This window comes from Zingiber officinale, chromosome 7A, assembly GCF_018446385.1.
Source record: "Zingiber officinale cultivar Zhangliang chromosome 7A, Zo_v1.1, whole genome shotgun sequence".
In the NCBI taxonomy this organism is placed as follows: domain Eukaryota; kingdom Viridiplantae; phylum Streptophyta; class Magnoliopsida; order Zingiberales; family Zingiberaceae; genus Zingiber; species Zingiber officinale.
Window position 1 is genome coordinate 29,896,611 of NC_055998.1, and position 72,089 is coordinate 29,968,699.

The 72,089-nt window shown below is 37.2% G+C and overlaps 3 protein-coding genes across 3 annotated transcripts; all 3 read right to left on the reverse strand.

The window, feature by feature from the left end:
• Window positions 1-26,188: 26,188 nt before the first annotated feature.
• On the reverse strand, window positions 26,189-29,912 carry LOC121999319. Its single transcript, XM_042554017.1, has 5 exons — window positions 28,581-29,912; window positions 27,544-28,358; window positions 27,350-27,455; window positions 26,711-27,272; window positions 26,189-26,409 (listed from the first exon to the last, which is right to left on the reverse strand). Exons 1-5 carry the CDS (start codon window positions 29,910-29,912, stop codon window positions 26,189-26,191), a joined length of 3,036 nt encoding a protein of 1,011 aa, XP_042409951.1.
• Window positions 29,913-37,406: 7,494 nt separating this feature from the next.
• Window positions 37,407-37,964, reverse strand: LOC121999320 (dirigent protein 1-like). Its single transcript, XM_042554018.1, has one exon. It carries the CDS (start codon window positions 37,962-37,964, stop codon window positions 37,407-37,409), a length of 558 nt encoding a protein of 185 aa, XP_042409952.1.
• A 32,337-nt stretch (window positions 37,965-70,301) lies between these two features.
• LOC121999321 (dirigent protein 1-like) lies at window positions 70,302-70,850 on the reverse strand. Its single transcript, XM_042554019.1, has one exon. The coding sequence runs from the start codon at window positions 70,848-70,850 to the stop codon at window positions 70,302-70,304; it is 549 nt and encodes a 182-aa protein (XP_042409953.1).
• Window positions 70,851-72,089: the final 1,239 nt, after the last annotated feature.

Genomic DNA, 72,089 nt, shown 5'->3' on the forward strand with positions numbered 1-72,089 from the left:
TGACTACCGTGACTCACCCCTTGAAGAGTTACCAGGATTAGCACCAGACAGGGAGATTGAATTTGAGATAGAGCTCATTCCCGGTACCAATCCGATTTCCAAAGCACCCTACCGCATGGCTCCAGCAGAACTGAAGGAACTTCATGAGCAACTACAGGAGCTTCTTGACAAGGGCTTCATCCGTCCTAGTCACTCACCATGGGGAGCACCTGTATTGTTCGTGAAGAAGAAAGACGGGAGCATGCGCCTGTGTATAGACTACAGGGCACTGAACTAGGTCACGATCAAGAACAGGTATCCCCTTCCCAGAATAGATGACCTGTTTGATCAGCTAAAGGGAGCAGCAGTGTTCTCTAAGATAGACCTCAGATTAGGTTATCATCAGCTGAAAGTTAAAGAAGGGGATATACCCAAGATAGCATTCAGGACTAGATACGGACATTACGAGTTCATAGTCATGTCCTTCGGTGTGACAAATGCTCCAGCTACTTTCATGGACCTCATGAACAGGATATTCAGGGAATATTTAGATAAGTTCATTATCGTGTTCATCGATGACATTCTTATCTATTCCAGAACTCAGGAAGAACACGCAGAGCACCTGAAAATAGTATTGCAGACCCTTCAGCAGAATCAGCTGTACGCCAAGTTCACCAAATGTGAATTTTGGCTAGATCAGGTGTCCTTCCTGGGTCACATCATCTCAAAGGATGGTATCATGGTAGACCCCAGCAAGATAGAAGCTGTGAGCAATTGGAAGAGACCCAAGAACGCTAGCGAGATCCAAGCTCGGGATTAGTGATTACTACAGAGAAAGCAAATAGGGTAGCAGACGTCTGCAGAAAAGTCCACTACACCCTATTATCTCTAGTAGCCATGTCACCCCCTGAAGGAGATCTCAGATTTCGGTCTCGAGCTTATAGTCGGACAGCTCTCTACTATGACATTAGAGTCTACCTTGCTCGGTGACATCCATACAGCTCAGGATCCTAAAATTCAGAGAGTCAAGCAAGGTTTAGCGTAATCAAGGTGGAGAGTTCGGGATATCGAGATAGCGGGTGTTGTATTTCGGTGGTGCTATGTATTCCGATCGGGAGGAACTACTGAGGAAAATCCTAGATGAGGCTCACAAGACTCTATGCGATGCATCCTGGCTCCACCAAAATGTACCATGAAGAAACGTTTTTGGTGGCCCAGGATGAAGAGAGACATCGCCGATATGTCAAGACCGCCTAACACTCGGAGGGTTAAGGCGAACATCGAGACCGGGGAGTTTTGCTACCATACAGATACCGAATGGAAGTGGGAAGACATTTCTATGGATTTTATAGTGGGATTACCCGTAACCACGAATGGTTTTGATACCATCCGGGTAATAGTCGACAGATTGACTAAATCAGCCCACTTCTTAGCTATCGGGATATCCTACTCCATGGAGCAGTTAGCTCGGTTGTATCTCAAGGAGATCGTCAGATTACATGGAGTCCCACGAACCATTATTTCGAGGCAGAGAGGTTCACATCACACTTACGGGAGTGTATAGCTTTGGGCACGGTTAAAATTCAAGATGACCTTCCATCCGATGAGATGGACAAACGGAGCGAGTAAATCGGTACTCGAGGATATGCTCAGAGCATGTGCCCTAGATTTCAAGGAAGTTGGTGCAAATATCGAGTTTAGCGAAATTGCATACAACAACAACTATCGGCCACTATCGGTATGGCACCTTATGAGGCTCTCTATGGGCGGAGGTGTAGATCTCCAATCTGTTGGTATGAGAGTGAAGAGCTAGAACTTCAGACAGATCTAGTGGCGGATACCACGGCAGCCTAACAGATCCGCCAGAGGATAGAGACTCAGCTTCGAAAAGCTATGCTAATATATCTGCAGACCTTGGAGTTTTCAATGATTCAGTGTTCCTCAAAGTAGCTCCCATGAAGGGAGTAATGCGTTTCGGGAAGAAGGGCAAGCTAAGTCCCAGATATGTGGGATCATACCTTATCAGCAGAAGAGTGGGCAAGGTAGCATATGAGCTAGAGCTACCCCAGGAAATGTCAGCTGTCCACAACGTATTTCATGTCTCTATGCTGAAGAAGCATACCCCAGATGCCACCCAGGTGATTGAGCCCCAGTCGGTACAGATCCGCGAAGACCTCAACTATGACAGTCAGCCTATTCAGATAATAGACCGAGCAGTTAAGAAATTACGGAACAAGGAAGTACCATTAGTCAAAGTCATTTGACACAGTCACACAGCAGAAGAGGCAACATGGGAGATAGAAGCCAGGATGAGACAGAGGTACCCAGAGATATTCTAAGTTCGAGGACGAACTTTTTATAAGGTATGGGGGATTGTAACACCCGAAAATTCTCAAAACTATTTTAGAAATATTCTACAATTATTTTGGAATTTTTAGATATTTTTCCGGAATTTTTAGAGTAGCGGAAGTAGCAAAAATAATTAGAAAAGCAAAATGGCCTAAGAGGGAATTGAACCCGAGACCTATGGTTTACGGATAATTCTAGTAACCAGTTGAACCCAGCAGGGCCATGCTGAAAGGAAATGGAAACATTTATATTTAAGTTTAAGTTGGGCCGAAATACCCACTTAATATAAATAGAAAATTTAAGTGGGGTTTGGTTTATTTTTTTTGTGTTGGTTCGGCAACTTCTCCTTCACCCTAACCTCACCGACGCCACCTCTCCCTCTCCTCCCTCTCTCGGCGCCAACCACAAGAAGGCCTAGGGTTCCGCCCCTAGGGCCATAGGAGGACTTTCCGGCGACGACTTCGACACGAGGACGCTCCCCTCCGCGAGAGGAACGCATAGACGGGAGAGGATCGTCGAAAGGATCGTCTCCTCCGGAAACCTAGCGATTAGAATCGTAAGAAATTATGAATAGAAGGTAAGAAACCCCTCACCTGCAGTATAAGTAGCTTTCGTTTGATTGCATGCCTTTAGTTTAGCTATATGCAAATTTTTCGGCACCCAGGGTGTGTTTAAACCCTCCTCGCAGACTAGGGATCTAGTTGAGCACCTCTAGATGGGCCAGACACATTATTCTCCTTCAGTTGGAGGCTCTAGACGTTGTCGGGTGCCTAGAGGTGGTCTCCCTATTAGAGGGGAGAGTTGGAGCACACCAAGTGTTCGACAAAATGATTAGTGTAGCTAAATACCACCTCAGATATTTTTAACAGCTCAGTTAAATGCATTAGTAGAATTTAAATCAGTATATTAGTCTAGTTTCAGCTTACATGGGACTACGGTCCAATGGGTGGGCTCCCACAGTCGCCTCTAAGTTTAGATAACCTAGCTCTAGGTTCAGATAACCTAGAAACAGCAAAATAAGCAATTAGTAGCTATATTCAGTATTTTATTTTCAGTGGCACTGTACTGGATTAGATATCCATTGGGTTGGGCTCCCACAGTCGTCCCTAGGTTCAGACAACCTAGTAACCCTACTAAATTCGGGACTTGCAAACCCGGGTTTAGTTAGGGATGCGCGCACAGCAAAGTACAGTTGTCGAGCCCACTAGCAACATGATTATGTATTTTCACTTATTATGATAATAGCTTTCAAATTCATAACCTAGTTATGTGATTATAGTTTAAGGTCAGCACTAGCTCAGTTTTAGCTCAGTTTCAGTTACAGTTTCAGCTTATTTTCTCCTAGTTGATATCATGAGATAGCTCCATGCTTAGATTTTATTATGCATGCCATGTTTCAGTGTTTATGCCATGTAACTCCAGTATGCCATGCTTTAACAAATTTAGTGCATGTTTTCAAATAGCATTCTTTAAAAACATGTTTGCATCGTTGCATGTTTTAGTGAGGTAGATGGTTTCTTACTAAGCTTAAAGCTTACAGATGCTATTTTTTCCTTATACTGCAGATAAGGGTAAAGGAAAGATGGACTAAGCGGAAGTCAATGCGGATGTGTGTGTATGGGTGGGCGGGAGAAAGATTCATAGGAAGTTTAGCAAATAGAGCAAATTTAAAATTTAGTTCCTTGTCTTAAGATACTTTTATGCATTTAAATTTGAATGCTATAATTAATTGACTATATCATGTTAGAATGCTAGTTAATAGATATTAGAATGTTTTCCGGTTTTAAGTGCGTGGTAGTGTAATGCTGGTGATCCGACCGAATCCGAAGATCCGCGGTGAAATTCGATCATCACCAGACCCGATCTGATCGATCGGGTGGGTCCATCGAGTCTCGACTGGAGTTCGGCCCGCCGATCGATCGGTGGCCGTCGGAATCGGAGCGTGCGACGTAGCATCGGCCGACGACTGAGCGAGCCGATCGACTGACATCAGTCGTGAGTGCATCTGGACGCGGACCGTGATGCCGCCGGCCATACCTACCGGATCGCCACGCATACGGATAGTTAACCGCCGCAGCCTTCCGGTTGATCGCCAAGTCGGATCGATCACGGATCGATCCAGACACCCGTATCGATTCATGGATCGATTACAGCTAGCAGGACATCCGAGAGGCATAGATTACCTTCCCTAGCATGTGTACAACTCCTAGGTACACCTAGAATATTAAGTTCAGATTTTACAGTAATCAGTTTAGTAAAATTTTAATAAATCTATATTTTCGCAATAGTAATTTAGCACAGCATAATGTAGCGATCGGCCTTACAGCTTAGTTAGTAGAAGGCGGGTCGTTACATATGAGGATATATAGAATAACAAATGAGAGCATTAGAGAGAAAGTCGGAGTTGTATCAATTGAGAGAAAACTCTAAGAGACACATTTAAGATGGTACATGCATGTACTTAAACAACCAATAAATGCTCCAGTCAGGTAATGTGAAGCTATGACAAACAAGCACATCAAACGAGAAAGAGAAAGACCCAAAAAGACTTGGTTAGCAATAATAAAATAAGATAAAATTTATTTAAGTATAGATAATGATATAGTAGGGGATAAAATCCAATGACATTAAAAGACCTACATAGCCGACCCCATCTAGTGGGATAAGGCTTGGTTATTGTTGTTGTTGTTGTAGCCTGCTTCACATACCTTTAGCATACATTCTCATAGATCGACCCCACTTGGGAACAAATATTTTAGCATACATGTAGATTAGTACAATAAAGGCATGCATTTTGTTATAGCTTGAGTGTAAGGATCAGTTGAACACTTAGTGAGAGTGTAGGGATCATTTGAACACTTAACGAGAGCCTGTATTTTGAGCTCATAGTCATCATATATGTAGATAGGGTGTTGGTAGGCGCATTGAGGAGTAGAGAGATGACATCCAACATTTGCATGGAGTTTTGTGAGGTCTCTACCCACTATCCATACCGGACATTTTGGTACGCCACATAGGGTCTACTGGTCATACACATTCTCTATGTTTTATAGTATATATAACTAAGGCAGTACTCTAGTTGCACTACAAAAAAATTCATGAATACCGACAGAAATTTTTGTCATAACTCCGGAGGTATATTGGTTTAACGATGGAATTACAACAAAAAAATAGTTGTCAGGAGATAATGCATCGGAGATGATTTTACCAATAGAATTTTACTTGCATCGGTATATAGGGATGGAATAAATTTTTGTAGCTAAAAATATCTACGAAAATTATAATTCCATGGATATAAATACCAACTGAATACAAAATCTGTCAGTATTTACATCGACAAAATTATAATTCCATTGTTAAATTACCAATGGAAGTTGTAATTCTGTCAATATTTACAAAATGGAACATCTTGTCGAAATGTTCCTTGCCGATAAAAAAAGGACTCCGTTGGTATTTACCAATGAAACAACTATTTCGTTGGTGTAATTACTGATAGAAACACTATATTTGTCTATAAACACCGACGGTGTATCGAAACACCAATTTTGATATTTACTAATGGAAATAGTATTTCCATCGATAATTTTAAAAAATATATAAGGAACCTTTTATATTTATAATATTCCCTATTTTCAATTTCCCATCTATATAAAATTATCACAAACGATAACAATACAAACACATCCATACAAACAAACACAATTCATATAAACTAATCACAATCTAAATCAATCATAAACACAATCATACAAATAAAATAAACTATCTAAATATCCATAATAAAGTATCTAAATCCAAATTTACAGAATAATATATCTAAATTCATACTTTGATAGAAAATACTCTAAATATACATTTATACACAAGGTAGTAATATAAAATCCCATAGAAAGTCTGATAGATTATTATCAAAATGCTATATAATTAAAAAATTGTAACATATATATAATTAAAAAATTACATATATGTATAACTAATGTTGCATATAATAAAAAAGATACCTAGATAGAATATCAAATGATGATGATGATGATGATGATGACGACGACGATGATGATGATGATGAATATATCCATAGGGACTCCTAAAAATGTAATATAATATTTAGAAATGAATAGATTAAATTATCAAAACAAAATAAATATATTTTGCATAGTTTATGTATGATAAATTAAAAAAACTAAGTTATAGTTGAACAAATCTCAGAATACGTTAATTAACATGGTCTAATGGGTCTTGAGTCTTCTGTGACTCAAAACGATGTGGTGTCGGGGCTCTAAGAGGCAATAACCTCATCATTGGCCCTCCTTTTCTCCTTAGTGGTCATCCTTTGATCCATTACGACCATTCTTTGATCTATTGTGTCCATCCTCTGATCCATTGAGGCTAGTGGAGTGCGCAGTTCTTATTTTTTGCATATTAAAGACTACATCTCAGTAGAAGAATATTAACTAGCACGACTCCTATGAGTCCTCAAACAATCAAATGTCACTTTGGCCTGGGAGTCAAGGTCGTAGAGGGTGAAGATTTTTGTCCGTCAACTATCAACATTATAATATATCTCATTTATTGTCTTGGTGAATAGAGGTTATGACTATTGGTCCCGTGTAGGCCGGCAAGGGAGTGAATTGCCCAGAAAATAAATTGCACCTTTCTCAATCTATGGACTTTAGTTAATAGACAACTGTATATTAAGATAAAACAAATGCATAAAAAAATACGAGGCTGCCGATTTACTTAGTTTACAACTGAGGAGGTTACTAATTCAAGGCAGAATTAAGCACTATCAAGAATCTCGTTCTTCGACAACGTTAGAGGCTAGAGTTGGAGTTTGACAAGGTACAGTGGTTTATAGCTCAGAAAATAGAAAAATAGACTTGGAAATTGAATACAAGTATTGTGTTTGAGCTAGAGTTCATCCACTCTTTTTACAGTGCTTAGAACATTTTATATCGTTGGTTGATGTGGCAATGGAGGCACCTTCATGCCAACAAACTCTATCCAATTAGTGCTGATTTGTCCAATGTCTCTCAAAGCATGGAGGCGCCTCCTGTGAGTAGTTGTTACTGTGGCTAAGTTTTGTTAGAAAGTATACTAAAAGTCTAACTTTTTGTATAAACATTTATTTTGAAATGAGAATTACATTGGTCAAATGTCTGCATTTAGTTAAATGCAGTTATTCATTTAATTTATATTGTAGATAACATGGTGTGTGGTGTCACACAGAAGATCATGTTATCAATTCCTTATAAATTATAAATAATAGCTCACAACCAAGATGGATTGGGACAAAGAATTGGAATGGTTGTAGTATAATTGTATTAGTCTATCTTGATTATAAAATTACACTAGTACACTATGTGTGTATTGAGTAGGACCATTTGAGGTTGCTCCTTTTATACTGATTGCATAATAGAACAAAACCTCTGTTATTATGAATGTGCGTACTCTTAATCCCGATAGAATAACAAGCACATGTACTTAATATTTATTTCTTTAATTTATCAAAGGGTGAGATTTATTCGTTAAATCAATAGGCCTGATAAGTTGAGAAATAATATTATTTATATGGTGTGTTGTTGATTGTAGAAGGAAACTGTGTCCTATTTATTAGGATGATGATGCCCCCTTGAGGAGCTCATAAGGATTGTCATGTAAACCCTGCAGGTGGACTTAGTTCCGACATGACAATGAAGTCAAGTGGTACTACTCTTGGAGCTAGATGTTAATTAAGTGAGTTGTCAGTAACTCATTTAATTAATGGACATTCAATATCTTAAACACAGGGAGATTAACACACTCATGATAAGAATGAGCTCATAATGTAATATGGGATTGGTGCGGTAGTTCAATAATAACTCTTTAGTGGTATGAGTTATTATTGATAAACTTGAGTTAGGTGTTCGGGTTAAACATAGGAAGCTCAAGCTCATCAAGAGGTCAAAGCCAATTCCTCCTTTAGGTCCCTGTTGTAGCCTCTATGTATAAAGCCTCATATCCAACCAAGTCCACTTCTTACCCAAGTAATGGGCCAGCCCCATCCTTGCTTGGTGCCGAAGCAAGGGCCGGCCAAGCTTTGCTTGGAGCCCAAGAGGTGGTCGGACAAGCCTTGCTTGGTGCCCAAGCAAGGGGCCGACCACAAGGAATTAAAAGAGAGTTTTAATTTTTTTAAATCTATCCTTTTATAGTCATCCTCCAAGGGATTTAAAAGAGATATTTTAATTTTAAAATCTTTCCTTTTATAGTTATCCTCCAAGGGATTTAAAAGAGAAATTTTTATTTTTAAAAAAATTTCCTTTTATAGTCATCCACAAAGGGATTTAAAAGAGATATTTTAATTTTAAAATCTTTCCTTTTTTGTAGTCATCCACAATGGCTTAAAAGAGATATTTTAATTTAAAATTTTTCTTAATTGTTGCCCAAATAAGGGCTGGACACACATAATAGGAATTAAAAGGAAGGTTTTAATTTTAAATCTTTCCTTTTTTGCATTCACCAAGGATTATAAAAGAGAGGTAGATGGTGTTGGCGCAGCGGGACCGACAAGAGGGGGGTGAATTATCTGTAAAGTTAAAGTATACCCTTCTCAAGACTTTCAACTCAAAAACTAGCAACAGTTATAAAATAAAACCTAAATGACAGAAAAAGAAGAGGAGACAAGGATTTAACTTGGTTACAACCCGGGGGATTGTTAATCCAAGGCAATCGAACAGCTCCACTAGAATTTCTCCTTCTCTGAAGGTGGAGAAGCCTTTTACACCCTTGACGCATAGACAGTTGCTTAGAATGAAATACAGAGTTGAATGCAGTTGTTAATTGAAGCTTCTGGACCAAGGTTATATTTATAGCCTTAGTCGGGGTGCCCTGAGGGTTCTAGGCGCCCTAGAGGGGATAAATTTTATCCTCTAATGTTCAGATCGAGTTAAAACTCGATCCTGTGAAAAAATCAACTCTGGGCTCCCGGAAGGGTTCCGGGCGCCCTAGAGGGATCCGAGCGCCTCGGACTGTTCCAGGCGCCCCAGACAGCTCCGGGTGCCCCAGGGGAAAAGTCAACCCTGTTGACCTTTTCCAGCTTGGGTCTTCTTCTCTATCTCAGCTCGCCTTGGTCTGGGTTTTTTTCGCTCCGGCTCCATTTGCTTGGGTGATCTCCGCTATCCGGAATAAGGCTTACCCGAACCCATCTTCTGGTCTTTTCCTCAAGCAGGCTTCCATCCTGGCTTCTCATCCCTCGAACGTCATGCACATTCTTCTCATTCACCGGAGTACTCTTTTGCAGCTCTCTTGCCATTCGAACGCACCGAGCCCGTCAGCTCTCTTCCCGTGCAGTCCTTCTCACTAGTTGCGTCTTCCGCTCGACTTTCTGCGCTCCTAAGTTCCTGCACACTTAGACACAGGGGTCAAATAACAAGTAGGACCTAACCTAACTTGGTTGATCACATCAAAACAACCACGGGGTTCATCAATCTCCCCCTTTTTGATGTGAATCAACCCAAGTTCAAGTTAGGGTATTAAAAACAAATAGTAATTTTAAAGAAATTACTAAGTAATAGTTTAAGCATAAAAATTGTAAAAAGTAATTTGCAATACCAAAAAATTTAAATTTATCAATTTTCCTAACTCCCCCTTAACTTGTATCTATCTCTCCCCCTTTGATCACAGCAAAAAGAATGGGGTAAAAAGTATAAGGTAAGGGTTTTTAAGTTTGAAAATTTTCTAAGTTAAAAACAATTTAAGAAAAAAACTTGGGTAAGTAAAAAAATTTCTAATTTAGTTCTAATTTCAGAAGAAATTTTAGGCAAAAATATTATTTGAGAATTTTCCTATGTAAAAATTTTATGCAAGAAATATTTTTCTAAGTTTAAAAATATTTTTGTTAAAGTAAAAAACTTTCTAAAGCATTATTTAATTCTAATTTTAATCCTTTTCCAAAAAGTTAATTAAACATCTTATTTCAATATTTTAGCTTCCAGGTTGTAGCGAGGCACTAGGCCTTCTTGGTTATTGGAGCAACAACCACTTCCTTAGACAAAGCCTCATAAAGAAACTCATTGTTTAATTTTCTCACTGTAAGCTCTAACAAAAAAAAATATTTAGTCTAGAAATGATTTTGGAATCCAGTAAAGGTTCCTCCCTACTGGATTAATCAGAAATTTAGGGGTATATAGTTTCTTGGAACTTTCCTAAGTTATCTTTGATGTTTTCTAATATACCAATTTAATTTTCCAAAAGTTCTTAGTTTTGATTTTGGAAATTTATTTAAGCATGCATGATTATTTTTCAACGTCTCAATTTCAATTTTTAATCTTTCATTTTCTAATTTTAAATTATCATACATTTCTAGTGGGCATGCTTCTGCTAAGTTCAATTTCAATTCAGCATTTTGTTTTTTTAATTTTGCTAAATCTTTCGTAAGTACTTTGATAAATTTAAAGGACTGAGTAGGGGTGAGATCATGTACTTTACTTACCTCTCCTGGCGATGCTCCCCCTTCGTCGTAGCTTTCTTCTTCTTCTGAGGATCCTCCCCCTTTATCTATGCTTATCTCTAAGCTTGAGTCATCTTCAAAGAGATGGTTGGCCATCAGTGTTATTCCTGAGAAGGCTTCTACTTCTAATTCGGAGGATGAAAAATCATCCCAAGTGGCCTTCAGACTTTTACGTTTTGTGGATATCGGTCTTTGAGACTTGTCATTTTTCTTTAATTTGGGGCAGTCATCCTTGATGTGTCCTTCCTCATTGCAATTGTAGCATCGAACCCTCTTTTTATAGCGTTGATGCTTTTTCGACTGTGATCTAAATTTGTTAGTTTTAATAAATTTATTTAATTGTCTTACCAGAAGAGCCACTTCAGTTTCGTTGATCGACACTTCAGAATCGGGATCGTCGTTTTCGGCTTGTAGGGCAATATTGAGGTTCGTCTTCTCCATTTGTTTAGGCTTTGCGATTTGAGACTCGTAAAGTTCAAATGTAGAGAATAAATTTTCTAAACTACTTACCTCAAGGTCCTTAGAGATGTAGTAAGCATCTACTAAGGGCGCCCACTCTGGAGTTCTTGGGAAAACATTTGAGCGCATACCAGATAGAGTCTCGGTTCGTTACTGATTCTCCGAGGTTGGTCAGTTGAGTTATCAACTCCTTAATTCTTGCCTGAAGTTACGCTACCTTCTCGCCGTTGTTCATCCGAAGGTTCATTAACTAGGTCCAAAGGATGTCACGCCTCGCTAGCTTTGCTTCTGAGGTGCCTTCATGGAGCTCCAGGAATTTATCCCAGAGGCCTTTGGCGGAGTCGTAGCTTCCGATCTGACTTACCTCCTGGGGTGGCAGAACGCTGAGCAGGTGAAATTTTACTTTTTCGTTGGCCACGAAATCGACCTGCTCCTTCTTCATCCAGTTGTATTCTTCTTTGTCTTTTGGCGCTGTATATCCATATTTCATTATTAAAAGAATATCAAATTCGATCTTAAAAAATATCGCCATTTTTCGCTTCCAAGTAGCGAAGTCTCCGTCGAACATCGGGGGATGAATGTTCGCTCCGGCCATCGTCTTGATCTTTGTGCTTCAGTTGGCGGTTAGTCCTTCTGAGGCTGTCAGGCTCTGATACCACTTCTTGGCGCAGCGGGGCCGGCAAGAGGGGGGTGAATTTCCTGTAAAGTTAAAGTATACCCTCCTCAAGACTTTCAACTTAAAAACTAGCAACAGTTATAAAATAAAACCTAAATGACAGAAAAAGAAGAGGAGACAAGGATTTAACTTGGTTACAACCCAGGGGGTTGTTAATCCAAGGCAGTCGAACAACTCCACTAGAATTTCTTCTTCTCTGAAGGCGGAGAAGCCTTTTACACTCTTGACACAAAGACAGTTGCTTAGAATGAAATACAGAGTTGAATGCAGCTGTTAATTGAAGCTTCTGGACCAAAGTTATATTTATAGCCTTGGCCGGGACGCCCTGAGAGTTCTGGGCGCCCTGAGAGGATAAATTTTATCCTCGAACATTCAGATCGAGTCAAAACTCGATCCTGTGAAAAAGTCAACTCCGGGCGCCCGGAAGGGTTCCGGGCACCCCGGAGGGGTCCGGGCGCCTCGGAGGGATCCGAGCACTCGGACTGTTCTGGGGGGGGGAGTTAACCCCATTGACCTTTTTCCAGCCCAGGTCTTCTTCTCTGTTTTAGCTCGCCTCGGTTCGGGTTTTTTCCGCTCTGGCTCTGTTTGCTTGGGTGATCTCCGCTATCCGGAATAGGGCTCACTCGAACCCATCTTCCGGTCTTTTCCTCGAGCAGGCTTCCATCCTGGCTTCTCATCCCTCGAATGTTGTGCACGCTCTTCTCGTCCACCGGAGTACTCTGCCGTAGCTCTCTCGTCCTTCAGACTCACCGAGCCCGTCGGCTCCCTTCTCGTGTCGTCCTTCTCACTAGCTGCATCTTCCGCTCGACTTCCTGCACTCCTAAGTTCCTGCACACTTAGACACAGGGGTCAAATAATAAGAAGGACCTAACCTAACTTGGTTGATCACATCAAAACAACCACGAGATTCATCAGATGGTGCCTTATGGTATAACACAACCTAAGTCTCTTCTTTTAATCCTTGTTGTGGCCGACCCTCTTCCCTTTCAATTCTCTCCTTGTTTCCTTTACCAAGGGTCAACGACATCAAGAGGCTCCATCTTCTTGTGGCAGGTTACTTGGAGGAGAAGAAGAAGAGAAGGAGGCTCCCTATTCTAGCATCCCTTGGTGGCCGAAAGTCTTGGAGGCAAAGAAGTGGTTTGGGTGGTGTTGTCTTGGTAGATCGTCGCCCACACGACGTCCAAGAGGAGGAGCGAAATACAATAGAAGATCATGAGCTCTTTAAGATACAAAGAAATGTATAACTAGTTAATTATTTTCGCTGTGTACTAGTTTAATTTTCCTTTGTATGGATCCTGAAATACCAGCACAAGAGGCTAGCGATTTTGTGCTTCGATTGAGGTCTCTATAGTTAAACCTAGGGTTTACTGTAAGGAGTTTAAATATTCAATTTCTTTGAAAGGCTTTGTCTAGGAAGTGGTGCATGATCTCATACCGAAGAAGGTCGAGTGTCTCGCCAACGACCTAGAAGTCAATTCTTGAAATAGATATTTAATCAACTTCTGTAATATGGTTTAACTTCTGATAAACACATGGGTTGAACTTGGATTAATAATGTTAAGTTTTGTTTACAATCCAAGTTTAACTTTTGAAAAGCACATGGGTTGCTAGGAATAGTTCTGTGCTTGTACAAATTTTTGTACAGGGTAAATAGAATGGAATTCCGGGCAGCACCCAACAAGTTTTATGTGGAGGCGCCTCCATTCCATCTATGGTACCTCCCCACATTTTCAACTTAGGCACCTCCAGTCGATGGAGGTGCCTCTGTGCCTTTCTGCGACAGAGGTAGTTCAGATCACCCAAGGTGATTTCATTCCTCCGAGGTGCCTCAGGTCATCAAGGCAGATCTCTTCATTCTAATGTCAACCTTTGAGTTGACCTTTTTCGGACTTTTTGCTCCTATGGGTGATGTTTCTGATCATCCAAAATTGAGCCTATCCAACTTCAATCTTCTCCTCGAGCAAGTTTTCTTCTGGCTTCTCGTCCTTCGAACCACCGTGCGCATCCTTCTCACTCTACCAGTGTACTCTTCTACAACTTTTAGTCCCGCGGATGCACCGAGCCCGTCGACTCACTTCCTGTGTCATCCTTCTTGATTGCCGTGTCTTCCACTCAACTTCTTATATTCCTAAGCTTCTACACACTTAGACACAAGACATTAAAAATAGACAAGACGCAACCTAACTTGGTTGATTATATCAAAATTAATCCGAGGTACTTATAGTGACTCACCCCCCCCTACTGATGTCTGAGTCACTATATTTGTCATTTCCTCCCATGTGGAAAAAATAATATGATTAATATCCAATTTGATCATAATTATTAAATTTCATCAAGATAGAAATAATTAAATGTAATAAAATTAATAAGCTTACATGGATGGCCTGGGATCGAGAATAGACAAATGTGTTATCCTTCTTCTTGTGAGTTTGAGAAATACCTCCATACAAGTGGGTTGTGACTCTAGAGTATGTTCCTACATACACAAACAAGTTGAGCCAAAATTATACAAGTTTAATAATAAATATAAAATTTGCTTATATAACTTAAAATTAAACTCACCAAATCCATGACATGCTCAACAATAGATCTAGATCCGGACGTATATCGAGCGATTTTAGTGCTCTGCCCACCTACTCTGTATTTTTATTTGCTCTCACTTTTTCAATATTTTACTACCATATTTTCTATAGCCCAGATAGCCATCCATGCACCCAAGATCTAGTATGAAACATACGCCGAACTCATGCCCTTCTTTCTCATATAGTAAAGAAGGTCTCTGTACAATTTTGCACAATATATATTCCAAAGTGTCCTGAAATTGTGCCTTGTGACCTTCCTCACAGGTATAGTGTTTATGCAATTATAAGTTGAAATCTTAGTATATTGAAGAATAAATATATTATACGATACCAAATATATTAAATTTATTTACAACAAATTTGTTATAATAGAAAATATTTATCTCCTAGTCTACATGCCTTCATGTAATAGCAGATGCACATACTCTTTCTTTAATTTTTTTGGTTATGTATGTCACTACTCACTGGCTATTAGGAATAAAAATGTATAAAAAATAATAAGGTAAGAGAAATATGTTATAAATAAAGTCATATATAAACTTGAATTACTAATAAAAAAAATACTTACGCATTCCCAAAACCCTAAGCACTGTATGGCCACAGAATGGTAATGCCTACCGCTTTGCCATGATAATATCTACAAAATAATATTACAATGCATCATAATAGAGTTTATTAACATGATAATATAAGCACAAGATGATGTGGAAGCATAACTTACTTGATGAATAATAATGTTAATATTTAATCATCATTAACATCTGATTAATCAACATTAACAGTTTCTAAGTATTCATTGTTAGACTTTGTTAGTTCAACAAGATCCTCACTGCCGAACATCTTTCCATCATCTATCTCCTCGCAAGTGACATTAACATTTACAAGTAATTGAAATGTAGATTGGAGTTTTGAATCAACTAAATGTCTCTCCACTTTGTTATTCTGAAATGCATTATGATTTTGAGCAGCAATAATGTTCAACATTTCTATGGTCGATCAAGGCTTCATTCAACAAACAGGAAACCATTCACTATATCTTCTTTTTTTTTATAGGGTATTCAAGATAGAAAACTTGTATCCTGAAAATGAAAGGTTTAAACTTGTTGAACTTTTTGTTTGCATTAGTCTTAATTAAATTGTACTTTGGATGTATTTAATATAGGATATTCAATCTCTATGATTTTGTCAAGTCTACGATAGTAATCATATTTAGTGTTACTGTTGTTCATAGATCCTTTGACGTAAATAATAGAATTATAGGTTAATTTCTATGAATCTCATTATGTGACATGGAATTTGAGACCATTAATATAGTAATCAGAGTGCACCATTATTTTATAGAGGGGTCATGATGTAAGATTAATTATCCTATCATATTGCACATTTGATATTCTATAGTCTTTCAACGATAAAAATAGTAATGATATAAATTAGGACCAGACTTAATACACATGAACTATGCTTTTTTTAAAAAAAAAAACTCTAATTTATATATATTTGAAACCATAATGCAAATTTAGCCTCTAACTTTTCATCTATCTCACTTGCACCCATTGATCGATTTGGTAGATATAGTTGTTGTTCGTACAACCTAGGAAAGAAGGTAATTTTAAGGAAATTGGAATATCAAACAAACAATTAAACATGATAAATGTTTGATTAGAGAAGTTAACTTACTTTATGTAGGGTTTAATCTCATCACAGTTTAAGAGTATGTTCTTGTAGCATGGTATTCTTATTGAGTTAACCATTTAAAAATGGATGCACTCATTGATTTACTAGGAAACATGAAAATAAAAAGCATCGATGGGTATATTGTTTGAGTATCATTAAAATATTTAGGACACTTGCGATGTTTAATTTTTCACATTATTACTAAAATAATAGGAGTAGAAAGAAAATGCTTCTTCAACTACATAAGCATTACATATTAACCCCTCAACTCTTGCTTTGCTATGAATATTAATCTTTAATTTTCTCAAAAATCATTCGAATGGATACATCCATTTGTACTATACAGGATCAACTATTTGTGTCTGGTATGGTAAATATACTAGGAAATATTCCGTTAAATAAAAAAAACTAGGTGGAATTATGCTCTGCAGCTTACATAGTATGGGAGAAATGTATGTTTCTAGCCGAAGCATACTGACTATCATAATATACCTCGCTATCAAATTTTTAAAAAATAAACCCAATTCTATAAGTACTTGTCAAGCATTATTAGAAAGTAAATCATGAAAAATTATTGGAATAAGTCTTTGCATGAATACGTGACAATTATGGCTCTTCATTCTAAACATCTTTAACTTATTCATATTTACGCATCGAGCCATATTCAATGCATACCCATTTGGGAATTTAATTTCTTTCAACCAACTATATAAAGTTTGCTTACCATCTTTTGTTCAATGTATATCAAGCCTTTGAAAATTTATTAGTTTTTTCATTCTAATGCAACTATGGTTTGTTGACTAGTTCTTTTAATTTCTCATATGATTTTGTAGTGTCTTTAGTTCTTCTAGGCACATTCATTATAGTATTGAAGATATTATTAAAGAAATTTTTCTCAGCATGCATAACTCTAAATTATATCAAATGAGTAGATACTTCCAATATGACATCTTCTAAAAAAATACTCTTATTCTTCCAACCACATTTTCACATCCTAACAATGTTTATTAATCTGATCAGAATTAGGTTAACATACTGGTAGAAATTCATAATTATCTATTTGTTCTATGATTTCTTCACTTGAAGCATGGACTGTTAGAAGAAGTTTTCTGACTATAATATTCTTTAGGATTTTTTTTATTTCACCTAAAAATGTGATCAACTAGTAAAAATTATGGTGATTATCAGACCAAGATACCTTCCCACTGTAAGATAATAAAAATACATCAAACCCTATCATGCAATGTGGGCATGCTAATTTACTAGTCGTGCTCCATCTTGACAACATTGAGTATGCTGAAAAATTACTGATCATTCATAATAATGCAGCATGCAATTTAAAACTAGTTTTACATGCAACATCATAAGCCACTGACCTTACATTTCATAATTCATTCAACTCGGCAATTAGAGGTTGCAAGAAACATCTATATTCTCTTTGGGATTGGTTAGACCAGAAATAAGCACAGTAAAGAACATAAATTTATCTTTTATGCACATCCATGGTGGTAAATTAAACAATATTAATATAACTGGTCAAGATGAATATTGCTATCCCAACTGACCAAATGGATGAAATCCATCCGGGAAAGTCACAATCTCATATTACATGGTTCCATTGCAAAGAAGGAAAATACAGTATCAATATATTTCCATGTAGGGGAATCACAAGGATGACACATTATACCTCCTTTGTACTCATCCTCATGATGCCACATCATATGGCAAGATGTAGTAGCAGATGCATACAAGCGTTGAAGTCTAGCAGTTAACAAAAAGTAATACATCACTTTCCAAGAAATATTTTCTTCTTTTTCTTTGGTATGTGAGTACAATGTTTATAATGAGGGTGAGTACAAATTTTGCAGTTGTTTGTATAACAATCAATTTTTTTACAAGTAAACCTAAACCTCTAACCAATTTCTTTGTACCATAGAAGCTATCACTTATTATGTTATCAGCAGGGAGCAACTCTGACATCAATTAACACATGTCATCATAACATCTTTTTAAAAAATGATATTCTTCTTTCATATTCAATAACCTTATAGTAGTTAATAGTTGGGAATAATCAGAAGGAATATCTTCCCTCACTTCTTTTTTTCACTAACCTTTAACATTTTATATAGTTACTGATATTCAAGTGTTGATATTTCATCTTTCTGGGAATAATAAACTACATTCATCACATCATGAATTATTGATTGCATTACAATATCATTAGTTGATGATTCCCGAACAATAGTTATGAAAGATGATGAACCACCAGAAGGCCAAATTAGTTCATATAAATAAGGCTCTCCATAACAGTACCAGTTATAGTAATTTGGTATAAAATTATTTCTACATATATGTACTTTGACAATATCCTCATCATGGAAGACTCTATTTCTACATTTGCAATGATTACACAAACACTATAACTTAGCACCATTTATACATTCTGGATGACTCTTATCAAAGTTTACAAACTATTCAACTTCAGTAATAAAAATCATCTATAATAAATTCATTTTCTAATCAATTGCACATCCAAGCTTTATTCATATACATTTCTACCTAATTAGAATACAATTTGAAATAATTTATTACAAAGTATATGGGTTGTTAAAACTATTTAATTGAGAATTAAAAATATAATTTATTTTCCCACATATTGAACTTGTAGTATGTATCAATCTAAATCACAAGAAACCTAGATTTCAAATCAGACAAATAATATATATTATCATACATGCGTTTTCAAGAAACTTATAAATTACATATATAATTTTAAATTATATTATCTTTCATGTGTCAACTAAAGATAAAAAGCTATAAAATTAACATAGATGTAAATATACCAACACTAAAATAACAAAATGACTAAATTATGCTATAGATCAAAATACAAACTTAACCTATATCTAAATACAACCATGTAAAATAGCATATATATGTACAGTTTAATAAATTGTACCTGAAGATAAGCAATCTAAGATAAGCAGCCGGAGAGGAGCATCAAATGCAGTATACTTCAAAATACAAAAAATAGCTAAAATTAATTACAAATAATCACAACAAAGGAGCAGTTGGGCTTGCGGCAGGGCGAGCTTTTAGTCACGAGTTGGCGACAGGTCAAGCTCGCAGACATGAGTTGATGGTCAGCCAAGTTCATGGTAGGGCCAAATTGTCGGCCATGTGTTAGGAGCCGACCATACTGCCATCTGCTTTCTGGAGGTCGGTTAACTTACGGGCAATAGTTGGCACCTGCCCAAATTGTAGCCGACCAAGCTACCGGCAATGTGCTGCCAGTCGGCCACTCTGTCGGCCGCGTGCTGGGGGTTGGCTATGCTATCGGCCGTGTGTTGGGGGCTGGCTACGCTTCCGCCCACATGCTGACGGCTAGCCAACAGCTAGCATCCGCCTAAGTTGTTGGTCGCTGCTAGTAGTTGGCAAAGCTTCCGGCTACATGTTAGCAGCTAGCCACGCACTCGGCTAAGAGGTGGCGATAGCGAGTTGGCTGCCGAAAAAGCTGGCGACCATGAGATGGCGATCGATAACTTGGTTCGCTATGAATTCATGAGTAGCCAAGGATGGAGAGACGACGAAGATAGAAGCGTATCGGATATGTCGCTGGAGAGAGGATGAACATCGAATGTCGAAGAAAGTCACGTGTGTAACAAAAATTAGGGTTGTGCCCTAATTTTTCAGCATGGACTTACCGACAGAATTGTGATTTCGTCGGAGATCCCCAAAGAGATCATAATTTAGTCAGCATTCTCCGATGAAATTGTAATTCTGTCGAATCATAACTCCGTTAGTAAATCTTGCCTACGATGATTTCCAAATGAAATTAAATGTTCGTCGATAGACTTGTGATTCCGTTGGTAGACCTTATGTATTTTTTAATATTTCCCTATGATTAAGTTGATGGAATCCCATTTCCATCATGGGTCTCCCGAAGGAATAAATTTTCATTGGTATTCCTCAACGGAAATGGGATTCCGTTTGGGATCCCTGATGGAATCTAAATTTTATCTGGAGATACTGATGAAAATTTATTCTATCAGTATTTCCGTCAGTATTCGTAGGTTTCTTTGTAGTGATGGCACCTCACCAAACTAAAATATGACCTCGATTAAGAAAAAATCTATACTAGTACCTGATTTAGAGTTGGTAGCAGCATAAAACGACATATGGAGGGGCCTAGGATATGACATCACACTACACTACCATGGTCGGTGGATGCCCTCTCAATTAGATACACTTAGATGCAGATGCTTCAGATATAGTAACACCTCTTTAGAGATAACTAGAGTGGGCATGTGGACTACTAGAGCAGGACATGAATGGGATGTAGGACACCTCGAGGAGCATCGAGACGACGTGGATGGAGCTTTACTAGAGATTACCACATGTAAGGAGAGTGTTGTGTGAGTGAGGAGAAGAGCTGAGAGGGGATGATACATCAAAGGGAGATATGATGTAGAGGGTGAGGATTGTATGTGGGAGAGACAGGGTGAGGTGGCAATGATGTACAGGTGAATAAATTCACCTTGGAATAATAGTCCGCAGTAAACGACTCATAGTAAAGATATTTCAAATCCATTTATGGCTGAGGCTTTGCCAAATATCCCAAGAGGGTGAATAGACCCATTAGAAAGGTCTATCTAGACCGCAGTAAATAGCTCATGGTAAAGACACTTCAAATGCATTTATAGCTAGGGTTTTGCCAAAAAGCCCAAGAGGGTGAATAAACCAAACCCACTAGAAAGGTTTATCTAGTACGTAGCAAATGACTCACAGTAAAGACATGTCAAATCTATTAATAGTTTGTCACTTGCTAAAAGTGACTCTGAGAGGCTTGGAGATGAGGCATCGGATGATCCTAGGCTCACAGGCAAAGGAAGAGGTTCGACAGAGATGATGTAGAGCCATAGGCGGCTCATGGACACTTGGTGGAGATGGACATTGATGATGCTAAGATATATGCAGTATGGACAACGACAAGATACATGACGATTTGTGTCACATGATGATGGACGGTGTTGATTGATACCTCATCTTCAATGTCTCATATGGAGGGTGAGCAAACAACCGACACAATGAACCTTGCTTCCCAGAGGCAGAGAAGCCTCAGGGAAGTAAGGTTCACCTTCTTGACGGTTCACCTCCTTGAGGTGACTAACTCAAGGGTCCACTCTCTTCACTCAAATATGCACTATAAATACCTCATTTTCGGAGTTGGAGAACCCTCATATAAGCTCAAATACAATGAATACAACAAGAAATGCAAACTATACACTATGTGAAAAATGACTTTTTACTTCGTTGATTACCTGAAGTAAAAGACCTATTTTTACCGAAGTAGACACGCGTGAAGTAAAAAGATTCATTTTACTTCGGATAAACTCCGAAGTCGTAGGCCCAGAAAAATGAAGTCGTATTGGGTGTCGGGTTCGGACATATTACGAAGTAAAAAGTGCATTTAACTTCGTCGGTTTTTAAAAACACTGAAGTAATTAATCCTTTTCGACTTCATCGTTTAGTATTTGTTGTGAAGTAATATACCTACTTTAACTTCGGTTAAAAATGAAGTAATGGATTACTTTTACTTCGACATATATCGTTAATTCCTGAAGTAATTATCGATTAAATTACATTTAGCTTCGTTCTGGATCAAAGTAATAGATAGATACTACTTCGGAATTTTTGGTAATAACCGAAGTAGTTGATACTATTTTACAGCAACAAATTGTATTGCTTCGAAGTTATAAGTAGATTTTACTTTGGATTTTATGAATAAAGTGAAGTATTTTTTCTCTTTTTACTTCATTATTTTTAGACTTCAGTAATTTTGAGCATCACAAAAGGTAACTTCATAAATCTGCAATTCACTCCATATACAAAACAAAAGGTAACTCCATTCAATTCTCCCTAAATATGTTTATACGCAAAAGGTAACTTCAGTACTAGTTCACAACATTTTGAACGAGCCATAAAAAACCAAATATGGTCAAAATAAGCCATAAAAAATCAAAAACATGTACTAGTTCATTCACACAACCGGCAATTCACTCCAAGAACGAGTACACAAATTCACTCCATTCAATTCTCACTTCATCATATTGTGTCTGCGTATAGTACTGGTTCCTCACACAACCTGCAAACTGCAATTTAGAAAGAACCATCATGTTATGTTTTGTAACTGAAAACTTTAAATCAAAACACAGTAAGTTGACAAAAAAATCATGAATTAAATTAACAAAAGCATAATAAGACAAATAAATATGTATTTTTATATGCACTCTTATAGTAACAATTTTGTTCGAATTATAACATGTGGGTCACAGAAGCCTAAATAAATTTGGGCCTTACATGCTCATTATTTTACTGGACTAAAAGTTGAGGCATTGTCTATCACAAAAGAATATTTTAAAAAAAATCTGCCTGAAGTAAGATCAGGTTGTGTGAAGTCCAGCAACACTTGAAGTAAGCTAATTGGAGACCAGCAATACTTGAAGTAAGCTAACTGAAGTAAGCATTATCTATCACAAAAGATAATTTTTGGAATCCTAAAAAAATCTGCCTAAAGTAAGCTCAGCTTGTGTGAAGCTCAGGTTGCTTAACATATCTGTAGCTAACTTTTGCAAAAAATCTATTATGTTTTATAGGCAATTTCTGGAATCCTAAAAATCAAAGAGAAGTATAGCCCAGCAACTTGGATGCTTGAAGTAAGCTCAGTGGCTACAGAAGCCCAATTTGGAATGGATTTTGCAGAATACTCAACCCCCCCCCCCCCAACACACACACACACAATATTACTAAGCACACACACACACACCCCATTACTAAGCACATACACACTTTGTATAGACAAATAACTCAAAAAAACGTACCCCTATTCACCTTTCCCCTCTTCCCATAGGAAAGTACGCATGTTAGCCCCAAATCAGTTACTAATTTCCCCCAGCTACTAATAGAACTATGCATAACACAGTTTTGTATAAAACCATAAACATGGTGTCATCTAAGGGCGAGGAAAAAAAGAAGGAAAGAAGGCATATCAAAGCATGAGAAGAAAGCAGTAGTAGGGCGTGAACGATTTGATTCAATGTGCAACACTATATCGATTTGATTCAGTATGTGCATTCCTATTCAAAATGGAAGAAATTCACACACCTTCCTCTCCAACTGTAGATCCTCACATTCAACAATCTCTTTCATGTACCGCATGACACAATATCCACATTCAACACAACCTTGTTGTTTTAGATTACCCTAATGAATCAAAGTTAATGCAAAGTTAAAAACCAAATAAAAATAATAACCAGAAATGCATGTTTTCAATAAGACATACCGTCAACTGTTTGAAAGTAGGTCGTTTTGGATTACCCCTCATACAAAGGTACGTCCTCACTCCACTACATTGTAAAAATAGAACTTATTTCATTTCATATTTGCTAATCAATCTATTCACAATCTACATAATCTAAAACATACTTGCACACTGTAGTTTTCCAAGCGTTATCTCGGTTCCTATTACTCATTGAGTCCAACAAATAAATTGTATCTTTGTCCTCGTTTATAATGGTCAAGATCCAGTGGTACCTGCACGATTGTCAATATATAGCTAAGCTACTATGTATTAGGAATTGAGCAGGGATTAAAAATATACCCAGTGTTGTATGGGATAAGGCATATGTTGTCTCCGTTTGATGCTTTCAACTGATTAGCAATGTGTTGTGAAGAGGTACTGCCATCTTGAGCGGCTGGTATTTTGTTGGGATCCACAAATGACACATACTCAGCCCTGTTTGTTTCCTTCAAGTACTTGTACAAGTAACTGCATTCAAGTAATAAAAAATATGGTTACTTAAGACATGAACTCATGCAAAGGGAAGAATTGTATATAAGGCATAACTTACCCCATGTAAACCAAAATTTGCCTGGACCCTATCTCTCTCATTTCCATACAGCGCATGACATCCTCTCTCAACAACGATGTACTCACATTACGTCCAAACATGGCTTCATCAAATTCGATAGGAATGGTCTCCTCCTCAGTCATCAGTCTAACAACATAAGAATACAAAAACTTGCATGGCATTGGTAGAGCACTTTCAACTTCCTTGAATTTATTTTTCTCATCAGGAACCTCCAAAATAGCAAATGGTGGTGCAGGTTTCTCCTTTTTCTGTAATTTTAAATAATTGTAGCAAAATATATAACTATAGCAACAGAAAAGTGAACTAAAAATACCTTTGTCGTCGGAAATGTCACCAACTCTTTTGGCCAGCCAACCACAGTTCCAACAGCATCTACCATTACTGTTGGTCCCGACTTAAGTGGAATTGGAAGCTCCGCTTCCTCCTGTAAAACAACATCAACAGACACCTTTAAGTTGCCTTCCCCAAGTGGAGCATTGTGCAGCATAACATTTGGGCCTCCGTCAGATACTATCATGCCATATGCCACCACATTCCCCTTATTCTTCACAGCCAAATGACATTTTTTTCCCCTGAACAATAAGATATTATGTTTTAATATCTAAAGCTAGGAAACAAATTTAATGTACCAAATATAATATAAAACCTCATTGAATGAACTGCCGCATTCAAAAACTTCCACATCATCTTCCAATCTTTGAACTGCCATGTGCGATGACTTGTTAGATACTACACGTTCAGAAACTCGATCACTTGTTTCTGGAATAAATCAAGCAAGAAGAGCCTTGAGTTTTTCAACTTCAGCTTTCAAACTCTTTGTTTCCTCCGCTTGCTCTTTGAAGTTTTCAGCCAAAGCCTTTGACACCAACTCCCTCTTCTTCCTTGGAGTTTTGAAGTAGACTTGGGGCTTCACAAATCCCCCTACACCTCTAACCCTTCCATAATGTTCTTGGCTCCCTAATGCAGTAGTTAATACGTCATTGCTTCCAGAAGATATGAACTCTCCCCCCTTTTTCTTGTCCAACAAATCATCCTAAAAATATGGAGGTAACATTAAATATCCAATGAAGACACTTTTTTCACTTATTATGAATGAACTTGAAATAAAACTAAAATAATACAATTTTTTCAGCAACTTCAGCAGTCTCTGTATTTGTGATGTTTCCGGATTTGTCCTCGCAGGCCTTACGCCAACGTAATGACCTATCGACTTCCTCATCCTCCCTGAATATTTTTCTCTGCCTCTACAATTCCAAAAAACGATCATTTAAAACATGACGTACTACATGAAAAGGATAATATAATGTTCCATGGATTACCAATTCAGTCTCCAAGCCAATGTAACCCTTGCGAGACATTTTGTGATGATACTTGCAATGGCTCGTCCGTTCCTTTTGTTTTTCATGAGTGACCTATATCACGTAAAAAAAAGTAAATTTATAGAAGAATTGCTAGAATTTAAAAACAATAGGATGGAGTATGATGAACTTATTATATATATTCCTGCTGTACATGAACTTATTATATATATTCCTGCTGTACAGAACTTCATTTTGTTAATTAAATGCCCTAAATGTTTTAAATCTTGGTGCATATAATAATTTAAATATAACATGATAATATCATCAAGTACCTCCCAAGATGGATGTAGCCTCTCATCAACAAACGCTTTCTAAATTGCAGATAGGATCTGATACTGCTCCGGTGGTGACCTCAGTTTTTCAGAATTATCTCTATATGGCCAGACAAACCTACTGTTGAGTTTGTTTTTGAAGTCTCTCCATTTCTGGCCTACTGAACTCATCACTGCCGCCTCGCTTTGAGGTGCTAAGTCGAAGACATTCTGTAACACACCGCAGTAATTGCTATCAGTTTGTATATTGAAAAAATCACAATGAAAAAAAAAACATAAGCAATCTCATAAGGAAGTGTATTATTGGATTATACTCACCGATATTTCTTCCCACACTTTCTGTTTCATGTTCTCTGGAACAGTGGGCCATGACTTTTTGTTAATTGGCACCATGGATCTAACAACAGAGCCTATGAAAGATTATAGTGCCTTCCCATTTTCATTGTACACAGGTCGTCCCATGTCATCATATTCAATCGTTGACTTTTTTCCCCATCTTGCAGCAGCAATAAGTCTGCACATTGATGTAGGCCCCCGAGTCTTCTTCTGCCCAGTAATAGAAGGTTCTTCTATTTCAGTCTCTCCTCGTAGCTCTACAGCGGCTAACCCATCAACATCTTGGTGTAGTTCGGTGTCCTCAACTACACGTGGCTCATCATATTTTACTATTTTTTGCTATTTTTTAGGACGCATTTTTCTTTCCCCTGCATATAGGAAAATAAATGATGAGATAATGGTATATAAAGTCTGCAGTGACAATATAATAAAAGAAGACGTGATACAAATAATAACATTAACACATACGAACAAGTAAAAATAATACTAGTAAAAATAATAAATATTAATGCAGATGACATAAAAGTGGAAAACATCATTTTTTCTTGTTTGTTACAAAGAAACCCTCTTTAGAAGATCTAAAGTATCCTTCACGTGTAGGAGTACAATGAATATCAACATTATCAATTGGTTGAGCTTCGGGAATTCTGGTCCAAAGATCCTCTTCTCCCTCGTAACATCTATTTGGAACTGGAAGCACTATTGACCACCCTTTGTTCAGTGGGTCAGCAACATAAAATACTTGTCTAACTTGACTTGCAAGCACAAATTCATCCTTCAGGTGGCCTTGTTTGTTCAGATTAACTAAGGTGAAGCCACATTCATCATTGTATTGTATTCCTTTGTCATTTGATACCCATGCGCACTTGAAAAGAGGAACTTGAAATTGATGATAGTCTAGTTCCCATATCTCTTCAATAACTCCATAAAAAGTCAGATTCTCTAACACGGGATTCTTATCTTTGGCACTACAAACAAGCATCGTGTTGGCAAGTAGAGAAACACCACTGTTTTGACAAACTTTCTCATCATCCCGCTCTTTTGTTTGGTATAAATTGCCATTTATGACATAGCTATCACACTTTAAGACTTGCACACGTGGTCCATGGGCCAGCCAACCCAATGACGATGTCATTCCACCATTGCAACTATCGATTTCAGCAGCCACCTGACATGCATTCATATTAATTAGTGTGATCAAAATAATGATTAACCAATATTGTATGTTAGCATCTTCTACATCACCTTTGCACGAAACCAGTCAATGAACCTCTTATTATGAGCATCTTGTATCCACCTTGCATCTTTCTGTTTCTTGGGAAACATTGTCTTCAAGAAGGATTTGTGTTCGCTGAAGAAGTAAAGTTCTAAAGTTTTATTTTCATGAATAAATATGGACTGCCAAGTACATATAATTATTAGTTATGCAGTACACTTACATAATGTATGGAGATATTTCTTCTGTATTTTCTAGAACAGTCAAGTGTGCTTGTTGGAGATCAATTTGTTGGACGATGATTGATGAATTTCTTGCTGAGAATCCAAGAATGCTTGCGTTTGGGTCACGTAGTGATTTAGGGGCCCCAACAGGATCAAGGTCATTGAGATATTCTGAACAAAATTCAACTGCTTCTTCTGCTGCATATCTCCGAACAATGCAACCTTCCGGATATTTTCGACTGCCTACGTAACTTTTCAACACCTTCATGCATCTTTCAAATGGGTACATCCATCTGAAGTAGACTGGTCCACATAATTGGACTTCACGAACAAGATGAACTATTAAGTGGAGCATGATATCGAAAAAAGAAGGGGGGAAATACTGCTCCAATAAGCAGAGTGTAACGATCAAGTCAGATTGCAGCTTATCTAACTTGGCTACATCGATAATCTTGCAACAAATATCTTTGAAGAAGAAGCATAATCTTATGAAAGCATATCTAACATATTTTGGCAGAGAATTACGTATGACTATTGGCAGGAAGTGCTGCATTATAACATGAGAATCATGTGATTTCAAGCTACTCAGCTTCATCTCATCCATGCAGACAAGATTCTTCATGTTTGATGAGAAACCTTCCAGAACTTTTATATCCATTAATGACCTACATACTTGTAATCTCTCATTTTTTGTGAATGAGCATGCTGCAGGAGGTAGATATGTTCTTTTCTCACCAATTTTAGGAGTCAATTGAGGCCTAATTCCCATCTGAACCATGTCCAACCTAGCTGCCACATTGTCCTTGGTTTTTCCCTTGATGTTCATCAAAGTATTAATTAAAGACTCGAAAACGTTTTTCTCAATGTGCATAACATCGAGACAATGCCTAACATGTAGGTATTTCCAGTATGGAAGATTGAAAAAAATTGACTTCTTCTTCCAACATTTACTGAAATTTGTAGCTCCAACATACTTTTCTTCTTCAATGTCTTCCACAATATTCTCCTTTGCTTTTTTCCTTATTTTCCCCTTCACACTTGTTTTCTTTCCAAACTCACATGTTATGTCTGAAAGCTTGTCAAACAACTTAATTCCAGATAATGGCCTACCTGCTTCACCAAGTTCCTCCATGCCATTAAACTCCTTTATTTGCCTCCGATATGGATGAAATCGTGGTAGGAATCGTCTATGCCCAGCAAATGACATTTTCTTCCCATTTTGTAAGTGCTTTGCATAAGTATCCTCACCACATATTGGGCATGCGTAATAACCATGTGTAGTATATCCACTAAGGTTACCATATGCAGGAAAGTCGTTGATGGTCCATAAAAGAACTGCTTTAAGAGTGAAAACCTCCCTTCGATAAGCATCATAAACTCCATCAACTCCTTCCCACAACAGCTGCAAATCATCAACAAGAACCTCAAGGTAGATGCCGATATCGTTTCCAGGCTGTTTCGGCCCTGAAATGAGCATCGTTAGCATGATGAATTTCCTTTTCATGCACATGTCTGGAGGCAAATTATATGTGGCCAGCATGATTGGCCAGCAGCTGTAGCGAGTACTAAGATTGCTGTGAGGATTAATTCCATCGGCTGCAAGTGCCAGGCGAATATTTCTTGCCTCACTTCCAAAGTCGGGCCACATATGATCCACCAATTTCCATGACGGTGAATCAACTGGATGACGTAACTGACCAACAACTCTTGTGCTATCTGCATGCCATGTTAAATTTCTAGAAGTTTCTAAATATTTAAACATGCGCTTAAATCTTGGTATGGGAGGGAAATACCAAACCACTTTGGCAGGAACACCTTTCTTCTCAACATTTTTCTTGGTTAGCTTCCATCTTGATAAGCCACATTTCGGGCAGCTTACGCAGTCTTTATATTGTTTCCTATAAAGGATGCAATCATTGGAACAAGCATGAATCTTTTCATGACTCAAAGCCAAACAACTCAACGTCTTCTTTGCTTCATAAATTGACGATGGCAGATTGTGGTTATCTGGCAGCATGTCCCCAAAATCTGCTAGTAGATCTGAAAATAGAGCATCACTCATCCCATGCCTTGCTTTGGTATTGTATAGTTTTACAAGTGCACACAACTTTGTGTAACGTTTGCATCCCTTATACAGTGGCTTCTCTGCTTCCTCCAAAAACTTCATAAATGCTTCTGGATTTTCTGTATGGTTATCATATGCTGCCTCACACAAATTAACAGTTTCAAAATCATCATGACAATTATCAGTTGGCTCTTGGTTGACACTCGAATTTAATCTATCCTTCTCCACAGCCTCGCCATGCCAAATCCAATTCAAATAATTTTTACTAAAACCATTGAAGTAAAGATGCTCCCGAATCCACATAACCGCTCCCTTTTTAAGATTCATACATTTGCAACAAGGACAATGAATTAAATTAGGGTCGATATGTGGATTCTGCAAACAACTTCTAATGAATTGTTCCACACCCTCCGCATACTCTTTGGACCTCCTATCTAAGTAAATCCAGGATTTATCCATTATAGTACAACAGAATCCCAAGAAACTTCTTCGGAATTATCATGCTAAAATTATTTACCGCTAGCTCAATGTGTTCTTTGATCAAAACCTGAAGATACTACATATATGTTAAGCAAAAGTTAGAGTAAGATTGCAAAAAGGTAGTCAAATTCATATCGAGCACAGTTCCGTATTTTATACTCATTCCAACAGTTGTCAATATTTTCTACTCATCATGAAGAAAAATAATGCATATTTTGTACAATATGTGGATATATAAAGAACGAAAGCATGGCACCAGTTGAATTTCTAAACACTTATCTTTTTTCGAACATGCACACTCAATCATTTGACATATGAATGCTCTTAAATAGATTGAATCTATTGGGTTGTCAGCAATCCAGTGTCGGAGACCATTCAGCCTAATAGTAGTAAAAGAAAACCCCTCTAAGATTTTAAAGTTAGTTTTTCATAATCATGCTGTTGTGACTGTTGAAATTTGTGATGGAAGCAGTTTTGAGTTCGTTTAATCCAATTGTAACCAAATTTCTTGAAATTTATGGTGGTTATAAACTGTTCATGGATGGAGCATTTCAGAATGTAGGAGATATGCTGGGTTGCATTTATACAAGTTGTGTGATACATTTTCAGAGAGCTTATATAAGTTTTTTTATTAGAACTTTTTTTTGTCATCCTGAGGAGTTAGGAAAGGTTTGAGATGTAACTATAGAAAGTGTGAATAGTAATTTTATTTAGTTTTGTATTTTTACTCTCATATTTTTTTTAGCCAAAGATTTACTTTGAATTTTATTAAATTATTTATCTTAAGTGGTATCATAGTTAGAAATTGTTAAATTAAAATGTTGTATTTGTGCTGGATGAAGCAGTTACACATTTAATCTCAATAAGTGATAGCATAGTTGAGATTGTCTGATTCTGAAATGCTGTATTTGGGATCTTCATAGTGGATGAAACAGGTAGCACAAAGACAAATTATGTTAGGATGGTGAGAATTTACTTGAACTATTAGTGAATGTTGTATTTAAAAGTTATTATCATCATCTACCTAGTGGAGAAAATGCTAAGCTATCTTATGCCAAAGAGAGTAGCAAATAATAGAGAGATGTAATCACTCTTTATCAAATTATACCTAGTGTGGATCGAGTATACAACACAAGGCATTAGATAGAAATTGGATGCATCTCTGTTTTATTTCAATCCATTTCAAGAGGACAAAGATAAAGTATCTGATCACATTTTAAAAGATAAGCTGAAACTATTACATATATTTATATAAAGAAAGGAGGAATTCATCATCAAGATTTGAATAGGAGTGTAGTGGTCACCGAGAGAGCAAGGACAAAATAGAAATTATAAAGGTGAGTGTTCTAGCAATATTGATTTGTATATGAATGTTGATGGTTGCTTAGCAAATTGTCTTAACAAGGAAACAAAAACACACATTAGTTACATTAGTTTTTGCTATCTCATGGGAAAACAATCCATCTTCTATAGTTGATATTTAAATTCAACTGGTGCTATGGTTGCTTGCATTAGGAGGCAGGTATTTCTTTTTTAAGAAAAATTAATACATGTGGAACTGAGATTTTGAGGGACAACTTGAAGGAGTAAGAGTACAACACATGTCTTACTCTAACTTGAAAGCATGCGTATTTTTAGGTAATGACCTCGTAAACATAGAGACTGAAAAAAAAAAGCAAAAAAAATTTCCAAACACTTGTCTTTGTTGGAAGAATAGCACCAAACCTACAACAAATTGGAGACCGTCTAAAACATGATTTTGCAAAATAAAGGAGGAGAAAAAGAAGAAGAATAAGAAAAAGAAATCGAAGGAAAGAAAACATACGGTATATCTCAAACACTTGCAACCTAAACCCTGCGTAAGAAAGTTCAAGTTGCCAAACCTTATTTTTGGCTGACTGCTGCAAACCTTCGTCTCTGTTGCCTAAGACTCCAAATCGGAAGCCCTAATGAGGGGGAACGGAGAGGACTGAAATGAAGGGGAAAGCCCTAACCCAAGAGGAGCATCGGAAGCCCTAACCCAAGAAAACGAAAGGAAGTGGGGGGAAATAAAAGTGGTCAGAGACTCTTTATAAAAATAAAAGTTAACTCTTTGTACTATTACTTCGGAGTAAACACTAAAAAATGTATTCACGACGTTACTACTTCGGTATTTAACAAATTTCCGAAGTAATAGCTTATTTCAGTTTAAAGCGAAGCCCGTGTTTTTAAATCTGTGAAGTCTATATTTGTATATACTTCGTCGATTTTTGCAGCGAAGTTGAAAATACACTTTTACTTCGTATATTTAAATTGACGAAGTAAATTGTGGCGAAGTAAAAAGTCATTTTTCACATAGCGCTAGGTTATACAAGAAATCAAAAAATGATTATAACAATGAACATTGCTTTGCTTGCTCTTTTCTTGCTTGAAATAGATTCTTGATGCTTGCAAAATGCAGTAACACTTCTCTTTCAAACCCTCAAGAACTGGCATGAATGATTGTAGTGAGTCGTGCCTTCAAAACTTCGCAAAACCCTTTTATAGGGTTCACTCGACATCCCTAATCGATTAAGCTTTTTCCTAATCGATTATCACGTCAGCCAATCGTTCGAACACATGTAGAATGACTCTTTTTTAACTCTTAATCGATTGGTGAGCCATCCTAATCGATTCAAAAGCTTCTAATCGATTGCCCCAATCGATTCCCTAAGCTTTTGTTCCTTCGCGACGTTGGCCAATCGATTGTGCCAATTGATTGGCAAATTAATTCCCCAACTCTATGTTCTCTTGCAAAAAACCTTAATTGATTAGGCCAATTAATTAAGAAGTGTTAATCAATTGCCTTAATTGGTTCTATCTCTTCGCGACAAATCACTACCCAATCGATTGGTAATGGCTGAATTGATTGGGTCAATCGATTCAACCCTTGTTCTCTTGAATTCACTCTGTGAAGCTCTCAATCGATTGAGCATTCTTCCTAATTAATTCATCAATGCCTAATCGATTAAACCAATCGATTAGAATTGCAATCGATTTTGGCACCACCCTCTGTGCTCATGCGACAAATGCCCTAATCGATTAGCTTAGGGTCAATCGATTGTCCAACCATAACTTGCTTAACCCAAGTTTAGGATTTCTTTATCTAATATCCAGTCAATCATGACCTGTTGAAACTTTTTCACCAAGTGTCTGGTCAACCTTTGACCCACTTGGACTTTCCATCTCGTGCTAACTTCCCATTGAACTTTCGATCACCAAGTGTGATCTTCTTTGACTTACTTAGATTTTCTTCTTGTTTAACCTTAGTTAGAACTTTTTCTTGCCAACTTGAAGTTCTGCTTGACCCACTTGGACTTTTCTTTGCCTAACCGCAGTTAATACTTCCTTTTGCCAACTTGTGATTCTCCTTGACTTACTTGAACTTTTCTTTGTCTAACCGTAGTTAGGCTTTCCTTGTCTAACCTCCAGTTAGGACTTTATAATCAAGTATCTAATCCTCCATAACCTATTCGACTTCTCTCTCACATGTTGTCAAGTATCTGGTCAACCTTGACCTACTCAACCTCTTCTCACAGATTGTTCAAAAATCAAAACTCAAAACACAAGCTCGAATCCACTCAAGGTTAGTCAAACTGGTCAAGCTTGACCCGAGGATGATTGCATCAATAATCTCCTATCAATATTCTATATATCACTATATATAAATATCCAAACTAGCATTCATGTATTTTTTTTTTAAACTTGTAAAACTATTGTCTAGTTGCATTTTTTATTATATTGTTGACCTTGTTTAGTTTAAATTCAATTTGTTAGTCATAATTCTAATAATGTATTATACTTTCTATGGGATTGGAAACTACTAGCTAGTTTTGGAGTAGGATTGATTGTCTTTGCTAGGATGTTTTTATTATTTTTGGTAATATATTTGTATATATTACATTAAGATGTTTATTAATAAAATTGAAAATATCTTGGATATTCATTTTTGTTTTTTTATTGGATTGAATTTGATATCTGATTGGATTGGATTTGATAGTATCCATTTTGTGAATGTGCTATGTGGATTGTATTGTTTGTTATATTGTGGTGTTATAATGTGTAATGTGATTGTTATGTTTGTGAATGTCTTATGTTATTTGTGAATGTGTAATGTGTGTTTGTGAATGTGTAATGTGAATGTGTTGTGAAAACTATCATTTGTGATGATGTTGATTGATATATATATATGTAACAGGGGAAAATGTCAAAATGGGGAGGCTTTGCTAGAATTTTTACTTTGATTCACGACGGAATTTTAATATTTAGTTACTAATTAGATATGAAATTTTAATATTATGTTACTAATTAGAGATAGAATTTTAATATTCTATTGCTAACTAGCGACGAAATTTTAAAATTTCGTCTTTAAACCCACCAAAGAAATTTTAATTTTCCATCTCTAGTTAACAATGAAATTTTAATTTTTTGTCTCTAGTTAGAGACAGAATTTTACATATCCATCGCTAAGTTTGGCTAGAGCTAGGACGGAACCGTTAACGAATGTAAAAGTATAGATGATAATAAAATTTATCAACAATAAAATAAAATAAAATTTATTTAAGTATAGATGATGATATACTAGGAGATAGAGCTCAATAGAATAAAAGGATCCATATAGTCAATCTCATCTAGTGGGATAAAGCTTGGTTGTTGTTTAGTTGTGACAAAATTTAAACTTTCATCTCTAAGTTTAGTGACATAATTAAAATTTAATCGCTAAGTTTAGTGACAAATATTAAATTTCGTCGCTATTAGCAACGAACGGTTAAATTCTATCGCTAAACGACATCATCGACCCATTTAATAATAATAGTAATAATTGGTCGCTATATTTAATTAGTGACCAATTAGCGACAGAGTTATCCGTCGCTAATCTACATTTTTCTTGAGTAACAATTCGGGTCAGGTTTGGATTGGTGGATTCGGGTTGGAGGGTTAATGGGTTGGCACATCAAAACCTAAACCTGACTTGATTAATATTTTGGGTTAAATTGTTCGACCCGAACTCGATCGGTTTATCTATATTTGACCCAAATCCAACTTAAAATGTCTAATAATCTGAATCCAATCTGAACCCTACCCAATCTGAAATGACTCATTTATTAAAACATGTTCATCTTAACCTGAACTCAACATGAACCTAGCCCCAAAAAACCTATTTTATAAAAATATGCTCATTTTAACCCGAACTCAACTAGAAGTTGATCCAAAAATAGTTATAAACGAGTTTGCGGGTTGTAATCGGGTCATTTCAGATTCACACGAACTCGACCATTTATCAATCGTGTCAATCAGGTCGACCCGAACTCAATCCGAATCCAATGCTAAGACTTGACACTAACATAATTTTTTCATTTTCGATTCGAATCGTATTCTTATATCGGGTCAGAAATTGTCACATCTACTTTCTTTCTTTTTTTCCTGGTATTGCATGGATCCTAAACCCTTTTCCATATTAATATTTTTTTATTCATTTTAATAATTTAAAAATAAATTTAAACAAATTTATCTAAAAAATTTAAATTATTTAACGTTATTACATTTTTGTGTGCATCCTAGAAACATAGTAAAAGTTTATCAAATATTTCAATAAAAAAAAATAAATGAGAAATAAAAATATATATATTTCTAACGTTCCAAATAGAGGTTAAAAACGATTTTTTTCTCTTGATTTTTTTAAAGAAAATTTTAATAGGAACATAATAGTTTATTGGAGGTAATGTACCTTTAAAATATAAGTTTCTAAATATTCAGAGATATTTGTTCAAATTGAACTTAATTTATTAGTTTATTTATTCAATTAACTGCCTAAGGTGCTAATCATTTTTTTATTTACCAAAATAAACAAACAATACGACAATTTCTCACCAATTAGTGGCTTATATATCATCATTTTAGTTTAAAATTTCATTTTAAAAAATTGATTTTTGTTGAATTCTTTAGTCAAAGAAGATCATGTTGACTTTGAATATATAGTCCAATATAATACACGATAACTGATAACAATACAATAGATCAAGTAATGTACCAAAGAATCATTCAAATATTTGTGTTTTTAACTAATTCACGTTAGAAATTTTCTTAAAACACGAGATAACAAACTTTGTAGTTTCATGAACTTGAATTGAATTCGACGACTGAGATCCATTCTGACTTGCATCTGAGGATTATAAAAGAAACCTTGATATTTAAAAGTTATATAATAAAAGATCATTATGCCCCCGACACTCTCACAGTTTGACCGTCTCTTCATAAGCGAAGAAGATAAATTATAAAATCAATTTATAATCGATATTATATGAAAAAAAAAAATTAGAAGATGGACTTATAATTAATGATTAAGAGGTGAGAGGAATAAAAATTATATTCACTCGGTCTCGGAAGCTCAATGACACATGCTTAATTAATTAATTAATTATTTTCTCTCTCTCAGTTCGAGACCATTAAGTAAAAATGGAGAAAAATAATATGAAAGTTTATACCGTTTGTATTTGGATTATGTAGATAAGTTTTTAGATAGTTTTAAAATTGTTAAATTATATATTTATTTTTTAATTTACCTTTATCAATCAACTAATATTTTAAATAAATCGAATCAATTTCACATTGTGTCAAAATATTAAAATTTTAAATAAATTGATTTATTTTTTTTTCCAAAGTCGATTTTAAATAAAATTAATTGATGGATCAAATGATCTCGGATTGACATTAAACTAATTTTTATATATTCAGTTATCTCTCCATCTTCTCAAATGTCTATTTGACGTCAATCGATTTTGTGTCTATTTGATGTTTAGTACATCAACTAATTTTGTCTAAAATCAGTTGGTAGATCAAATGACCTCAGATTTATATGAAACTAGTTCCTATATGTTCGTTTACTTCTCCTGATTATATCTATACCCTCAAATATCAATTTGACTCAAGATATTGAAAACAATCATTTTTTGAATATGAATATATATATTTGAAAAATTTAATCCGTGTTAAAAAAAATGCGATTAATAAATCAAACTATCTCGGATTGACATGAAACTAGATCCTATATGTTTGGCTAGTTCTCTTGATTATATTCATTTCCTCGAATATAAATTTGATCCAATATATTGATAGTAATAATTTTTTTAAAAATAAATTAAAATTTTCTAATATTTTAATATTTAAAAATTACTACCTTCAATATATTAAATTCATTTAATTTATTAATTAATTTTATCTAAAATTTAATATTTTAATAAATTAACTGACAAAAGCCGAAATTTATAACTTTTATTATAACGTCGCGCCGCGCGCGTATCAGTCGTCCATGTGATATATGTAGGCGTCGTATTCGACGACGAGGTAGATGACGTCACCTTCCACTTTCCTGTTCACCAACTTGCTTATCGTGTAGCCGCGGGCCATCCGAAACTTGCCGCTGCCGCCGATGATGGCCCTGTCCATGACCTCCGTCAGCACCGCCCTCCCGAAAATAGAAATGCTGCTCCCATTGTACTCTCCAGCAGTGAAGATGAAGTTGAACATCGACAGGTACGCCGTCGGGGTGCCCAACGACGCCGCCACCGCCAGCTCGTGCGCCCTCCCCAGCAGCTTCGACCCCGGCTCCGCGCCCTCCCGGAGGTAGTTATCTCCGACCCCGATACTGCCGAGGGCGGTGTAGCTCGAGTTGGGAGGGTTGACCACTGTGATGGTGGTTGCGTTGGGGCCGCCGTAGATCTCGTGGAAGAAGAAGTGGAGGTGAGTCAACTTCTCGTTGTACGGATACTGATGGCTACTGCTTGCCGTCGACGGCGCGGGGCCGGAAAGCAGTAGCAAAATGGGAAGAAGAAGAGGAAGAAGGGGAGAGGACGCCATGGATTGATGCGTTGTCAATTGTTATGCGTTGTGGCCAATTTTTCTTTATATAGGATGTGAAGTTTTCAAAAGATAAGGACGACGGTCCGGTCTCAATCTCATATGCCTATCAAATAAATATTAAAAACGTCTATGATATTATCTATGTTTTATTATATTATTATTTCTATTTAAATAAATTTTATTATTTTTTATTATTAATCATTTTTTAAAAAAAATTTACATTGTCTAATGAACATATTTATTCACTATTAGCTATCTCTCGAAATTCTCTCTGTTCAATATTATGCGTTAATGCATGGAATGAATTTTTTTTATTATGATTTCTCAATTCATCCCATGAAAAAAAACGTCAACGGAATTGGTACACACATTTGGATAATTATATTTTACATCAACTTTCTTTGGACCTTCTGGCCTTTTTACTCACTCATCCCGCCAATTGGCAACTCAGAAAATTAAATAAATTAAAAAGTATTTATTATTATTTTTATTAAAAGAATGTTTTTTATAAAAAAAATATTAAAATAACCTCTTACATATTTTTTATTCTGTATATACTTTTCTCGGTAGCTATGATTGTAAGTTGTAACTATAGGGAGGTGATACCCTGTTAAAATTATTCTAATTTAATCAAAAATATTATATAAAAAATATTATTATTATTAAAATAATCTTTATTAATTTAATCAAAATTATTTAATTAAAATCATTTCAACTTGATTAAAATAGAACGAACAGTGTTGTAATAGTTATTGTTCATCATCACTACAATTATAAAATTAGCAACTATTATCAATGATTATTGGAGTTTTGAAGTAATTTTAACCAACTTAATTAGAAGAGAGTATATTTTATTATAATGATTACTGGAGTTATGTGGTTGTTGAAATAAAACTAAGTAGAGTACACTCACTTCAGTTTCAAAATTTTGATTTCTAGATGATTACAGTTGAGTTCATGGAGGGTTCAACTAAGTAACAATTCCCTTTTGCCATATTGATTTACATTCACAATACATTAGTAAAAATTCCTGTTGATAGAACTTTAGAATTATAAAAATAGTTTCAACATAATGAAAGAAACACAAAAATCAATCTAAGCTTTCATCATCTGTTTCATTATTTACAACTGGAAGAACATCAACTATTGAGTCCTCTACATCAGTTCTAATTAGTTCAACATCTACTATTTTTGTTGGTTGGTCCTAGGAAGATCGTACCGGTTCCACTGTACAAAAATTTTATACACGTGTCGAACCTTTCCTAAACAACCTATTGTGTTCTTTAGAAGTTAAATTAGGAATCGCAAACGGAACTTAACATTATTGATTCCAAATTTAACTTATCTGTTCTTAATGGTTTAAATTTGGATCGCAAGCGGAATTTAACACTATTGATCCAAATCAACCTATGCTATAAATTCAATTAAATATTAATTTTCAAAATTGACTTCCAGGACTGCATGGCGAGGCACATGACCTTCTTGGGTATGGGAGCATCCACCACCACCTAGACAAAGCCTTTTAAGGAAAGCTAATATTTAATTTCCTTATATAACTTTAGGTTTAACCAAAAAGAACAATCAAATCACAAATTCGAAAAATAAAAAGAAAACACAAACTCGAATTACAATTCGAAAAACTAGAATCTAATGTCTCTTATATTTAAAATTCTAACAAAGAAAAATAACTAGCATGATGCGGAAGAAAATTACTAGTTATATCTTTTCTTTGTATGCTAATAACCTCGAGATCTTCTGCCGTATTCCTCGTCTCCTCTTGGACGTCGTGTGGACGACGATCCTCCAAGATGAACATCACTCAAAGAGCTTCTCCTCCTTCTCTAAGTTTCGGCCACCACCACCACCAAGGAGCAAAAGAGAGCAAAGGGAAAAGAGAGGGAGAGAGGGTCGACCACAATGAGGAACTCCACCAAGAGAATAAGAATTGTTATGTCATGAGGCCTCTCCTCCCCTTCTTTTATATTACTTGCCCAAGGCAAATAAGGAAAGAATTTTTACAAAAATTAAAATCTTCCTCTTGTTTTTCCTTTTCCCCTTTTATTTTTCCTTTTCTTTCCTCTTGGTTGATTCAATCACCAAATCAATGATTGAATAATCTATTGATTGGCCGGGCCCTTGCTTGGGCACCAAGCAAGGGTGGCCGACCACTTAAAAGGAAGGAAATACTTTTGTAAAAATTTTATAAGCAAAGAACAAAAGCTCTTATAAAATTTTACAAGCTCTCTTTTTAATTTCCGAATGTGGATGTTAAAAAAGAAAAGTTTTAAAAATTAAAATCAAGTTTTAAAATTTAAAACATCTCTTCTAAAATTTCCTTTTTCAACATGGTTACAAAAGTTAAAAAGATTTAAAATTTAAAACTTCTCTTCCTTTTTTTCTAAAACCATGAGGATGGTTAAAAAAGGAAAGTTTTAAAACTTTTAAACTTTCTTTTAAACCATGTGACCTAATTCAAATAAGGAAAATTTTATATTTTAAAAACTCTCTTTTAAAACTTGTAGTTTTCTATAAAGAGAAGATTTTAAAAATTCAAAACACCCCTCCTAATTTGACATAACATGGTCGGCCCCTCTTTGCTTGGACACCAAGCAAAGGGCTGGCCCCTTTATGAAGGAGATTGGCTGACCCCTTTGGCTTGGTCACTAAGCCATAGGTCGGCCTCTTCTTGGACACCAAGAAAGGCTTTATATGGGTGGACTTGAGGCTTTAATGAGCCTACGACAAGGAGCTAGAGAAGAAATTGGTTTTGGTCTTCCGATGAGCTTGAGTATCCCGTGTTCGCCTCGAACACACAACTCAAATTCATCAATAATAACTCATTCCACTAGAGAGTTATTATTGCACTACTGCACCAATCCCAAATTATATTATGGGCTCCTTCATATATGAGTGTGTTAGTCTCCCTGTGTTTAAGATATCGAATGTCCACTAATTAAGTAAGTTACTGACAACTCACTTAATTAATATCTAGCTCCAAGAGTAGTACCACTCAACTTCATTGTCATGTTGGACTAAGTCCACCTGCAGGGTTTAACATGACAATCCTTATGAGCTCATCTTGAGGACATTATCAACCTAGTATCTCTAGGAAACAGTTTCCTTTTATAATCAACAATACACACTATAAATGATACCATTTCCCAACTTATCGGGCTTATTGATTTATCGAACTAAATCTCACTCATTGATAAATTAAAGAAATAAATATCAAAGTAATAAGGGATCAAAGTAATAAAGGACTTCGGAAAAATCCTTGCTTGTTTTAAGCATGCAAAACTCCAAGAAAGGTTTCTTACCTTTTCAGGACGGAGTAACTTTATCTAAAGATATGTCTCTGTAGACATCAAAGGAGATAAAGGAAATAAAGGCAGTTCTTTATGCTTCGGCTGTCGGAAGTCTAATGTATGCTATGCACGAGATCAGAAATCTGTTTTGCCAAGGGCATAGTTAGCAGATATCAAAGTAACCCTAGACAAGGACATTGGACTGCAGTAAAGTATATATTAAAGTACCTTAGAGGCGCTAGAGATTATATGCTAGCTTACAAAGCAGTTAATTTAGTCCCTGTGGGTTACACGGATTTTGGCTTCCAATCAAATATGGCTAATAATAAGTCAACCTCGGGGTTTTGTGTTTACTTTAGGAGGTAAAGTCATAACTATGGAAGAGTGATAAGCATAGGTGTTTTTCTGGACTCCACCATAGAATCTTAGTATATGGCAAGCCTCTGAGGTAGCCATAAAAGCTGAATGACTCAATAACCTCAAGATAGACTTAGATATGATTTCTGGTTTGTCCAAAGATTGTTACAATTTATTGTAATAATGTTGGTGCAGTAGCAAACTCAAAGAAACCATAAGTCTATAAGGCAAGTAAACACAATAGAGCGCAAGTACCACCCAATACGAGAAATCGTATAAACGAGGAGAAGTTGTTGCTGCCTAGATTGCATCAGGTGATGACCTATAGATCCTTTCACTAAGGTCCTTAAGGCAAGAGCTTTTGATGGGCATGTTGAAGGGTTGGGAATCAGATGTATGGCAGCAGATATGGCAGCTTAGTCTTTTAGTATAAGTGGGAGATTGTTAGAGTGTATACTAAAAGCCTAGCTTTTGGTATAAACATTTATCTAGAAATAAGGATCACATTGGTCAAATGTCTACATTTATGATAAATGTAGTTGCTCAATTAATTTATATTGTAGATAACATGGTGTGTGGTGTCACATACAGAAGATCATGTTATCGGTTCCTTATAAATTATAAACAGTAGCTCACGACCAAGATGGAAAGGAGCAAACCATTGGAAGGTCGTAGTGTAATTAGGTATTAGTTTATCTTAACTATATAATTACACTAGTACACTCAGAGTGTATTGAGTAGGACCATTTGAGGTCGTTTCTTTTATACTGACTTTATAAAGAAACAAAGACCTCGGTTATTATGGAAGTGTGTGCTCTTAATCCTAATATAATAACAAGCACATATATTTGATATTTATTTCTTTAATTTATCAATGGGTGAGATTTAGTTCGATAAATCAATAAGCCCGATAAGTTGGGAAATGGTATCACTTATAGTGTGTATTGTTGATTATAAAAGGAAAATGTGTCCTAGAGATACTAGGTTGATAATGTCCTCAAGAGGAGCTCATAAGGATTGTCATGTTAAACCCTGCAGGTGGACTTAGTCCGACATGATAATACGGTTGAGTGGTACTACTCTTGGACTAAGATATTAATTAAATGAGTTGTCAGTAACTCACTTAATTAGTGGACATTCGATATCTTAAACACAGGGAGACTAACACACTCATAATAAGAAGGAGCCCAAAAATGTAATTTGGGATTGGTGCGGTAGTTCAATAATAGTTCTCTAGTGGAATGAATTATTATTGATAAAATTAAGTTGTGTGTTCGGGGCGAACATGGGATGCTTAATTTTATCGGGAGACCAAAACCAATTCCTCCTCTCGGTCCCTATCGTAGCCTCTTATTTATAGAGTACTATACCCACCTATACCCACCTTCATACCCATGAGAAAGGGGCCGGCCAAGCTAGCTTGTGGTTCGCCAAGCCTTGGTTCATGGGTGGCCGGCCCTAGCTTGTACCTAAGCTTAGGTGGCCGACCCCCATTAAATTAAAAAGAATTTTAATTTTTATTTTTATTATGTGGAAGATATAATTTATTACAGAGAATTAAAATTAAAATATCTCTCTTTAAAAGATCTACAAAAAGATTAAAAGAAAGAGATTAGATCTCTTTCCTTATTTGTAGATTGGAAAGATATTTTATTTTTTTCTCTGAAAAATTATTCACATGTTGAAAATTAAAATTATAGAAATTTATTTTTATCAACCATAAAGGGATTTTAAAAGAAAATTTTATTTTTTAAAATTTTCAAAGACAAAAAAGAAAGTTTTAATTGTTGATTAAAATTATCCTATTTGCTCTACATGAGGTGGCCGGCCACATACAATTAATTAGGAAAATTTATTTAATTTTTTCTTAATTAATTGTTGTCAAGGAAAGTTAAGGAAATTTTATTATAAATAAATTTCCTTATTTACCAAAGCCAAGGAATATAAAAGAAGGGGTAGGGGTGCCTTCATGGTGAACAACCTCTATTATTTTTCTCCCTCTTTTCCTTGGTGTGGTGGCCGGCCCTTCCCTTTCTCTCTTCTCCTCTTGTTGGCCGAAACCTATCTTCTTGGTGGAGCTTTTGTTTGTGGCCGGATCAAGGAAGGAGAAGAAGGAGAGAAAGCAAGTCTCATCTCTAGCATCCCTTGGAGCATTGGTGGTGGCCGAAATTATTCATCCTTGAAGAAAATTATTGTGGCCGGCCATCCTCTTCCTTTCTTCCTCTTTTGTGGTGGCCAAAACTTATCTCTTGCTTGGAGTTCTTGTGGTGGCCGGATACTACTTGGAGAAGAAGAAGAAGAAGGAGAGAAAGCTTGTATCCCTTGGAGCTTGGTTGGTGTTTTGTTCTTCGTCCTTGGTGAAGCTTCTTTGTGATTGGCCGAACCTAGCTAGGAGAAGAAGAAGGTGCTTGGTGGTTTCTCATCTCGGAAGATCGTTGCCCACACAACGTCCGAGGTTAGAAGAGGAATACGGTTGAAGATCAAGAGGTTTTTCTACAAGGTATAACTAGTAATTTTTCTTTCCGCATCATACTAGTTATTTATGGAAATAATACCAAATACAAGAGGCTTACGATTCTAGAATTTTGAATATGTTTTTCGATGTTGTGTTCTTTTGTTTTTTCTTTTCCTTGTGATTTGATTGTTCTTTTCGGTTAACCTAAAGTTATTTTAGGAAATTAAATATTAGCTTTCTATAAAAGGTTTTGTCTAGTCGGTGGTGGTTGCTCCCATATCCAAGAAGGTCGTGTGCCTCGCCACGTCAGTACTGGGAACCAATTATGGAAATTAATATTTAATGGAATTAATAACTTAAGGTGATTTGGGTCGAACGTGTTAAGTTCCGCAGGAGATCCAAGTCAAAACCTAAAAGAACAAATAGATTAAGTTTTGGATCAAACGTGTTAAGTTCCGCAGGCGATCCAAAATTTAATTTAAAAGAACACATGGTAGCTAGGAAAAGGTTCAGACCTTTGTACAAAATTTTTGTACAGTGGAACCTCTAGGTTTTCCGAGTAGCAACCAATAATTGGTATCAGAGCTAGGGTTTTGCCTCTGTGTATTTGGTATTAGTTTAATTATGCACATGTCATACATAATTTAGGCAGGATAATAGTAGGATGTGCTAACTTTGTGGATGCAGGATCCAACTATTATGGCTTTTAGTTATTATGTGTGTGATTGGACCCTTGGACATGTCAAGGACATTTATATGTGTGTGCATGATTGTATTATAAAATACAGCAGGAGCTGTATTTAGTTTTATTAGGATTTTATTTTTGATCTAGATACATGTACATTCCTTTTATGGAATATAGGATCAAAAATTTAAAATTCTATTTATGTCGCGGATCGAATCTTGCAAAGCGTGGAACCTTCTAAGGACCAGAGGCGCAGCGGAACTAGGAGCAAGATGGATGCGACAGCTAGACCCGGTGGCGGTGGCCAAATATGGCAGCAGCTTCGGATGACAACACACGGAGGACAACTAGAGATAAAAGCCATAATAGTTGAAAATTATATTTTCTATTTATTGCTTTTATATTGTGCTGTGTGTGCATGTTGGTTTACATATTTAGTAGGCTAGCATAGTTAAAATTCCTCATTTATAAATAACTAAGTGGAAGAGGGATTTTTAAGTAAATCCCATGGTCTCCATTACTGGTTTGTAAGTGATGCAAACAAGCTTGCGCGTTGGCTCTGAGTGCCTTCCTCCATAACGGATGAGCTTGATTGTGGATCACTAGAACAAACTTCCAATTTTGGATGACTATAGGAAGTTAATTAAGAGCGTGTGATCTTCCCCAACGGAAGGGGCATAATCTTATTAATGGACTTAGTGTCAAGTAATGGTATACACTTAGACACATTTAATAGTATCCTCCCCAACGGAGTCACTACTATCACTTGTGTGACCAAAGGGAAATCAACTATTGATTTGTCATAAAACTAGATTGACAATATAATAAAATTAATAAACCCCTCTTACAAATGTTTGAATTTGTATACGTCCACACTAACGTGACATACAAGATTCATGGTGTTTGAGGTAATTTTATTTGTCAAAAAGTTATATTGACAAGATAGTCAATGGGTAAAACCCTCCTCTTACAAATGATGAATTTGTATACGTCCACACTAACGTGGCATGCAAAATTCACGGTGTTTGAGGTGTTGGTGAATTTAAATAATATTGTTTGAGGAATCAATGTTATTTTAAATTCAAAGAATTTTGACCAAATATTTGATCAAAGACAGATTAACTATTAATTTTATTCGTCATAAAGTAAAGTTGACGAGATAATAAAATTAATGAATAAAATCTCCTCTTCGATTTTGTATACACAAAATTCATGGAGATTTTAAGGAGTTGATCTTGACCAAATATTTTTGTGATTCTTAGGATGTTTGTCAATCCCTAGTAGTCATACTATAGAAAAAGACTTAGTAGTCCCAATTGTAATGATTGGAAATAGGACTTGGACATTAAGGTAGACTGTCTTCTTAGAACTAAGAACAATTTAGGTGTATTTAATTCATTAGTTGAAACATGTCTAGTGGTGTTATCTACCAGAACCTGGAGTGTAGATACAAGATGCCATTAATCATGTCTGCAATTCATTGCAGGGTTCCAGGAAACCCGACAACTAAATGAAAGGTAAATCACCGTCCACATGGACACTACTGTAAAAGTGGTAGCTGTTGCAGTGGGAGATGTTTATCTTTTGATAAGAATAAAATATGGATTTTAAGTAATTGTCTTTACGTACCAAGTTTAGAAAGAACCTGATTTCAGTTTCTAAACTATTATAGATATTGTGTCTATTTTGATAACAAAGTTGTTATCAAGAAAAATAGGGAAGTTATCTATTCTGGTATGATGGTTGATAATTTATAATCCTATAACTCCCACGATGCAACAAATGGAAATTAGTAACACATCTTCTAACTTTAAGAGAAAGTAACCTTCGAAAATGAACCAATTATATCTTTGGCTTCTAAGGCTAGGTTATATTAACTTGAGTAGGATTCATTGGTAGCTGATGAACTTTTGGGTTCATTAGTAGTGGAAATCTTTCCAACCTACGAATCTTACTTGGAAGGAAAAATAACCAAGAAGCTTTTAAGTCTAAGGGGTATGGAGTCAAAGATATATTGGAATTGGTTCATTCTGATTTGTGTGATCCTATGAGCATCCAGGCAAGAGGTTGTTTCAAATATTTCATCTATTTTATAGACAACTATTTGAGATACGGATATATTTACTTGATGCGCCGCAAGTCTAAGTGCTTTGATTAGTTCAAAGAGTACAAGGCTGATGTGGAGAAACGACAAAGTAAAAGTATCAAGACACTACGGTAAGATCATAGTGGCAAGTACCTCTTGGGAGAATTTAGGAGTCATTTATCAGAAGTAGGGATTCAATCCCAACTAACTGCACCTGGCACACCCCAACAGAATGGTGTAGGAAAAGGAAGGTATAGGACTCTTATGGAAATAAGTAGATTGATGAGTTATTAAGAATATTATCAAAATCATTTTAAAGATATACTCTGGAAACGGGAGTGAATATAGTACCTTCTAAAGTCAGAACTCTCTACTCATATAGAATTGCTGAATAGGCGTAAGCCTATTTCGAAGCATATTCGGATTCGGGTAGTCCAGCACATATGCAGAAGAGAGACAATGATAATTTGGACAGGAATTCACTTGTTTGTGGGTTATCCTAGTGAAATGAAAGTAGGTTTATAGTCTTAAAAATCAGAAGGTCATTGTTAGCATCAATGACCGATTTTTAGAAAAGGACTATGTAATAAACCATGTGCCCATAAGAAAACTTGTTCTTAAGGAAATAATAAAAGACATGTCTAATCTAGTACCAACTGTACAAGATGAGATACCACAAGGAAACTGCAACACGTATCACAAATGATACACAATTGCAGAAAGTGCCTTGTCGTAGTGGGAGGGTTGTTAGGCAACCTAAAAAGATTCATGATTTGGGAGAGTTTTTGGACTCGATCCCTAGAGGACATGAACCTGTTCTCTGGACATATGACGACGTGGCTCCCGTATCTGGCATATAGCAACCAACACAGTGGCTCCCGTATCTACACACCAGGTGCTGGTAGATAACACCGCTAAACATGTTTCTACTACTAGAGAATAAGATATACCTTTATTGTTCTGATTCCTACGAGGACAGTCTGCCTTCCAATGTCCAGCCTACTTGTAGAAGCACTTGCCCTTCGGCTTCTTCATTCCATCTTTTGGTCCTGTCCCTAGAGGTTTATTCACCTTCTTTGCTGAAATAACTTGTTTCTTCTTCTTCTTGTCTTTTGACTTAGAAGTAGAACCATTTTCAGGATAGTGAATCTGAGCACTATTACGAAATATACCTTCTGCTGCCTGTAGTTCTGTCAGAAGTTCCACCAACGTATACTCCCTTTTGTTTATGTTATAGTTCAGGCGAAACTGCTCAAAACTTCTGGGTAGCGTTTGGAGAATAATATCGACCTGGGTTTACCCATCGATTTCACCTCCAAGAACTTGTATTTCGTTTAGATAAGCCATCATTTTGAGAATATGATCCCTAACGGGTTGATCCTGTCGGGAAGCTGAGAAGACGAACCTGCCGGAATGACGTATCTGGAAGGTTGACCGCATCCCCATGACCCGGTTGATGATCTGTCCGCTGCGTTGACCAAGTCGTCAAAAGTCCTCTGGTCAATAATTCCTGCAGCCAGCGACCGGGTCGCCCCGGTCTCTGGTACCTCGGTGCTCGAAGCGAATCCCACGGATATATAAGTAGCCGAACAATAATAACAGAATAGTGAAATAAATGCAGGAAAGGTACGATAACGTACCCTGGCCCCGGGGGGGCGCCCTCGGATGGATGGATGAACTGATTGGGATAATGACCGAGTCGCCACGACTCTGAATAGTAGATATATGTCCGCCCAGTGAGTAGTTGGCTCCAGTGGCTCGGAGCCTGACGCGATATGGATCCGTAGGATGACGCACTGTCCGACTACAATCTCGGCTCGCAGGCCGGAATACAACAGCGGCACGAAGGCATAATACACTCTCGGCTCGCAGGCCAGCATACAGACATAGTACTATACCTGAACGGCGGCTGCTCGGAGGGTGGCGGCGAACTACCGCACAGATGATGGCGGTGGACTGCTGCCAAGAGGCAGTACCCGCTGTAATCGTCGGCAACGACCACTAGAAGTGCCGGCAGCAGTGGAGGAGGTGTCTGGGGCTACTGGAGACGCCGATGGTGTCTATGATAGTCACCGGAAGTAGTAGTGACGGCGGGGGAAGCCGGCTGCAACTGGAGGAGGCGGCGCTGGCCGACAGCAGCGGCACCCGTCGCTGGGGGTGGAGGCATGGAGAACTCACTGTGATGCTTGTCGGCGGAACGCTGCTTGCGCGAAGAAAAGAAGAGGAGATGGCGGCCCGCGACCGGTTTCGGCGAAGAGGGAACAGACGATGCTGGCGGTTGGGGCGCGGTGGCATGGAGAACTCACTGTGATGCTTGTCGGCGGAACGTTGCTTGCGCGAAGAAAAGAAGAGGAGATGGCGGCCCGCAACCGGTTCCGGCGAAGAGGGAACAGACGATGCTGGCGGTTGGGGCGCGATGGCATGGAGCCACGGCTCGATGGCGGCGGAGACGCGAGATGCGCCGACAACAACGGCGAGAGGCCACGATGTCGAGAGAGAAGGGAGGAAGTGGCTCGAAGATGATCGTCGCCGGCGGCCTCCTCCGACATTGTTGAAGATGGATCAAGAAGAAGCTCTTGTTCCTCCTTTATGTGGCGGCAGCCGAACCACAAAAAACCCCTCCTCCCCTCCTTTTCCCTTTCACGACCTGTGAACAGTGCTTAAAAGCACTCCAAACCCTCAATGCGCCCCCAATAGACAAAAATGCCCTTATCCCTCTCCTTAATCCCTCCCTTGCCCCCACTATCTCTGGTTCACAAGCCTCCCCTTCAAGTCTAGTCGAAGGAGGCGTAAGTCCGACTGACTGGACAGTCTATCATAAAGGGCTAAACTACCCTCGATACCAAAGTCAACTTGCTAAACATAATGTACACGGTCACGCGAGCGGTCACTATAATAACGATGTCGTATGAAATAGCAACGATGCCGAGCGGATTAAGTCGATAATCGGCCCAAGGCCAAGTGAACAATAAACATCAAACGAGCGGCAAAACAACATGCGAGCGACGAGTGCGAGGATAGTAGACCAAACGACACGCTGGACAACGAGTAGACCGAGCAGACGAGCTATGCCTAGCCCGCGACCGCGAAGATGCCGAACGGGCGATCGGAAGGGTGTCGATCGGATGGATAGACGCTAGACGGACGCTATCGTGCGAGCGATCGAAATGATGCCGATCGGATGGATAGATGCTAGACGGACGCTGTCGTGCGAGCGATCGAAATGATGCCGATCGGATGAATAGATGCTAGACGGACGCTGTCGTGCGAGCGATCGAAATGATGCCGATCGGATGAATAGATGCTAGACGGACGCTGTCGTGCGAGCGATCGAAATGATGCCGATCGGATGAATAGATGCTAGACGGACGCTGTCGTGCGAGCGATTGAAATGATGCCGATCGGACAGCTATGAAAGTGCTGACTGCGCAGCCTCAAGAATAGTCCACGGGCGATCGTAAGGTGTCACCCAGCAATCGAGTGAACTAAATGGAATGATGCCGATTGACCGCATCACTCGTGAGTCGATCGGAAGTGTAGCCCGTGAATCGAAGGCTCGTGGAGGCGAAAGTCACGAGCCGAACGGGCGCATAACCTATATTCTGGTTTGAAACTAGTAGAGATACTCTTTGTTCGCGACCATCGGAGATAGCTCGACCCCGATCAGGGGAGATAAGAAATACGATATGCTGATAAGCTGGCTCGAGGCCAGTGATAATCGCTCGACCCCGAACGGGAGAGATAGAATATCGACCGCTCGACCCCGAACGGGGGAGATAGAATATCTGATAACTAGTCCATGCAGCGGTCTTCAAGCCGGGGTTTTATAGTCGCCGGTTCGACTCTACGGTTTAACGTCTGGGCTAGACGGTCTTTAAGCCGGGGTTTTTATAGTCGCCGGTTCGACTCTACGGTTTAACGTCTGGGCTAGACGGTCTTCAAGCCAGGGTTTTTATAGTCGCCGGTTCGACTCTACGGTTTAACGTCTGGGCTAGACGGTCTTCAAGCCGGGGTTTTTATAGTCGCCGGTTCGACTCTACGGTTTAACGTCTGGGTTAGACGGTCTTCAAGCCGAGGTTTTTATAGTCGCCGGTTCGACTCTACGGTTTAACGTCTAGGCTAGACGGTCTTCAAGGCTAATTCAAACCCGGCCGATCAGCTCGGGGTCTTCACCATCGATCCTGATGAAATCTGGAATACATGAAAACAAGCAAAATAAAGCAACAAGCAATGAAAATAAGAACCAACCTGAAAAACTAACAAAAACTGAAAACTGAAAACCAAACTAAACAATACATGACACCCCTCCCGACTTAAACTTTTCATCGTCCCGATGAAATCAGTATGGTGGAGGAGGTGGAGGTGGACGAGGGAAAGGAGGTCTACGACGTGGTTGGCCAATAGGAAAACTAGGAAAACCTGGAATCTCACCCAAGGATCTATGATACTCATATAAAGCATCTACTTGTTGGCTAGTAAGCGTCATGCTCTGCATAAAATCTCTCATCCTAGCCTGATCAGTATCATAATCCTGCACAAACTCAGCCACTTGACCTTGGAAATTCCTCGTAAACTGAAAATGATTTTGTACCTCCCTAAACTGATCATCAGATAAAGAGAAGCGCCCCTCCAACATTTTCCGTTGGGAATCTTGCTTCTCATGAAGTGATTCTAGAGACGTACGAAAATCTGAAAAATCAAACCTAGAAGATCCCGTGCCATATGCAAAAGAATGCCTAGCGGGCTCCATAAAACTAGAGGGCTGCGGGTGTCCATATGACGAGGGCTCATGATGCGGCTCAGTGTCTCCAGGTATAGAAGGGTTATCCTCAGAATCTAACTCAGAAATTACCCAATTAGCCGGGTTACGAATAGTAGTTCGTTCAGGAAAAGGAAGGGGTAGAGGAGAACCACTCCTCCTAGGAAACGCAAAACCATTCTCATCCCGAACAATCATTTTCATAGCAAGACATGCATCAATGTCAATCATGTCATTACCATGAATTATTTCCAACCCATCAACATCAAGATTTAAATTACAAGCTATTCGGGTAATCAAACCACCAAAAACAATTGATCCCGATGATGCCCTAGCAGATCTTAATAAGGTTTGAACAAAATGAAAACCAGAATCAAATTCAACCTTATAAAGCATAGCCCATAAAGCATAAAGCTCTATCTTTTTAACCACCCCATCACTCTCTCCCCTACCAAAAATAGTTTTACCCATAACTCTATGGAGATACCTAAAAATGGGGTTTTGCATATGGGAGGCCTTAGCTCTAGAAGGCTCATAAGGTTGATCTAACCCAGTTATTGCATTCCAAAAATGATTCCAATTAAACCTTGGATCAAACCTACGAGGACTGCCGGTGGTTAATCCAAAACAAGAATTGAAGTCACTAAATGCCCATGAAAATTCTTGATTCATTAGTCTAAAAGAGATTTTTCCAAAATAATCATCCTCATTAGTAAAATGGACATCCAATGAACTCAAAAATTCCAAAACAAGACGAGGATATGTAGGCAAATGGGTGTACATAATATCACCCCAATCCAAAAAACCAATCATCAAATCTACATCTTCCCTAATTCCAAGCATATCAAGAATAGTTGGGTCCATATATCTAGTACACACTATCTTTCTATTGACAAGAATTGCAAATCTAGTTACTTGATTATCATTTCTAAACACAATATTGAATTCATTGTCATTACCTTCGTCGCGTGAAGTCCTTTTGCCTTTGCCCTTCACTGGTTGCTTTCCTTTGTCCCTTGATGGCTCCTTCTCTTTGTCTCCACTAGATCCACCACCCCCTTTGCGAAGTCTCTTCAAAATATTGGACATCTTGACAAGTTTAGATAGGGGAAGAATTATCTAGAGTTGTGGAACTCAAAGAACAAAACTTCAAAGAACAAAAGATCTTAGGTTAAGAGAACAAAAAGTCCAAGTCTTAGGGAGGAGGAGAATCGGATCTAAGAGATCTTGAGAGATTAGAGAGGGGTTTTTAAGAAATTGGGGGAGAAAGATATATTTTAGAGAGTCGGGGGTGTGCGGAACACGGCCAAGATCTGGTCGTGTGAGGTAGGAAGAAGACTTTCATAGTTCTCCTACACGAGTCGTGCAGATCTACACGGCCTCCCCATCTTTCCTCTCGGGATTCTTTGCACGGGCCGTGTAGATCCACACGGCCTCCCACTCTTCCTCCTCTGGATTCCTCGCACGACCGTGTCTAGGACACGGCCTCTCCATCCTTCCTCTCGGGATTCTTTACACGGCCATGTTTTAGACACGGCCTAGATCCTTTTCTCCTCGGAAGATGCTACACGGTCGTGTCAAGATGACACGGCCTAAGCACTTCCCTTCTCTGCAACTTTTGCCAGGCCGTGTATAGCACACGGCCAAGCTCCGTTTTGCACCTAACCTGAAAACAAAAATCAAAAGAATGCATCAAACTAAAAGAGATTTAGATGCAGATCAAAACTAACTAAAAGAACCCTTGGGTTGCCTCCCAAGAAGCGCTTGTTTAAGGTCTTTAGCTCGACCAAACTTTATCACTCGCTTCTTTTTCTCGCCCTTGGAGGACAGATATACTTTTCGTTTTTGTTGGGAGATCTTCTCCCAACATCCTCCACCTCATTGTCTTCTTCATTTGGTGGCATTCCATGAGGATGGAAATTCCATTCCTCAAGTTTATAAATGCTTGACCCGCTGCAAGCATTTAAAAGAGACGATACATGGTTAGAGATATTAGATAAATCATATTCCAACTTTTCCTTACCAATTACCAAAGAAAGCTTATGATTTTTGACATCAATTATAGTTCCAGCTGTAGCAAGGAAAGGTCTTCCTAATATGATAGGAATCCTAGGGTCCTCTTCCATGTCCAACAGGACAAAATCTGTGGGAATAACATTCCCATCCACCTCTACTGGCACATCTTCTATAATACCCAAAGGGTGCCTGCAGGAATGATCGACAAGTTGAAGTGCCATAGTAGTAAGTTTAATATTTTTGAGACCTAATTTATTACAAATTGAGTAAGGGATGAGGCTAACACTTGCCCCCAAGTCACAGAAAGCTTTTTCAAAAAATTCTTTTCCTATGTTGCAAGGGATATAAAAACTCCCTGGGTCCTTCAGTTTTGGAGAAGTGTTCTTCTCAAAAATAGCACTACATTCCTCACTAAGCGCAATGGTCTCGACCTCTCCTCTTCTTCTCTTGTTTGACATGAGATCCTTCAGGAATTTGGCAAATCTAGGCATTTGCAGAATAGCATCGATAAGAGGTACCTCTACACAAATTTCCTTAACTTTTTCTAGAAACTTGCCAAATTCTTCATCTTTCTTGAGCATTGTAAGTCTTTGAGAAAAAGGGACAGCTTTGCTCTGATGGTTCAGTGGAAGAGTTTCTTCAACCTCAATGGTACTCTCCTCATTAGCTTGAATCTGATTTGATATAGGAGGAGAGAGCTCTTCTACTTTTTGTATCCCTTTTGAAGCAGTCACTTGGGAGTCTCCCAAGGTCTGTCCGCTCCTAAGCTCAATCCTATTGCAATGCTCCATAGGATTCACATCAGGTTTTCCTGGAAGTTGTCCTGGTGTTCTGGATGATGAGGAAGCTAGTTGGGCAATTTGACTATCCTGGATCTTTTGATGCTTTTCAGAATTATCTATTCTCTGGATGAGCTTTGCTATATCTTGCTTCATTTCATTCTGACCTGAGATAATTTCTTCAAGCATCTTTTCAACATTTGACTTTGGTAAGCCTTGAGAAGATAGATGTTGAAAATTTTGTTGCCCAGCTTGAAAATTTGGTCTTGCCCCCATGGATGGTCCTTGATCTTGATTGTTTCTGTAAGAAAAATTTGGATGACTCTTCCATCCAGGGTTATAAGTATTTGAGTATGGGTTGTTCTTCCTTTGATTGTAACTCATGATTGCATCACATTGTTCAAGTTGATTGATTTGTGCAGTGATAGCTCCCAATGGACATGAGTCATTTGAATGCTCTGAACTCCCACATACTTCACAAGATGTACTAATAGCATTGACCATATTAGCACTAGTCCCCATATTCTCAAATTTCTTTGTAAGAGCATCCAATTTTGCAGACAAAAGAGTGACTGCATCTACATCAAACTTCCCTGATGCTTTAATTGTTGGGTTTACAGAGGAATAGCCTCCACTTCTTTCATTTGCCCATTGATGATCATTTTGTGCTACACTTTCAATGATTTCTTCGGCTTCATCTAAGCTCTTGTTCATAAGTGCCCCTCCAGCAGCTGAATCAAGGGACACTTTGGTATGATAATTGATACCATTATAAAAAGTATGCAACACTAACCATCTTTCCAACCCATGATGTGGGCATTGTCTGAGCATACTATTATATCTATCCCATGCTTTAAAAAGAGATTCTGAGTCAGTTTGCTTGAAGCTTGCAATTAAATTCCTCATATGAGCTGTTTTGCTTGGTGGATAAAACTTATCAAGAAACTGTTGCTCACACTGCTCCCAAGTGGTGATGCTATTAGGGGCCAAAGAATTCAGCCATTGCTTTGCCCTATCTCTTAGAGAAAACCCAAATAACAATAATCTAACTGCATCTGAAGGAACTCCATTCATTTTCATGGTACCACATATTTCATAAAAGACCTCTAAGTGTTGATTAGGGTCCTCATGAGGTCCTCCACCGAATTGGTTCTGCTGCACCATAGATATGATTGCAGGTTTGATCTCAAAGTTATTAGCTTCCACCGAAGGTCTTGAAATACTAGATCGAAAACCTCTCGCATAGGGTGCTGCATAATCCTTAAGTGGTCTATTCGCCATGTTCAAATGTTCCTGTTCTTCAATTTGCCTTTGCAAAATTCTTCTTTTATGGAAAGTTCTATCAATCTCAGGGTCAAAAGAAAAGAATTCCCCTGCAAAGTTAGATCTTCGCATACACAAGAACAAGATAGCAGATGACAATTCGACACAAAAAGAAAAGAAGAAAAAAAAAAAGATGGATCGAAAATGCAGAATTGAATTTGTACAAAAAGAATTAACAAGAAGTGAAAGTTATACAAGAAAGTAAAAACAGAAATCTACTGATTAGTTACAACTATGCAATATGAAAGGAAAACAAATGTTATGTTTAGTCTAACTCAATTGATAATTCCTAATGTTATAGCGCAGTCCCCGGCAACGGAGCCAAAAACTTGTTTGCTCTCCGCAAGTATACGGAAATGTCGCAAGTAATATAAAAGATTATCGTATCCACAGGGACTGGAATAAGCACTAGAAATGTCTCAATGCGAATTAGCTAAACCACTATCCAATCGTTTCAAAAGTAAAGTAAAGGTAAACAAATCTAATCTTAAAGATCAACAAACAAGAGTTTAGTGTTTTGGATTATGCTAAAGGGAGATTCTAGGAGTTTCGGTTTCTTTGTAAGATTTCTCGAATGTAAATGGTTCACCAATTCTTATCCCTCAATTGCCAAACATGTAGAAAGTTGCCGGTTCTCTCTTGCAATAGACAACCGGCTAAGGACTGAGAAATGTATCTAAATAGGATTAATTAGACATGAACCTACGTTGTCCTTACACAGAAGCGCACCTATTACTATGCCTTCCTCGGATATCAACATAGAAGCCCACAACTTATTAATCTATCAAGATACAAGAAACTAATCACAAGATCCATCCTACTCTCTTGAATATTCTCATTTCCTCTTCAAGATTATCTCTCAAACGTCCTTACACGGGCTTGCACATGTCATGTGGATCCCTCGGATGATCGAGTGAGAGTTTATCTTTACAAAGTCCACAAGAAATCCAAACAATCAATCAAGAATAAGAATTAAGCACAAATCATCATTAATCATTCAAGATCTTATTGATACAAGCAAGACAATGTCATTGAAACAAGAAAATGGCAAATCCATAAGAGATTACATCAATCCATCATACAAATACTCTCTTAATCCTAGAATACAAGATCTACTCCATGAATCGAGGAAGAAAACCCGAAGAAATAGAGATTACAAGCATTTCTTAAATCCCCAATCCAAGAAATCAAGAAGAGGGGGAAAGAGAAAACTTATCTACGAAGAAGCCTCGTCTTCGGATCCAAACCTCGCTTCGGAGTCGAAATCGTCGAGATCTCCCTTAGAATCGCCCAGAAATCCTCCCAAGAATGGGAGGAAACCACCAAATCTTGCTTTCTCCCAAAGGGGGAGAGATCCCCTTTCAATTCATGAAGAAGGGTTTAAATAGAGGAGGGAATCGAGCGCCACACGGCCGTGTGAGATTCACACGGCCATGTCCAGTTCCCTCTCTGCCAAAGCTGCACGGCCGTGTGTCTCCACACGGCCAGAACCCTTCTGCTCTCTGGAAATGCTACACGGCCATGTGGTGCACACGACCACATCCTGCTTGGTCTCTGGAAATCTCACACGGCCGTGTGGTGCACACGGCCACAGCCTGCTTGGTCTCTGGAAATCTCACACGGCCGTGTAGATCCACACGGCCATGTAAGGCTTCTGCTCTGGTAGGCTTCAAATCTTGACACGGCCGTGCGAGGTTCACACGGCCATGTCATCTTCCTCTTCTGTTGGTGCCAAACTCCACACGGCCCGAGCTCCATACCAGTGCAGGGCCGTGTGAGGTACACGGCCCGGTGCTTTCTCCCTTTGCTTCCTCCAATGCATGCCCAAAGATGTAGATTCTTCACCAAATCGACTCCTGTGTACAGAAAATGCACAAAAAGCAGATCTCCGAACCAAAAGAGTAAATATGCTAAAAGGAAAGCTGGAAGTATAAAAATGCATAGATCAAGCATGCTCAAAATATGTAAATGTGCGTAAAAACATGCATAAAAGAGTATATAATCTACGCACATCAATAATCCGCCCGGCCGATCGGCTCGGGGGTCTTCGCCATCGAGCCTGTGGCTCGTATATAATCCGCCCGGCCGATCGGCTCGGGGGTCTTCGCCATCGAGCCTGTGGCTCGTATATAATCCGCCCGGCCGATCGGCTCGGGGGTCTTCGCCATCGAGCCTGTGACTCGTATATAATCCGCCAGGTCGATCGGCTCGGGGGTCTTCGCCCGAGGAACTAATGCATCATATAACTGACCGATATCGGGCATCGACTGGGGTCATGAGGATAGCAGAACTCTCCGGCGTCGTCCATCTTCACGTTCCAGATCAGGCGCGTTCCCACAGACGGCGCCAATTTGATCTTGTCTGGAAGCTGAGAAGACGAACCTGCCGGAATGACGTGTCTGGAAGGTTGACCGCATCCCCATGACCCGGTTGATGATCTGTCCGCTGCGTTGACCAAGTCGTCTGATATAATCCGCCCGGCCGATCGGCTCGGGGGTCTTCGCCATCGAGCCTGTGGCTCGTATATAATCCGCCCGGTCGATCGGCTCGGGGGTCTTCTTCCAAGGAACTAATGCAAATCATATAACTGACAGAATAAATAACGGGAAAACTGACCGGGGTCATGAGAATGACAGAACTCTCCGGCATCGTCCATCTTGACGTTCCAGATCAGGCGCGTTCCCACAGACGGCGCCAAATTGATCCTGTCAGGAAGCTGAGAAGACGAACCTGCCAGAATGACGTATCTGGAAGGTTGACTGCATCCCCATGACCCGGTTGATGATCTGTCCGCTGCGTTGACCAAGTCGTCAAAAGTCCTCTGGTCAATAATCCCTGCAGCCTGCGACCGGGTCGCCCCGGTCTCTGGTACCTCGGTGCTCGAAGCGAATCCCACGGATATATAAGTAGCCGAACAATAATAACAGAATAGTGAAATAAATGCAGGAAAGGTACGATAACGTACCCTGGCCCCGGGGGGGGGGGGGGGGGGCGCCCTCGGATGGATGGATGAACTGATTGGGATACTGACCGAGTCGCCACGACTCTGAATAGTAGATATATGTCCGCCCAGTGAGTAGTTGGCTCCAGTGGCTCGGAGCCTGACGCGATATGGATCCGTAGGATGACGCACTGTCCGACTACAATCTCGGCTCGCAGGCCGGAATACAACAGCAGCACGAAGGCCGAATACACTCTCGGCTCGCAGGCCGGCATACAGACATAGTACTATACCTGAACGGCGGCTGCTCGGAGGGTGGCGGCGAACTACCGCACGGATGATGGCGGTGGACTGCTGCCAAGAGGCAGTACCCGCTGTAGTCGTCGGCAACAGCCACTAGAAGTGTCGGCAGCAGTGGAGGAGGTGTCTGGGGCTACTGGAGACGCCGACGGTGTCTATGATAGTCGCCGGAAGTAGTAGTGACGGCGGGGGAAGCCGGCTGCAACTGGAGGAGGCGGCGCTGGCCGGCAGCAGCGGCACCCGTTGCTGGGGGTGGAGGCATGGAGAACTCACTGTGATGCTTGTCGGCGGAACGCTGCTTGCGCGAAGAAAAGAAGAGGAGATGGCGGCCCGCGACCGGTTCCGGCGAAGAGGGAACAGACGATGCTGGCTGTTGGGGCGCGGTGGCATGGAGAACTCACTGTGATGCTTGTCGGCGGAACGCTGCTTGCGTGAAGAAAAGAAGAGGAGATGGCGGCCCGCGACCGATTCCGGCGAAGAGGGAACAGACGATGCTGGCGGTTGGGGCGCGATGGCATGGAGCCACGGCTCGGTGGCGGCGGAGACCCGAGATGCGCCGGCAACAACGGCGAGAGGCCACGATGTCGAGAGAGAAGGGAGGAGGTGGCTCGAAGATGATCGTCGCCAGCGGCCTCCTCCGACGTCGTTGAAGATGGATCAAGAAGAAGCTCTTTTTCCTCCTTTATGTGGCGGCGGCCGAACCACGAAAAACCCCTCCTCCCCTCCTTTTCCCTTTCACGACCTGTGAACAGTGCTTAAAAGCACTCCAAACCCTCAATGCCCCCCCAAAAGATAAAAATGCCCTTATCCCTCTCCTTAATTTCTCCCTTGCCCCCACTATCTCCAGATCACGGGTGTTTTCTCCGACATGGTGACTGTCATTAACTTTCTCATTGCCTTTTGCCTAGCAGTCCGACTCTGGTGCCCAAAGAGTTTTTTGAGATTGTTCATTATATCATAAGTCGTTGGTAAGTCCTGATGCTGATGTTGCAATACATTTGACATTGAAGCCAAAATGTAACACCGTGACATCTCATCTGTCTTTACTCATTTCTTATGATACTCAATCTCCTCTGGGGTAGAATCATTGTTAGGTGTTTTTGGGAATACCTCTGACAGTACAAACTTATAGCTTTCAGCAGTTAAGACAATATCCAAGTTTCTTTTCCAATCTATATAGTTGGGACCAGTAAGTCTGTTCTCTTTCAATATAATGTACAGTGGGTTGAAAGTCATCCTAAGAATCACAAAATAAACTTTGGTCAGGACTCTAAATTTAGAATAATATTGATTTCTCAAACAATACTATTTTAAATTAACCAACACCACAAATCACCGTGAATTTTGCATGCCACGATAGTGTGGACGTATACAAAATCAAACATTTGTAAGAGAAGGTTTTACCCATTAATTTTATTCTTGTCATCCTAACTTTTGACAAATAAAATTAATAGTTGGTTTTCCTTCGGTCACACAAATAATAGCAGTGACTGCGATGGGGAGGATACTATTAGACGTGCCTAAGTGTATACCATTACTTGACACTTAGTCCATTAATAAGATTGTGTCCCTTCCGATGGGGAAGATCACACGCTCTTGATTAATTTCCTATAGTCATCCAAAATGGAAGTTTGATCTAGTGATCCACAAACAAACTCATCTGATATGGAGGAAGACACTCAGAGCCAACGCGCAAGTTTGTTTGCATCACTTACAAACCAGTAATGGAGACCGTGGAATTTATTAAAATTCCTCTCCCACTTAGTTATTTAAAATTGAGGATTTTAACCTATGCTAGCATATCATGCACATATATGTTACAGTAAATAAAAGCAATAAATTTAGAAATTAAATTTTCAACTATTATGGTCTTTTCCATCACTGTCCTCCGTGTGCTCCAACCCTAGCTGTTGTCATCTTTAGCCACCGCCATCGAGTCCAGTTGTCGCATCTATCTTGCTTCTTATTTCGCTGCGCCTCTGGTTCTATAATAGCACCGCACCTCGCAAGGATACGATCCGCGACAAAAATAGAATTTTACATATATTGATCCTAAATTCCATAAATGAATGTACATGTATTCTAGATAGAACAAAAAAGTAAACTTCTAAAACTAATATAGCTCCTGCTGTATTTAATACCTACAATCATGCACACACAAAATAATGCCCATGACATGTCCAAGGGTCCAATCACATACAATATCTATATGTCATAATAGTTGGAGCCTGCAACCACAGAGTTAGCACATCCTACTATTATTCTGCCTAAATTATGTATGACATGTGCATAATCTATTTGAAAACCAAAACTCACAGAGGCAAACCCTAGCTCTGATACCAATTGTTGGTTTGTCCTAGGAAGATCGTACCGGTTCCACTGTACACAAATTTTGTACAATTGTCGAATCTTTCCTAAACAACCTATTGTGTTCTTTAGAAGTTAAATTAGGAATCGCAAACGGAACTTAATATTATTGATTCCAAATTTAACTTATTTGTTCTTAATGGTTTAGATTTGGATCACAAGCGGAACTTAACACTATTGATTGAAATCAACCTATGTTATAAATTCAATTAAATATTAATTTCCAAAATTGGCTTCCAAGACTGCATGGCGAGGCACATGGTCTTCTTGGGTATGAGAGCATCCACCACTGCTTAGACAAAGTCTTTTAAGAAAAGCTAATATTAAATTTCCTTATATAACTCTAGGTTTAATAAAAAAGAACAATCGAATCATAAATTTGAAAAATAAAAAGAAAACACAAACTTGAATTACAATTTAAAAAATTAGAATCTAATGCCTCTTGTGTTTGGAATTCTAACAAAGAAAAATAACTAGCATGATGCGGAAGAAAATTACTAGTTATACCTTTTTTTTGTATGCTAATAACCTCAAGATCTTCTGTCATATTCCTCGTCTCCTCTTGGACGTCGTGTGGGCGACGATCCTCCAAGATGAACATCACCCAAAGAGCTTCTCCTCCTTCTCTAAGTTTCGGCCACCACCACCACCAAGGAGCAAAAGAGAGCAAAGGGAAAAGAGAGGGAGAGAGGGCCGACCACAATGAGGAACTCCACCAAGAGAATAAGAATTGTTATGTCATGAGGCCTCTCCTCCCCTTCTTTTATATTACTTGCCCAAGGCAAATAAGGAAATTTTTTTTACAAAAATTAAAATCTTCCTCTTGTTTTTCCTTTTCCCCTTTTATTTTTCCTTTTCTTTCCTCTTGATTGATTCAATCACCAAATCAATGATTGGATGATCTATTGATTGGTCGGCCCCTTGCTTGGGCACCAAGCAAGGGTGGCCGACCACTTAAAAGGAAGGAAATACTTTTGTAAAAATTTTATAAGCAAAGAACAAAAGCTCTATAAAATTTTACAAGCTCTCTTTTTAATTTCCCAATGTGGATGTTAAAAAAGAAAAGTTTTAAAAATTAAAATCAAGTTTTAAAATTTAAAACATCTCTTCTAAAATTTCCTTTTTTAACATGGTTACAAAAGTTAAAAAGATTTAAAATTTAAAACTTCTCTTCCTTTTTTTCTAAAACCATGAGGATGGTTTAAAAAGGAAAATTTTAAAACTTTTAAACTTTCTTTTAAACCATGTGGCCTAATTCAAATAAGGAAAGTTTTATATTTTAAAAACTCTCTTTTAAAACTTGTAGTTTTCTACAAAGAGAAGATTTTAAAAATTCAAAACACTCCTCCTAATTTAACATAACATGGTCGGCCCCTCTTTGCTTGGACACCAAGCAAAGGGCCAGCCCCTTTGTGAAGGAGATTGGCTGACCCCTTTGGCTTGGTCACCAAGCCATGGGCTGGCGTCTTCTTGGACACCAAGAAGGGCTTTATATGGGTAGACTTAAGGCTTTAATGAGGCTACGACAGAGACCTAGAGGAGAAATTGGTTTTGACCTTCCGATGATCTTGAGTATCCCGAGTTCGCCCCGAACACACAACTCAAGTTCATCAAAAATAACTCATTCTACTAGAGAGTTATTATTGCACTACCACACCAATCCCAAATTATATTATGGACTCCTTCATATATGAGTATGTTAGTCTCTCTGTGTTTAAGAAAATGAATGTCCACTAATTAAATAAGTTACTGACAACTCACTTAATTAATATCTAGCTCCAAGAGTAGTACCACTCAACTTCATTGTCATGTTGGGCTAAGTCCACCTACAGGGTTTAACATGACAATTCTTATGAGCTCCTCTTGGGGACATTCTCAACCTAGATAACTAGGACATAGATTCCTTCTATAATCAACAACACACACTATAAGTAATATCATTTCCCAACTTGTCGGGCCTATTGATTTATCGAACTAAATCTCACCCTTTGATAAGTTAAAGAAATAAATACTAAATATATGTGCTTGTTATTATATTAGGATTAAGAGCACACACTTCCATAATAACTAAGGTCTAGTTCTTTTATTAAGTCAGTATAAAAAGAACTTACCTAAAATGGTCCTACTCAATACACTTAGAGTGTACTAGTGTAATTTATTAGTCAAGATAAACTAATACCAAATTACACTACGACTATTCCAATGGTGTGTTCCTTTCCATCTTAGTCGTGGGCAACTGTTTATAATTTATAAAGAACTGATAACATGATCTTCTGTGTGTGACACCACACACCATGTTATCTACAATATAAAATAATTGAACAACTACACTTAACAAATAAAATGTAGACATTTGGCCAATGTGGTTCTTTTATTTCATAAATAAATATTAACAAAAGCTACGCTTTTAGTATACACTCTAACACTATTTACATCACCTAATATCGATTCCATATTATTATGAAGAAAATACATCGTATCCATATTATCTTCATTGCCCATGTTATATGTATCTCTTGGTGTGTGACGAATGGCATAGTACTAATCCTCCTCCTTTGGATCATGACATACTAAACCATTTGAGCTTGCATAGCCAAACTAAAAGGTTCATGTTCCTTACGTTCTCCTGTATGTATCAAGCGTGAAAAATTCATCATTGAAAATCTAAATGGATCAATTTTGAAACCTGTAGTAGTATTAACCCAATCGCATCGAAAAAGAAAAATTCACCCACGACCACCATAATCAAGTGAGATGACATCAATTTGTCGACCATAATAGATTGACTCATTATCATGCATCGCCTGCACCATGACCCCGCTATTCTGCACTTTTTTATTTTTCTTCAGATTCGACTGTGCAAAATGTAAAACCATTTATGTTGAACCCATGATAACTAAATGCTACTGGATTTGGACCACACGAAAGTGCCCTAAGATTTAAGTCATTGATTCGTTCATTTACTCGATCAACCTATAAGGTAACACATATAATTTTTAAAGTAAAAAAAGTAACAAGTCTATTTATTATAAATTTGTAAAATAAAGTAAATCACATATATTACTTACTTCTCTTGCAAACCATTCTGAAAATTACATTCTAACCATGTCATCCAACTGAGAATTACTTAGGCGATGACCATATCTATGTCATCTCTTTAGTTTATTTTTTTATTTCACTGTTCAATGTCAACACTAATATATAATTAGAAAATATTATTATTTATAAAATAGTCAAACTTTATGCAAAAAAATTTAAACAATAGTAGTACTTACTCACGATATGGTTGCAACACTGTACAATTAGAGAGAATATATCTATGAGCTTCAGTTAGAGTTTTGTCATCCAAGGTAACTACTTGAAGCCCTTTTGTTGGTCACCCTACTTGTGGAAACATCGGGAGTGTGGGAAACTCAACATTTGGTGTCTCTTTATGTCGTGTTTCGTGATTGTTTAATGAGTTGTTACCATCTACATAACGAGAACAAAATATAACACATTTATCTACTAAATATGTATATGCAATATTAGCCTCCGTTCGTGCTTTATTTCTAATAAAGTTTTCAAGTTTTCTCAGAAATCTTTCTATTGGGTACATCCACCGATAATGTACAGGACCAGCAATTCATGCTTCATATGCTAAATATACCACCAAAGGAACCACTATTGTGGAAAAAAAAAGGGTAGAAATATTCTCTCTAATTGACATATAACCATAACAACCCTTTCTTCAACCTTCTGTAATTCTTCTTCTCGTGGGGACTTTGCACACACTACTTTAAAATATTCACATAAAATAATAAGTGGAGCAGTTACTTTTTTTTGATAACACACGACGAAGAGCAATTGGAAGGAATTGTTCTATCATGATATGACAATCATGGCTTTTCAAAGCCATAATCCTACAACATCCAACATCCACACACTTTGAAATATCAGATGACATACCATCAGGGATACGAATATCTTTTAATACTGAACAAAATATCTTTTTTATTCATCTTTACACATAGAATAACATGCAAGTGGTAAATACTCTCTACCATCTGATCGTGCTTGGGGCCATAATTGTTTCATAATATCCAAAATCTTTAAATCTCTACGCGTGGCATAATTATCTTTGCTCTTGTTAGAATCATCTAAAAGTGTTCCAATAATGTTGTCGCAAATATTTTTTTCAATATGTATAGGGTCCAAATTATGTCGGATCAAATTAAATTCCCAGTATGGCAGACTAAAAAATATGCTTTGTTTTCTCCACATTTGTTCAATTGACCTTGTTTTTATTCTCACATTTGGTTTTGATACATTACTCTTACTAAAAACCACATTCTTGTGTAAGGTCATTCGTAGAACTTCAGATCTAGATAACGATGTCAAATCTAACTCACGTTGCTATAGTTTTCCATACCTTGGCATGTTTCGAATTTCTGAATTCAGTGGTAGAAAACGACGATGTCCTCTGAACAACCACTTTTTTCCATGTTTTAGGTACACTGCATCTGTCTTTTCAGCACAAGTTGGATATGCATTCTTAGCATATGTATTCCATCTAGACAAACAACCCAAACCAGGAAAATCACTCACTATCCAAAGTAATATTGCCTGCATTTGAAACATTTCTTTGTCACAAGCATCGTATGTGGCAATTCCATTTTCCCACAAATCTTTCAATTCAGTCAATAGGGGGCGTAAATATATATCAATATCATTTCCAGGTGCTTTTGGACCTGGAATAAGGGTGGATAAAACAATAGAATGAGGCTTCATGCATTCCCAAGGTGGCAAATTATAAGGCATCAAGACAATAGGCTAAGTACTATGTGAAGTGCTTTGATTTTTGAATGGATTAAACCCATCAACGACGAGTCCCAAGCATACATTTCTAGGATCAGACGCAAATTCACAATGATGTTCATCAAATTCCTTCCATGCTCCAGAATCAACTGGATGTCTTAGATTTTCATCCGAAACACGTTTTTTAAAATGTCATTACATATTTTCAGACGTCTTGGATAACATGAATAATCATTGCAATCTTGGTTTCAATGGAAAATACCAAAAGACTTTTGCTGGAATTTTAACCATAAGACATTTTTTTCCACCTTTATTTACCTCCTAGATGATTTCTGCAAATTTTTCCATCTTGGAAGGTTACACACTTTGCAAGCCTGTTCATTTTCACTTTTCCCCCAATAAATTATGCAATCATTGGGGCAAGCATATATTTTTTCATAATGAAGTCCTAAACTAGAAATTAATTTCTTTGCTTCGTAAAAAGACTTAGGCACTTGAGCTTGATGGAAGTACTTGATGAAGGAAATCCAATAATGTTGTAAATGACTTATCACTCCATTTTCCATTCACTTTCAATTGAAATAACTCAACAAGGAATATCAGTTTAGAAAACTCTGTGCATTCGGTATATAGCTGTTCTTTCCCTTCCTCTATTAGTCGATAAAAATTTTTCATATTAGACTCCATCGATGTATGACTCATCGATGAACCAATGTAATTTTCATTACTTATAGATCCTTCATGCATTCCAAATGCATCATGCAATATTTCTTGTACCATGGGTTCCTGTCTAGTTACTTCAGAAACGTATTGCACTGAATCCTGAAATTCAGTCTTATTATGATCTTATACAATTAGTTTTTTATCTATGAAAATTTCAGATGCGATAATTTTGTAAGATATCATTTATCATCAGATATTCATGTATTGTCTCACAATCATGACTCAATGAGTTTATGCATTTGGAACAAAGACATGGTCTCGTGACTTCTGGAGTTGCATCACCAAATGTATAACGTAAAAATATAGGATTCCCACCTGATACTCAAGACTGTCATGTGGGGCAGCCATTCATTCCTTCTGCATGTTTTGATCCTGTTCAATAATTTATAAAAGTTTACAAATTGAAACAAGATTTATCAAAATTAAAGAAACTTAATACATAAAATTTCACAGAATTCAACAAACATAAAATATAATTCCTAAATATAAAATTTTAAATATATAAATAGAAGAATTTCAAAAGAAAAAAAAAATCATATAGGCTAATGACTTTATAAGAAATCTGTCATATTATTCAAATTAGAGGGAAAAAAATACGAAAATGAAGCTTAGCATCATGGACAAGCTGTAAGCAAGTACAAGAACAAATTTGAAAAACAATATGAATAACTTAGACAAAAAAAAATAAATTAAGGGAATCAATGGAAAAAATTTACAAATCTACCACCTAACACAAACCCTATTCGATTACAATTTTATCACCATTAACACTTAAAAAAATTATTATCCTGCAAAAACTAAATCAAGAAATTACCTCGAGAAACAAAACTAAAGGCAATTTAAGAAGTGAATGTGGAAGGATACTGCTATAGGATGCAATTAATCTGATGGGTTGTTGGAATAGAGAGGGTCGCTGGAATAATTAGGGTCGCTGAAATAGAAACGACTGATGGAATTGTGAAAATAACATGAGATGTGATCATGTGTTTTTCTAAATCTCATATGTGACCTTTAGAAGCGGTCTTAAACCGCTGCTATAACAAACATATAGAATCGGTTTCTCAAACCGATTCTATATGTAGCCAACAGACGGTTTACCAACCGCTTCTAAGAAGGATCAATCGAACTAGCTTTAGAAGTGGTTTAGTTAGACTGGCTATATTGATTTGGCTTTTACACTCACTTTATCGACCATTGCTAATTTTCCGATTTTAATGTCTATTTTTTTAGTGTAACCTGATTTTTTTTCAGATTCGATTCAAGTCATGTTTTCATGTCGGGTCCGAAATTGTCACTCCTTTTTTTCATGTATTACAGGGATCCTAATTCCTTTTCTATATTAATATTTTTTTTATTCATTTTAATAATTCTTAAAATAAATTTAAACAAATTTATCTAAAAAATTTAAATTATTTAACGCTATTACATTTTTGTGTGCATCCTAAAAACATAGTAAAAGTTTATCAAATATTTCAATAAAAAGAAGAAATGAGAAATAAAAATATATATATTTCTAACGTTCCAAATAGAGGTTAAAAACGTTTTTTTTTCTTTTAAAGAAAATTTTAATAGGAACATAATAGTTTATTGGAGGTAAGGTACCTTTAAAATATAAGTTTCTAAATATTCAGAGATATTTGTTCAAATTGAACTTAATTTATTAGTTTATTTATTCAATTAGCTGCCTAAGGTGCTAATCATTTTTTTATTTACCAAAATAAACAAACAATAAGACAATTTCTCACCAATTAGGTGGCCTATATATCATCATTTTAGTTTAAAATTTCATTTTAAAAGATTGATTTTTGTTGACTTCTTTAGTCAAAGAAGATCATGTTGACTTTGAATATATAGTCCAATATAATACACGATAACAATAGAATAGATCAAGTAATGTATCAAAGAATCATTCAAATATTTGTGGTTTTAACTATTTCACGTTAGAAATTTTCTTAAAACACGAGATAACAAACTTTGTAGTTTCATGAACTTGAATTGAATTCGACGACTGAGTTCCATTCAGACTTGCATCTAACGATTATAAAAGAAACCTTGATATATAAAAGTTATATAATAAAAGATCATTATGTCCCCGACACTTTCACACTTTGACACTCTCTTCATTACGCGAAGAAGATAAATTATAAAATTAATTTATAATCGATATTATATGAAAAAAATAAATTATAATTAGGAGGTGCGAGGAATAAAAATTATATACACGTGGTCTCGGAAACTCAATGATACATGCTTAATTAATTGATTATTTTCTCTCTCTCTTTGTTCGAGACCATTAGTAAAAATGGAGAAAAATAACGGAGAAAAATAACGTGAAAGTTTATACAGTTTTTATTGGATTATGTAGGTAAGATTTTAGTTTTAAAATTGTTAAATTATATATTTATTTTTTATTTTACCTTTATCAATTACCTTTATCAATCAATTAATATTTTAGATAAATCGAATCAATTTCACATTATGTCAAAATATTAAAATTTTAAATAAATCGATTTATTTATTTTAAAGTCTATTTTAAGTAAAATTAATTGATAAATCAAATAATCTCAGATTGATATGAAATTAATTTCTATGCGTTTAGTTATCTCTTCATATTCTCAAATATCAATTTGACGTTTAATACATCAATCGATTTTGTCTAAATCAGTTGGTATATCAAATGATCTCGGATTTATATGAAACTAGCTAGTTCCTATATATGTTCGTTTACCTCTCTTGATTATATCGTTTCTATATGAAATTAGTTCCTATTTGACTCAAGATATTGAAAGCAATCGTTTTTTGTACACGAATATTTGAAAATTTTAATTCACGTTAAAAAAAATCCGGTTGATAAAACAAACTATTTCGGATTAATATGAAATTAAATCCTATATGTTTGGCTAGTTCTCTTTATTATATTCATTTCTTTAAATATAATTTGACCCAATATATTGATAGTAATAATTTTTTAAAAATAAATTAAAATTTTTTAATATTTAAAAATTATTACTCTCAATATATTAAATTCATTTAATTTATTAATTAATTTTATCTAAAATTTATTTTTTAAAAAATTTATCGACTTATTTTCAAAAAAACTTGATTTGTTTAAAATTTTAAGTTTGAATACAGATCGAAATCGATTCTCTATAAAAAACCAGTCGACTGATAAAATAAATAGGAAATAGATACATAATTTAATAATTTTAAAATCATCCTAAATCATATATATATATATATGATATTTGATAATTTTAAAAAATTACTTACGTGATTAAATAACAAAAGCCGAAGTTTATAACTTTTATTATAACGTCGCGCGTATCAGCCGTCCATGTGATATATGTAGGCGATATATATATGATATTTGATAATTTTAAAAAATTACTTACGTGATTAAATAACAAAAGCCGAAGTTTATAACTTTTATTATAACGCGTATCAGCCGTCCATGTGATATATGTAGGCGTCGTATTCGACGACGAGGTAGATGACGTCACCTGCCACTGTCCTGTTCACCAACTTGCTTATCGTGTAGCCGCGGGCCATCCGAAACTTGCCGCTGCCGCCGATGATGGCCCTGTCCATGACCTCCGTCAGCACCGCCCTCCCGAAAATAGAAACGCTGCTCCCATTGTACTCTCCAGCAGTGAAGATGAAGTTGAACAGCGACAGGTACGCCGTCGGGGTGCCCAACGACGCCGCCACCGCCAGCTCGTGCGCCCTCCCCAGCAGCGTCGACCCCGGCTCCGCGCCCTCCCGGAGGTAGTTTTCTCCGACCCCGATACTGCCGAGGGCGGTGTAGGAGCTCGAGTTGGGAGGGTTGACCACCGTGATGGTGCTTGCGTTGGGGCCGCCGTAGATCTCGTGGAAGAAGAAGTGGAGGTGAGTCAACTTCTCGTTGTAACTGCTTGCCGTCGACGGCGCGGGGCCGGAAAGCAGTAGCAAAATGGGAAGAAGAAGAAGAGGAAGAGGAGGAGAGGACGCCATGGATTGATGCGTTGTCAATTGCTATGCGTTGTGGCCAATTTATCTTTTCATTTCATCCTTTTAAATATATCGTTTAATAGGATGAGAAGTTTTCAAAAGATACGTACGACGGTCCGGTCTCATATTTTCCCTATCAAATAAATATAAAGAACTTTGATTAGTTTAAGATTGCCTTTAACCACAGCTTTCCGTCCAACAACAATAATAATAATAATATTTTATCCTATTGAGTGGAATCAATTATAACAACAATAATAAAATTTTAGTATCCTATTGGGTGAAATCAATTATATATATCTTTTTATATCATCTATCTTTTATTATATTATCATTTATATTTAAATAAATTTTATTATATTATTATTATTATTAGTTAAATCTTTTTAAATTTTTAATTAAAATATGTATTCATCATCTAACTATTAGTTATCTCTCGAAATTCTGTGTTCAATATTATTGGTTAATGCATGGAATGAATTTTTTTTATTACGATTTCTCAATTCATCCCATGAAAAAAAACGTCAACGGAATTGGTACACACATTTGGATAATTATATTTTACATCAACTTGTTTGGAACTTCTTGCCTTATTACTCACTCATCCCGCCAATTGGCAACTCAGAAGATTAAATAAATTAAAAAGTATTTATTATTATTTTTATTAAAAGAATGTTTTTTTATAAAAAATATTAAAATAACCTCTTACATATATTTTTTTATTCTGTATATACTTTTCACGGTAGCTATGATTGTAAGTTGTAACTATAGGGAGGTGATACCCTGTTAAAATTATTCTAATTTAATCAAAAATATTATATAAAAAGTATTATTATTATTATTAAAATAATATTTATTAATTTAATCAAAATTATTTAATTAAAATCATTTCAACTTGATTAAAATAGCACGAACACTGTTGTAATAGTTTTGTTCATCATCACTACAATTATAAAATTAGCAACTATTATCAATGATGATTGGAATTTTGAAGTAATTTTAACCAACTTAATTAGAAGAAAGTATATTTTAATACTATAATGTATACTCTACCAGTAATAATTTTGATTAAATTGAGTTAATTTATTTAATTTAACATATAGCAACTACGACAAATAAAAATATTTAGGATTAGTGATTATATATATATATATATATATATATATATATATATATATATATATATATATATATATATATATATATATATATATATATATATATGCTTTATTTTAAGAAAAT

Excerpts from the sequence above, each read along its gene's own strand:
- LOC121999321 (XM_042554019.1), bottom strand. The coding sequence starts at position 70,850 with ATGGCGTCCTCTCCTCCTCTTCCTCTTCTTCTTCTTCCCATTTTGCTA.
- LOC121999319 (XM_042554017.1), bottom strand. The coding sequence starts at position 29,912 with ATGTGGATTCGGGAGCATCTTTACTTCAATGGTTTTAGTAAAAATTAT. Across the intron at positions 27,456-27,543 it reads GAAATATCTCCATACATTAT|CGAACACAAATCCTTCTTGA; the intron begins GTAAGTGTACTG and ends TTACTTCTTCAG. Across the intron at positions 27,273-27,349 it reads TTGACTGGTTTCGTGCAAAG|GTGGCTGCTGAAATCGATAG; the intron begins GTGATGTAGAAG and ends AATGCATGTCAG.
- LOC121999320 (XM_042554018.1), bottom strand. The coding sequence starts at position 37,964 with ATGGCGTCCTCTCCCCTTCTTCCTCTTCTTCTTCCCATTTTGCTACTG.